The following is a 62,734-nucleotide window of genomic DNA, read 5'->3' as shown; positions in this document are numbered from 1 at the left end:
TTTCCATCCAATGCAAGTGGGAGAATGCTGTTCACATGGCCCGGTCAAGTTGAGTGCAGCACAGGGAATTCTCCATCTCCTTTGCATAATGTAATAGTGTAGTTTGAGCTAAACAATTAGGAATTTTTCTTTTCCATTTTCATTTTATTTTATTTTATTTGGTTAATGCTCGATCTCTCTAAAAGTAAATATTAATATTCAGTTTAATGTGCTACCTAGCTAAAATAAAATTGAATTTCTGAACTTTTTAAATTTTCTTAATAAAACTCTGAAATTTGTAAGGGAAAAATGAAATGAATTTAGTTATTTTTAAGGAGGTTAAATTCAACTAGGGCATGGTATCACATGTGTGAAGCTTCTTTTCTAGAAAGAATCTTATCTCTTTAGTGTTTCTGACTGTCAATATTATTCAGATGATATCATCGATTCCAGATAAATATTCTACGATATGACTTTTTAATATGCATAATAAATTTTGCTTTAAATTATATAGCACCTGAATTCCAAAGTTTTAAAAGTGAAATGCAAGCTCCGGAATAGTGCAGTTTTAATTTCTTAAACATCCAAGAATTAAATCTCAATTTTAAATTGATCAATTGATAGATAATTTTTTTTTAATAGACAGTTTATTTAAGGATGTTTTTAATGATCTATGTAAAATTTTTATGAAATTAGAACGATTATCTTATAATTAATCAGTATAAATAATGTAAACTAAAAAAACAAGTTGAAATGTCGCATCCGAGAAAATGATACAGCAGCAATATGTCTTATCAATTTTGTAAATATATAAAGAGCGAGTCTAAATTTCGACAAATTAACAATTAAATTTCTCAAAATGAACTATTGATATTCGATGTACCGTCCGTTACGAACACTTTCTGATTTACTTTAAAAATTATAAAATATTATTATTATTTGGAGGATTTAGAAAACTTTTTAAATGAAAAGTATATGACAAAAGGAAGGAGATTGGTCGGCGGTAAATCTTTGAGAACTTGCTTTTTAGATTTATCGAATTTAGCATCAGTTCGGCTGCCGTCAATAAAATCTAGCTTGGATTCGACGGCAAGTAATTACAGATTTAATTTTTTTTCCATTATCTCCCTTTTTCTTCTTTTTTCTCTTGTTCTCATTGACCTGAAAAGGATGTAAATAATTCCGAATGATAATTATAGTTTCTCCATTTGATTTCCAGTGAGAAGACACTTATTGGAAAAGGAAATAATTAAGATAAAATATTAAAAAAAAAAAAAAAAAAAAGATAGCGTTCGTAAATATCTGTCAAAAGAAAGTTGACTAATGAATTACACACTTGGTTTTTATTATTCAAATTTTCCATTCTAAGGTTGAGTTTTTTTTGGCTTTTATCTTTTATGAAATTGTCTTAAATTTTTTGAACAAAATTTTAAAAAAAAACGTATTTTTTTAATTGGAAAAGAATATGTTTTTATTTATTATCAAAATAGCATTTTCATTCCATTACATTTTGTATTTTATTATATATTTTTATTTTTTACGTTGTTGCATATGGGAGCTACCAGTTTATACCTGTTAAAATATGAATACTTCAATGTTAATAACACTATATTATAGTAATTATAAAAATGCACACTAATAACTATAATTGCATTTCAGATTAATATCATGTTATAGTGGCATTTCAACTCTGATTAACGCTAATAATATAGTAACAATTATAATTTATTACTATTATATTTCCATCAACATTTGTCAGTATTATATTATAAAAACTATGACTATGAGATAATTGTTATAATTATATATATTATAATCTTGTATGCTGCGATATTTTCAAAAACTAAGAGGGTGTTTTGTTCTCTTTTAATAATCGGAATGGGAATGCGTATCATAATATTATGGAATGGGAATGAGTATGAGTTTGGGTATCATTCTTAAAAATAATATTTGGTTAGTTAAATATTTTCAATCGGAATAAACCTAAATTTCCTTTTTTACCGTTACAGGAAAATAAGAGAAAAAATTAGATGAGAGAGAAAGTTGAATGTGAAAGAAACATATGATCAGAGAAAATGATGAGAGAGAAAGTGTGTTGGGAAAAAATAAAGAGAGAGAAAGTATGATGAGAGGAAATGAGGAGTGAGTGCATAATGGGAGAGATTGAGAAAAAAAAAGTATGATGAGAGAGAAAGTGTGTTGAAAGAGAAAGAGTGATGGGAAAAATTTAAGAGAGAGAAAATGAAAGAGTGAGGAGAGAGAAAGTGTGATGAGAGAAAATGAGAGACTGTGGAGAGAGAAAATATGTTGAGAGAGAAAGAGCGATGGAAAACATGAAGAAAGAGAAAGTATTATGAGAGAAAATGAAAAAGTGAGGAGAGGGAAAGTATGATGAGAGAGAAAGTGTTGTAGGGGATCGGTGGTCGGCTTGAATGGAGGTTGGTTAGACGACGCCCCCAAATCGATCGCTTCTCCTACAATGTTAGCTTGCACAGCGAAATACAAACAAAACAAACAAGCTAAAGGCTAAAACTAAGAAAGGAAATGCAAACCGCTAACACATTCGTTTAACGTGGTTCGGAGATTAGGGCTCCTACTCCACGGTGTATCCTTGAGGTGGACGATCTTGATCCGTCGGTGGATTAGCCCCCGACAAATTCCGACTATCTCAAGTAGCTCCTTGTGAGTGGAGAAACCTCACCACAACACTCACAAACACATGAGAACAAGTAGACTACTAATTAGGGTTTACCACCACTAATTTTGTCAACTCTAACCAAGCATCCAAGCTTTGGTTATATAGGTCGCGGGTTGAAAACTCCGCCTACCAGTCGACTGCCAAAACATGCAGTCGACTGCCCTCTGTGGAAATTCGACCATTACATCCCAACGGCTCGATACCAGTCGACTGCTAAAACTAGCAGTCGACTGCTCCACATTGGTTGAGCGAACAGAAGCATTCTATTCACTCTCAGTCGACTGAACCAGTCGACTAATGAAACATGTAGTCGACTGGTACCGAGTACATTCTCTCACAGCACTTGGACCCTCACCCTTACGACTTATTTGACGCTTTCTTCGCAGTCTTGACCTTTTACCTTCAAGTCTACTCCCTCTTTGGCTCTCGTCCCTCAGATGTATGCAAGCCCGCGGCTCGTCCCCAATGCATCCTTCGCGTATGTCTCGAAGTCGCTTCCCTCGGCCCTTGTCCTTGTTGCCTTGTCCACGGTCCCTCGGATGCTCCATCCTTCACTGGACTCGAAGCCGTCAACATGAGTCACATGTGTATCCTGCAGTCATGCATAACTCAAGTACACATATCAAATAACAAGGGTGAACCTAACTTAAACTCTTTGCCCAAACACCAAGACACATGGTCCCACGGACCATTGGGATTTCTCCAACAATCTCTCCCTTTTTGATGTTTGACAATACGTTTAAGTTAGGGAAAACATAATAGCAAATAAACATGCTAAAACAAATGAACTTATGTTGTCAAGGCTACACACTTGGACTTACACTGCCGAATCAAAAATAATGCAACATGCATTTACCTATCACAAGGCTCCCCCTACACCTAAGCTCCCCATTGAGCTAGGAATTTTACCACAGGGCTATTTAAGAATCTACAAGGCTCCCCCCTACACAAAGGCACTAAGGTTTTCCCAACTAAACTTTACTTCTCCCCCTTTTCCTAACATCCAAAAGGTTCTTCAACAATATCCCAATTGTTGAAAACTTGTCATCCAAATTGACCCTAAACTCGTGTATTCATCCCCATGAATCTCATACACATATATGGGCTGACTCGGTTACAAACCAAGGCTGAAAACAGAATCAGCCTGGTATCAGTCGACTGCCCCAGTCGACTGGCCTCATCGAAACAGCACACAGAACCATTTTGTGCTCAATTTTCACTGTTACCAGTCGACTGACACACTGTTTCGGCCCTTTTCAGCATTTTTGACCCACTTTCAAAAATACACCATTAAATCCACAGACCTCCAAAAATCCCAAAATTTTGTGGGGAGGTCTGTTTTACCCATGTCTACTTGAAAAAAATACATTAAAAAATGTATTTATTACCAATCTCAAGATTGACACAAAATTTAAAACTAGCTAAATGGTTCAATTGAACCTTGACCTAAAGTCCTAGTTTTGTCTTCCTCTTGATGTATTTACCCATACTAACCCACAATGCATCCCTAACATTGACTTATATGGGATCTATACATCCAAAATCAATTATCATGCTATATAACCCCAATATCATATTTTCAAGCATGAAACTCAACTCAATTGTGTCAAAATCCTAGGTTTGAGACTCAAGTCCGTCTCCAAACCACTTGGCACATTTCATGACCCAATCTAGACTCCCAAGTAATATCCACTTGAGATTCATTTTCCATGGGTCTCAACTTGACTCTTAGAGCTCCCCCTAAAACTCTTAACCTTAGCCATCTCCCTAGGTGACTCATCCATAATGGCTAGGCTACATCGGTGCACCTCCGGTGACACTTGGCCTACAAACCTAACTTTCTTAACCTTAGACACTTTGTCCTTGGTTATTTTTTTCCTTACCTTTAAATGACTTTCCCTTGTCATTTATTGGCTTCTCCTTGTTATAGTCATATGCAACCCTAGCATAAGACTTTCCCTTAGCTTTGGAGGGATTAGATTGGTATTCCAAGTCCGATCTATCATGGTTGGGTCTTTGGCTACCCAACGCCATATTTAATTTCTTAGATCCAACATTGAATCTCTTAAGGAATTGTTCTAACTTATCAAGTTTTCCCCTTAATGCTTGATTCTCCTTCTCTAGGTTCCTAACCCTAGAGTTAATTTGTCCAAATTGAACATTCCTAGACATACTCTTTCTAGGCATATGTCTCCCCTTCTTGGGATTAATGTCTTGGGTCTCCTTAGGTCTACCATTTCTAGATTTTTCATGAAGGGGTCTCCTAGGGTTTTGATCTACAATTACCCTACTCCTATCATGATATTTGAAACCAAAATTTTGCATAGGCATATAATGATTAACATTATTTTTCCTAACATGCATAGAGTAATTTAAATTTGACTTCAAATTTAAATTAGGATTTACCTTACCCTTTACCTTTGGAGCTCCCCCTTGACATGAGCCTCTATTCTTCCTCCACTTCTTTTCCCACATTCTTAATGCCCCAACTTTTTGAGCTCTCTCTTCCTTGGACATTTGGTGTGGTGGTGCCCTATTTCACCACAAGTGAAGCATCTAATGTGCTTCTTCTCCTTCTTCTTCTTGGCACTATCATTCCTACAACCCAAATTAGTATCTAAAATAATTTGAGTGAGTTTAGGAGTTACCTTCTTATCCATTGGACATCTACTTTTTTAGTGTCCCCTTTCATTGCATCCGAAGCACACAATGTGATTTTTTGACTTTGCTTCGGTGGAGGTGCTCACTAGGTTGACTTCTTCCAAGATTTCTTCTTCACTTGTCTTGGATTCTTCTTCAACCTTTGAGGATGTAGATGCTATATCTTCCTCATCCACACTTATGGATGGCCTTTCTTCATCCTTTTCCTCAAATGTGACCAAATTCACTTCCTCTTCTTCTTTTGATGTTGAATTGGTCTTCACATCCGATTGGTTCTTCTCTACTTGAGCTTCTTCATCCGTTTCTTCATATTTTTCCTCCTCTTGTGTAGACAAAGGTTCTTCCCATGGAACCTTCTTTATCTTGCTCTACAAATCGTGGGCGTTCTCATAGTCACCTACATGACTCATCAAGTTATTAGGCAAAATATCAATTAAAATCGATATTACCTTTAAATTTACCTTTGACCGTGAGGTTTGCTCTTCCGTCCAATATCGCGGTCGGAGTTTCTTCCCTTTCTTATCCTTCGGGACTTCGAACGGTTCATTTACCACCATCATGGTGTCCCAATCCATCTTCATCATCCAATAGGTGATGTCTCCAAGGCTTCCTCGTTCAAACTTTGGAGGTTCAATCAAATCGGTCATCTTCTTGTATTTGCTCTTCTCGGCGATTAGTCTGGTGAAGTACGACCTTCGCTCTGATACCACTTGTAGGGGATCGGAGGCCGGCTTGAAGGGGGTTGGATCGACGGTGCCCCCAAATCGATCGCTTCTCCTACGATGTTAGCTTGCGCAGCGGAATACAAACAAAACAAACAAGCTAAAGGCTAAAACTAAGAAAGGAAATGCAAACCGCTAACACATTCGTTTAATGTGGTTCGAAGATTAGGGCTCCTACTCCACGGTGTGTCCTTGAGGTGGACGATCCCGATCCGTCGGTGGATTAGCCCTGACAAATTCCGGCTATCTCAGGTAGCTCCTTGTGGGTGGAGAAACCTCACCACAACACTCACAAACACTTGAAAACAAGTAGACTACTAATTAGGGTTTACCACCACTAATTTCGTCAACTCTAACCAAACTTCCAAGATTTGGTTATATAGGCCGCAGGTTGAAAATCCCGCCTACCAATCGACCGCCAAAACATGCAGTCGACTGCCCTCTATGGAAATTCGACCGTTACATCCCAACGGCTCGATACCAGTCGACTGCTAAAACTAGCAGTCGACTGCTCCACACTGGTTGAGAGAACAAAAGCATTCTATTCGCTCCCAGTCGACTGAATCAGTCGACTGATGAAACATGCAGTCGACTGGTACCGAGCACATTCTCTCACAACACTTGGACCCTCACCCTTATGACTCATTTAACGCTTCCTTCGCAGCCTTTACCTTTTGCCTTCAAGCCTACTTCCTTTTTGGCTCTCGTCCCTCGGATGCATGCAAGTCCGCGGCTCGTCCCAATTCCATCCTTCGCGTATGCCTCGAAGTCGCTTCCCTCGGCACTTGTCCTTGTTGCCTTGTCCACGGTCCCTCGGATGCTCCATCCTTCACCGGACCCGAAGCCGTCAACCTGAGTCACATGTGTATCCTGCAGTCATGCACAACTCAAGTACACATATCAAATAACAAGGGTGAACATAACTTAAATCCTTTGCCCAAACACCAAAACACATGGTCCCACGGACCATTGGGATTGCTCCAACAAGTGTGTTGAGAGAGAAAGAGTGATGGGAAAAAATGAAGAGAGAGAAATTGTGATGTGAGAAAATGAGAAACTGGGGAAAGAGAAAGTATGATGAGAGAGAAAATATGCTAAGAGAGAAAGTGTGACTAAAGAAAATAAAGAGAAAGAGTATGTAATGAGAGAAAATGAAGAGAGAGAAAGCGTGATGAAAGAAAAATAAGGAGAGAGAGAGTATGCTACGGGAGATTGATGAGAGAGAAAGTACGATGAGAGAAAAGTGTGATGAGAGAGAAAGTTTGATGAAAAAATAAGGAGAAAGTGTGTAATGGGAGAGAAATTGTGATGGAAGAGAATGAAGAGAGAGAAAATAAGGAGAGAAAGTGTATGATAGGAAAGAATATAGAGAGAAAATGATAGAGAATATGTAATGAGAGAATGAGGAGAGAGAAAGTATGTTGAGAGAGAAATTGTGATGATAAAATAAGGAGAGAGAAAATATGATGAGAGAGAATAAGGAGAGAGAGTGAAATAAAAAAAATTAAACAAATATACTAAGGGTATTTTTGTATAAAGCTTAATTCATATTCCTATTCCATCAAAACCCAAGGGAAGAGGTGAATTTTATCCATACCCAAATTTTTATATTTCATTCTAAAATCTTGATTTCATTCCCATCAATCAAATATAAAATTTAAAAATTCATTCATTCCCTCATTTTTATATTCATAAACCAAGCGCTACTTTTAGTTTTGAAGAATAAAACGCGGAGAGAAATAATTATATTGAGTGCTGTTTTAATAATAAATAGAAAATAAATTATCTTTCGACAATTTCAATAAAAAGAAGAGCTTTTTGACTTTTGCCCGTCTGTTTTTCCCCCCTATATTCTATCTCTTTCGGTGCAAGTGCACATATACATGCAAGTATGCAACAATAGAATGAGTAAGACATTTGATAAAGGATACTAAAATAAGGAATAAAATAGTTGTTTTTCTGTCTTTAGTTTCTATTTACTCTCATCCAATTTCTTTTATTCCTAACTAAATAAGAACTAGATATTTAATTGATTCAACTTTGTAGTTTGCTAGATTCATTGATGTTTCAGTTTTTGTTTTTATTACGTATAGTAGGAGTTTATTCTAAAATCTCTTTTCGTGACTAACAAATACTAAAAGTTAAGTTCCATCATTTTTTCATCATTAATGTTAAGAGAGGAGTTTGTAGACTTAAGATAATAGTTATATTTTTTTTTTGTTTCACGTTGAAGTTAAATTATCAGGAGCTAGTTCACCTTGAAGTAATAGAGCTATAAATGAATTAAATATTCATAATAAATTTAGTATTTAACTTAATGAGAACTTATTTATTTATATTTGTTCAATATATAAAGTCAATTAAATGAATAAATTTAAACATATGTTCGACTCATTAATATTCATGAATAAAAATTATAAACTATTAATGAGTAATATTTATGAACAAAATTTATGAATAATGTCAAGCCTAATAATGAACCAAACAAACTTTGAAATATAAAAATTTCAAATAATCAAATAATCTTAAATTGAGAGTCAAACTTGAATAAATTAAAGTCAACCTTAAATCAAATCCAAACCCATAAAAAAAGCCAAGTGAACTACTATTTCAATGACAATTCGTTTTAAATTTGACGTGACTTGACTCAATTACTTTATCAAATACTCTAAACACTATAAAATTTGGTCCGGTTTAATTCCTTTATTGCCTTAAGGGCATTTCAATAGTTAGAGTTCCATAATTTTTTTTTATTATCCCAATATGTTACATCATATCACATCAATATTATAAAAATCTATTGAAACATCTCTAATATTTAGAATAACTATATAATATATTACATCAATTAATAATAGTTATGGTCTAATTAATAATATGTAATTGCATAACTATATATATATTACATCAATTTTAAGTAAAAAATAACTTTGAAATTTTAGTATTACTCTTGAACAATAAACTTTAAATTGTGTACCCATAATAATTAGAATTTTTTGTTCAATTTTTTTATTCCATAAAACTCTTTAAAAATCTTACATTGAAAATGCTACAATCAATTTTTGTTAGTTTGAGAAGTTTTCTACAGTGATTACTTCGCTTGATTTTCATCATAATAATCATGATTTAGCATTGTTTATCAGATGTACGAGTGCAGGTCGTATTCTTTTATTATTATATGTTGATGACATGATTATTACTGATTATGATTCTAATAGAATTGCTTCCTTGAAGTCTGAGTTTGCTCATTGTTTTGTTTTGAAAGATTTGAGTTTATTATGTTACTTTCTGGGCATTGAGATCGCTAATCTCCAAAAGGTCATCTTTTATCCAATCAAACTATATATCTAATCTATTAGAGTTTGCTCATCTTACTGATAATAGAGCCGTTGATACTCCTATTGAGATTAATACTCAATATTCTCCATCTAATGGCTCACCTTTGGCGGATCCTAGTTTGTACAGAACTATTGTTAAAAGTTTGATATTATCTCATTGTGACTTGTCTAGATATTATGTATGTTGTTCGTGTGATTAGTCAATTTGTCGCTACACCAACTATAGTTTTTTGGGTTGCTGTTCTTTGTGATCTCAAGTTTTTTTTGGGCACTCAATTTCAAACACTTTTATTTCTTTCTACTTTATTTCTGGAGCTACGTGCATAGTCTAATGTTGATTAGGTTGGTGATCCGACGGATCGCAAATCTACCATTGGCTTATGCATTTTTCTTGATGATTCTCTCATTTCTTGGAAGAGTAAGAAACAAGAAACTATTTCTAAATCTTCCACAAAAGTTGTGTATCGTGCCATGATCTCAACTACTTGTGAGATAGTTTGGTTGTGTTGGTTGTTTGCGAATGTGAGTATCTCTCTTCATCAACTTACTCTGTTATATTGTGATAATCAGAGTGCTATTTAAATTACACACAATTCATTTTTTCATGAGCGGACAAAATATATTGAAATTGATTGTTACATTACTCGTCATCATCTTCAGATTGACACCATCACATTACCTTTTATTCCTTCAAATTTGCATATTGCGGATATGTTTACAAGGTACATTCCGCTTCATACTTTCGTTTCTTGTCTAACAAACTCTCAATAGTTCTAGTTGTAGCACCGTGAGTTTGAGGGGGGGGTGTTAGATTATATATATTTATTTGTTTATATATTTTAGGGAAATTTGGTCTTTTTCCCTTCTCTATTTAGGGTTTAGGTTTCTTAACTTAACTATATAAGGATTTATATTCAGTATTTTTTACTATGAATTTTGGATTCAATAATTTGATTATCTTTTTTCTTTTCTTAATTTCTACAAAGATAAGTAAAAAAGTGTCTTCGACACCTTTCCTTAACGAGCATACATATCTCTGATGTAACAGACTGAAAGTTTCTACTGTACGATTTGCTTGTGGAACATACTTTGTTGTTAGTGACACAAATCTCCAAAAGAGTATGAGGAGATATATGGGTGGGTCTTCCTGTAGACCAAGCGGTGACGGCTCGGGGCTCGAATATGCTGCACTGAGTCTGAGTATTCTCCCTTTACTTATTTTTCCTGTTGTCGGAGGGATGCCTCTCATCCAGACGGACACACTTCCTACTCGGCGAGGACGACAGCCAGGGGATGTGCTGCTTGTTTGTCTCTTGACCTCGAATTACTCGTTTAGCCTTGTTCGTCCGCTCAAACATGGCCGGTCGTACCTGGCTCGCTCGACCGAAGCTATCTCGCTCGGCCATAATTGGCCCGCTCAACCGTAACTGCCCTGCTCGACCGACTTTGACCACTTGACTTTGACTTCCCTGTCAGCTGGTCTTCCTTGCTTTGACCTATCTTTGGTAGGACCCTTCTTCATCATCGCACAACTGTAACTGACCCGCTCGGCCGTCACTAGCCCGCTTAGCCAACTTTGACTACTTGACTTTTGTTGGTGCAATATCCCTCAGGTCAAAGTTGACCTGGTTGACCAAGCTTGAGTCTTGGTTTGGGTTTCGATGTTTGACAATACAAGACTTCGATGATATGGACAAGTGCAGGTGCAGTTGTTCATTTGGGGAGATTGTTTGGTGCAATTCCCCTATGATCATGGTCTGATCAGGTTGGTTGAAGAAAAGTCAAGTAGGTCAAAATTGACCAGATACTTGACTGGGAAGTTCTAACTAGGATGTTAGGCAGAAGGAAAATTCTGGTGAGTGAAGCCAGGTGAAAGACCTAGTGAGTGAAGCTAGGCAGTGAGGAAAATCCTAGTGAGTGAAGCTAGGTGAAAGTCTTGGTGAGTGAAGCCAGGCAGTTGGAAAGTCCTAGCGAGTGAAGCTAGGTGAAAGTCCTGGTGAGTGAAGCTAGGCAAGGGAAATCCAGATGGGTCAAGGTTGACCAGACATCTGGTGAAAATCCAAGTAGGTCAATGGGATGGACCGGATACTTGGCACGAGGAGAAAAGTCCAAGTGAGTCAAAGGGATTGACCGGACACTTGGTGAGTGAGTCCTAGCAGGTCACGGGAGACCAGATGCTAGGCTTGATGTACCAACAGGTCAAGGTTGGCCAGATGTTGGTTTGGGGGGCTTGGGACATAGTTTTGGGCAAAAACCAGCAGCTGGATCGATCAGTCGATCGATTGGCTGGAGCCCAATCGATCGGTCGATCAATTGGGGAGTCCCCGCGAGAAGCCTTCGTCCCAATCGATCAGTGGATCGATTGGGAGGCAGTCGCGAGTGCACAGAAGCCTGCTGGATTGATCAGTTGACCAAGATGAAGATGAAGAAGTTTCCACCTCTAGGATTGAGGGGGAGCAACCTTTGGTGACACCGGATCAAGAAAAAGAAGAAGTCTCCACATCCGGGTCAAGAAGAGAAGAGGATGAAGAAGCTTCCACCTCCACAAATAAAGTCATATCTATTGGAGGAGAATCATCATCGGATCAAGAGGAAGCCTCCACATCCGAATCCAAAGGAGAAGAAGCCACCCCTACACAAGAAGGTATAAATAGTTCATCTAAAAATAAAAATCATATTATATGTATTGAATGTAGGGAACACGGGTATTACAAAAGTAAATGCCCTAAATTGGCCAAGAAGAAGGGTCAAGTGGCACAAAAGGGCAAGGAGAAACTCAAGGAGACCGCTCTCGGAACAAAGAAGAGCAAGGAGCACATTGTGTGCTTCGCTTGCAATCAAAAGGGATATTATCGGAGTCAATGTCCCAAGGGGAAGAAAGCAGTCAAGGCTCAAGGAGGAAGCTCAACTCAAGGGGGAGCCTCCAAGGTAAAAAGGAAGGTAATATTTATTGAGCCTACCCCTTTAAATAATGGTAAAAAACAAGCTAGTTCTAATTTATATCATTTTAATGCTATTTACCATAAGAATAGAGAGCATGATGTTATTAAAGAAAATCATGTGGCTCTCCATGCTAAGACTACCAAACCTAGGTCTAGGAAGGTAGGTAAAAGTCTAGGAAATAACACTAAGGATTTTAGCTACAAGCCTAGAAACCAAAATGCTCATGGACTTAATGGCAAACCAAAAACTAAGGACTTAGTGATGGAGAATCAAGTCTTGAGGTCAAGACTTGACAAACTAGAAAAGACCCTAAAAAGGATGGAAAATATCCTTAAAGGGCAAAATGAGCAAAATCTAGGTTTAGGACAACAAGGGTCATCCAAGGGCCATAGAGGTTTGGGATACAAACCTAAAACCAAAAAGGATGTACCTACTTATCATAAAGTTCCATATAGTTATGGAACAAACCCTAGGTCTAGTGGTCAAGCCAAAAATACTAGGGAGGTCATCCCTAAGAGTATTTTTGCAACAAACGTGACTAAGACTTCTAAGAAGTCCAAGAAAGTCACAAAGAAAGTCACAAGGGAAGCAATCCCTAGGGTTGACCTAGAAAAGGTGACCAAGGCTTCTAAGAAGCCAAACAAGGTCACTAGGAAGGTATCTAGGGAAGTTATCCCTAGTGAGTACCTAGAGCATCCAAGGAGCACCAATAGGTTTTGGGTTCCTAGGAGCATCTTCTCTACCCCATAGATGGGTTAGAGAGTGTCAACTCTAAGTGAAAGGGTAGTTAACCTACTCATGAAGAAGTTGACACTCAAGGAGCATTTTCAAGGTTATTATTAACCTTTGGAAATAAAATGGATTTGTGATTTACTCTTTGAAAGAGTAAAATGTGCCAAAATTTGAGAAGTATTGATTTTATTTTAAAAATGGCACATATTGGGAAAACCTAAGGAAATACCAAGTTGGGATTTTGGTATTTTCTTAGTGCTACTCTTGTGAAAAAATGAAATATGCCAACACTTGAGGAATAAGTTTAATTTCAATTGGCATAAGTTAATCAAGAGAACTAGAAATGCCAATTTAGGTTTTGGCATTTTTTTGGAGCGTTTAGAGGGCAATCTAGGTTTAATTTTTAACTTAGCTAAGGTTTAAGGACACTTAGATAGGTAATCTAGGTATTTTATTTATGCTAAACCTTGCCATGATTGTTTGCCATTATATGTCATGACATCATGTTTATTTTTACATTCATATTTTATTATGAAAAACACAAAAAAATACCATGTCATGACATACATACATCATGTAGTTATAGGAAATTTTCTTTTGAAAATTATTTCTTTTTGATGTATGCCATAACATTATCATGCATTATGTTTATTTCTTTAAAATTAAGGACAAATGGCATTTATTAACAGGTGATATCAACAAATGACATCCTAGGTGGATGTTCAATATCCATAAAATGTCTCGATAGATATGCATGATCCCTAGATTAGGGCAAAACCAAATTTTTACATCTCACAAAGACCCATAAGGTGACTTGTATATGTTTTAGTGCACATTAGATACAAGTGAGATGTTAGGATGATGAACAAAATTCAAGATGCTGATTTAGTGCATTCTTTTGAGTTTTAAGTTCATCAAAACACATAGTTATGTGTTTTCTCATCATTGGGAAAGCTAATGTACAAGTCATGTGTATTAAGCCCAAGAAACATGGTGGGATATTGGTTTTGAAAATGATTTTAAACATACTTTGAAAAACCTTGATGAAGACTATCTTTTGATAGTGATCATCATTGAATAGTTGAGCACAAACTAGAAGAAAACACTAAAGTTTTTGCAAGTTCTCTAGTTTGTGTCAATCTTGGAAAATATGAAGTGTTTTCTTATAAAATTATTTTTCCATGATAATATATGCCCTAAATAATGTCTACACAAATTTTCACAAATTTTGAATTTTTTTTGAATTTTCTAGGGGTCTCTGAAGTTGACTGAAATGGAATTTCAACAACTATCAGAACTCCAATCGATCACCCGATCGATTAGAGTACCTCAATCGATCGGGCGATCGATTGAGAAGGCAAATCCTGCGAGCAGAAGCTCGCTGGATCGATCCACCGATCGATCCAGAAAGTTTGAATCGATCAGTGAATTGATTCAGCATGGTCTGATCGATTGGAACCCAACTTCAATCGATCGAAGCTGCTGATTTTGGCTGGGAAAGCCTGATTTCAGCATTTTTGAACCATGGTTAGTCTAGGAAACCATTCCTAACCCCTTGAAATATATTTGTATACATAAAAAGGATATTTTTATGATGAAAACAAGGATGGATTGGTTGAGGAAGACTAAACTGAAGTTTAGGTTGAGGTTTGGTTTCAATATTGAATTTTTGAACCTCAAAACTTCTAAATTTGGGTTTCCTAAAGGTTTAGGGATTCCAAGTCATTTGTTGGTGCAATGACAGAAGGTACGACCATGTCTTTAGGGGGAGTTACTCTTTAAGGACATGAAAATTATTTTTCATACACCTTGGAAGGTGGTTAACCTTCTGTTGTAGAAATGCTCAAGGTTGAGCATTTGTTTACAATGGAGAGTGGATATCTCCATTGTTTAAGTTAAAAATGCTCAAGGTTGGACATTTGCCTACATCGAGAGAAGAATGTAGGGTGAAAGGAAAATGAAAGGTATGAGATTTTCATTATCGAGTTGATCACAACGAGTGAAGTTGTGAACAACGGTGAGTAACTCTTCAGGGGGAGAGTTTGTTTAGATGTGTACCCAAAGATGGGGAATATTTGTGATGTGTGCCAATAGGGGGAGAATGTAGGGTTTAAATTAGACCTTCATTATCTAAGAGGGAGTTTGCCTTCTTAGTGGGAAAATGTAGGGTTTAACTTACGCTTTCATTACCTAGTGGCATGAAGAAAGTTGAGACTATGGGAATTAGCCTAACTTAAATGAGGTGTTGTCAAACATCAACAAGGGGGAGATTGTTGGTGCAATATCCCTCAGGTCAAGGTTGACCTGGTTGACCAAGCTTGAGTCTTGGTTTGGGTTTCGATGTTTGACAATACAAGACTTCGATGATATGGACAAGTGCAAGTGCAGTTGTTCATTTGGGGAGATTGTTTGGTGCAATTCCCCTATGATCAGGGTCTGATCAAGTTGGTTGAAGAAAAGTCAAGTAGGTCAATGTTGACCAGATACTTGACTGGGAAGTCCTAACTGGGATGTTAGGCAGAAGGAAAATCCTGGTGAGTGAAGCCAGGTGAAAGACCTAGTGAGTGAAGCTAGTGTGTGAGGAAAATCCTAGTGAGTGAAGCTAGGTGAAAGTGCTGGTGAGTGAAGCCAGGCAGTTGGAAAGTCTTAGTGAGTGAAGCTAGGTGAAAGTCCTGGTGAGTGAAGCCAGGCAAGGGAAATCCAAATGGGTCAAAGTTGACCAGACATCTGGTGAAAGTTCAAGTAGGTCAAAGGGATGGATCGGATACTTGACATGAGGAGAAAAGTCCAAGTGAGTCAAAGGGATTGACCGGACACTTGGTGAGGGAGTCCTAGCAGGTCACGGGAGACCAGATGCTAGGCTTAATGTACCAACAGGTCAAGGTTGACCAGATATTAGTTTGGGGGGCTTGAGACTTGGTTTTGGGCAAAAACCAGCAGTTGGATCGATCAGTTGATCGATTGGCTGAAGCCCAATCGATCGGCCGATCAATTGGGGAGTCCCCGCGAGAAGCCTTCGTCCCAATCGATCAGTGAATCGATTGGGAGGTAGTCGCGAGCGCATAGAACCTGCTGGATCGATCAGCTGATCAATCCAGAGGTCCCAATTGATCAGTGGATCGATTGGGAAGCTGTGATTTGTCGCGATAAGCCCTGAATCGATCAGCCGATCGATCCAGGCAAATTCCCAGAGCACAGAGGCGCTCTGGATCGATCAGCCTATCGATCCAAAGCCTCCCCGATCGATTGGTAGCAATCCAATCGATCGGGATTCGACTGTTGGCGTCGTTTATAGCTGCATACGTTCGATTCCTTCGGAAGACAACTGGCAGAGCTTACTGCATTCATCTCCGATCTTCACCAGCGACTCCACAACATCTCTTGAGGTTCAGATCGCCAGCTCTTGAAGGATCTTGGAGAGACATCGAAGTAAAGAGGCGAGAACACAACAAGAAGGAGAAGCTAGGGTTAGGGTTTTTAGTTGTAAAACCTGTAAGAATTCTTGTATTTGTGTCTCCCTTTGCTTTCTTCTTGTATTGAGAGATTGCAGGGCTTCTCCGCCTTTGGTAGTTACCATAAAGGAGTGTTATTCATAGTGGAGGATGCGTGAGTGTGTGGATCTTTGGATTAGTCACCTTTTGTGAGTTGGATACCATGTAAAATACATTTGTTAGCATTGTTGTAGTTGTTTCTTGTATTTCCGCTGTACATCTTTGAAGAAACAAGCAATGTCAAGCACCGAGCACACGCCGAGCTATTCACCCCCCCTCTAGCTACATTTTGGTTCCAACAACTTTGACCTCCTGATCAATCAGTCTTCTTTGCTTTGACATATCTTTGGTGGAGCCCTCTTCATCATCGCATCAAGTATAAATTGGATACCTAATACAAACTAAAAAAAAAAAAAGTGAAATGCTACCTCTGAGGCATATATACATCTAACGATTGAATCTTAGTTTTGACTAATTAATTGATGAATTTTTCAGAATAGACGATTGACACGCTAGATTGATGAATCGTCTGCTACTAGCATTTCTCGATCTATGTCAAAAATTATAAAATATTATTATTATTATTAGGAGACTTTGGAAAATTTTTAATTTAGTTTCATATAATATATATATTTTTAATTTGATGTTTAATGAAAAGTATATGACAAACGGAAGGAGATTGGTCGGCCGTAAATCTTTGACAACTTGCTATTTAGATTTAGCGAATTTAGCATCAGTTAGGCTGCCGTCACTAAAATATAGCTTGGATTCGACGGCAAGTAATTACAAATTTCATTATTTTCCATTATCTGTCTTTTTCTACCTTTTCTCTTTTTCTCATTCACCTGAAAAGGATGTAAATAATCCCGAATGATAATTATAGTTTCTTCGAGTGAGAAGACACTCATTGGAAAAGAAAATAATTAAGATAAAATATTTAGAAAAGAAAAAAAAGATAGTATTCGTAAATATCTGTGAAAAAAGTTGACTAATGATTCACACACTTGGTTTTTATTATTCAAAATTTTCATTCTAAAATTGAGTTTTTTTTTTTTTTAAACATATTTTTTAAATTGGAAAAGAATATGGTTTTTTATTATTAATATAAGCAGTATTATATTCACACAATCACTCATGAACCAAACTAACAAAAATAGACCGGACCATCCCTGAGCGCAAGACCCACGGGCTAGAGATTTGTACCTCCCTGCACGCGTTAATCGCGTACATGATGCCCATTTTTTTTTAAAAACATATTTTTCAAATTAGAAAAGAATATGTTTTATTTATTATCAATATAAGCAGTATTATATTCGCACAATCGCTCGTGAACCAAATCAGCAAAAATAGATCGGGCCGCTCCTGAGCGCAAGGTCCACGGGCTGGGGATTTACACCCCGCATACGTGACGCCCGGTTTATGGATTTCCGGTTCGAACCCCCAAATCCACTCGATTTGGACTTGACCCACGCATATGTATAGGTCTTCTTATCATTGCTAAGTAAGGATGGAAGAGCTTCCTATATAAGTCATTCTAAACTTATCCACTTAACAATGTAAGACTAAAAATACTATAAAAAAAAATATTTTCAATTTAAAACAAAATTCAACAGTTTATACCTGTTAAACTATGAATACTTCAATGTTAATAACACTATATTATAGTAATTATCAAAATGCACACTAATAACTATAATTGCATTTCAGATTAATATCATGTTATAGTGGCATTTCAACTCTGATTAATGCTAATAATATACTAACAATTATAATTTATTACTATTATATTTCCATCAACATTGGTCAGTATTATATTATAAAAACTATGACTATGAGATAATTGTTAGGATCATATATATTATAATCTTGTACGCTGTGATATTGTCAAAAACTAAAAGTAGCTTTGAAAAATAAAACGCGGAGAGAATTAATTATATTGATTGCTGTTTTGATAATAAATAGAATAGAAATTATCTTTCGACAATTTCAACAAAATAAGAGCTTTTTGACTTTTGCCCGTCTGTGTTTTTCCTTCTGTATTCTCTCTTTCGGTGCAAGTGCACATATCAGCAACAATAGAATGAGTAAGAAATTTAATAAAAGGAAAATGAGGAATAAAATAGTTGTTCTTTCTTTAGTTTTTATTTACTCTCATCCAATTTAAACTAAAAATAAAAGGATACCAATTTCTTTTATTCCTAACTAAATAAAAACTAAAAATAAAGGGATACCAATTTCTTTTATTCCTAACTTTGTAGTTTGCCAGATTCATTGATGTCTTCAGCCATTTTTTTTTATTACGTATAGTAGGATTTTATTCTAAAATCTCTTTTCGTGACTAACAAATACTAGGCGTTTGATTTAAGGGAATAGGAGTGGGGAATAGGAATGAGAATCATTGATTGTCATTGTTAATGTTTGGATTATGGGAATAGGAATGCAAATAAGGGAATGAATCATTGAAATTGGGTAATAGCTCATTCCCATGTACATCCCCTTCAATGAGTCATTACCTCATTTTCATCAATCAAAATATTTCCTTATTCCAAAAATACTCTTGACCTAAAATTAAAATTTTCTCCCTTAATATCAAATATCAAAATATATTTATTTATTTTTTCTTTCTTATCACTTCTCTCTCCTTATCTCTCTCATCATATTTTCTCTCTCGTCATTTTATCACACACTTTCTCTCTCCTATCACACTCTTTTTTCTCATTACACTTTCTCTCTCCTTACTCTCTTCCATCACACTCTCTTCCTTCTTTTTTTCTCATCGTACTTTCTCTCTCATCATACTTTCTCATTCCTCAATCTCTCCCATCACACTCTCTTTTCTCTTTTTTTTCTTATCACACTTTCACTCTCATCACATTTTCTCTCTCCTTAATCTCTCTTGTCACACTCTCTCCTTTTTTCCTCAACACACTTTATCTCTCATCATACTTTCTCTCTCCTCAATATCTCCCAGCACACTCATTGTTCTCTTTTTTTCTCATCACACTTTCTCTGTCATCTTACTTTCTCTCGCCCCACACTTTCTCATTATATTTTCTCTCTCTTCATCCTCACCCATCATACTTTCTCTCACATCATATTTTTTCTCTCATCATGCTCTCTCCTATCACACTCTCTTTTCTCATTTTTTTCATCACACTTTCTCTCTCATCATACTTTCTCTCTCATCATTCTCTTTCATCATAGTTTTCTCTCACTTTCATCTTTCTCTCATATATAATTTTTTCTCTTATTTTCCTTTAAGGGTAAAAAAAGAAATTTTGATTTATTCCGATAGAAAATATGCAACTAACCAAACATTACTTTTAATAGTGATATCCATGCTCATACCCATTCCCATTTCACAATACAATGATTTTCATTCCGATTTCTATTTCTAGGAATGAACCAAACGTCCCCTAAATGTTAAGTTCCATTATTTTTTCATCATAATGTTAAGAGAGGAGTTTGTAGACTAAGATAATATATATATATATATATATATATATATATATATATATATATATATATATATATATATATATATATATATATATTGTTTTACTTTGAAGTTAAATTATCAGGAGCTAGTTCAACTTGAAGCGGGAATAGAGCTATAAATGAATTAAATATTCAAAATAAATTTGATGTTCAACTTAATGAAATTTTATTTGTTTATATTTATTCAATATATAAAGTCAATTAAATGAATAAATTTGTTAATTTGAATATATGTTCAACTCGTTAATATTTATGAATAAAGATTGTGGACTATTAATGAGTAATATTTATGAATCATGTCAAATCCAATAATGGACCAAACAAACTTTAGAATATAAATGTTTCAAATAATTAAATAATCTTAAATTGTGAGTCAAAGTTGAATTAAGTTCAAGTCAAGCTTAAATCAAATCCAAACTCATAAAAAAAAGCTAAGTGAACTACTATTTCAATGACAGTTCATTTTACATTTGACTTAACTTGACTCGATTACTTTATCAAATACTCTAAACACTATAAAATTTGCCCCGATTTAATTTGTTTATAGTCTTAAGGACATTTCAATAGTTAGAGTTCTATAATTTTTTTTTATTATCTTAATATGTCACATTATGCCACATCAATATTATTAAAACCTATTAAAACATCTCTAATATTAGAGTTCTAAATAATTTTTGTATGGTCTAATTAATAATATGTAATTACATAACTATATACATATTACATCAATTTTAAGTAAAAAAATAACTTTTAAATTTTAGGGGGTGCTTGGTTTGGGTAAGGGAAATGGAATGAGAATAGGAATGATTGTCAATAATAATGAAATGGGAATGATTCCCATACCACCCATTCCTATGGGTAATGGCCCATTCCTATGTTTAGAGGAATCAATCCGTGGGACCCATCATCATTTCCCCAAACCAAGCACCATGTTTCATTCCATTCCCTTCCCATTCCAAACCCCCCAAACAAGCACCCTTAGTATTGCTTGAACTATAAACTTTAAATCTTGTACCCATAATAATTAGATTTTTTTTTCCAATTTTTTTATTCCATAAAACTCTTTAAAAATCTTACATTGAAAATGCTATAAGAGCATCCACATCAGTTACCCTATCTAAAAATTTTACCTTAAATTTTGAATAGGGTAGTTAAAACATCTTTACGTTAGCTACCATGTCAATTCCCTAAATTTAGATTCGATAAATAGTGATTATCTAAATTTAGAGAATGAAATCATTATCCTAAAAATAAAATAATATATTTTTTTTAATTTCTCTTTTTTCTCTCAATCTTTTCAATTTATCTCTTTCCACTCATTTCATAAATATAATAATAAAAAAATAAAAGAAAGAGAAGAAAATAATAAAAAATTAAGGATGATGAAAATTTTAAGTTAGTTGATGTATTATGTAGTGAAAAATGATTATTTAAATTTAATAAAATAAATTATTTATTTTAAATTTTATATATAATAATAAGAAAATTGACTAGGATCCTGAGATGATTCACCTATGCAAAAAAACAAGAAAGACCGACCTTCCTTCAGCACTCACTGAAATGCCTTGGAAATTTCACAGTTGCATCTTAACCTCTTCGAGACAATTAATTAGCACCAAGTGTTCAACAAATCCACTTTAAAACTTCGCTAACACGCTGTTTAATGAGCATTAAGAGCAGTAATTACGCGGGGCACGCAAGCTGATCTGTCAGGCGTGCATGCAAAGTGATGGTTTTGCTTTGCATGTGATGACAACTTAAAAGGCCACAGCGATGCATGCAGTTAATCTCCATTAAGGCTTAATTAACGAATAAACGTACGTAACAGCATCATTAATTAACGAACAAATTAAATATTTATTTATTTTGAACAATTTCCGCGAAGCTTCGCTTGTTATTATTGTAAATTTTACAAATAAATTTCCTTAAAATTCAAGATGAATAAATCCTCAAAGGGAAAAAGCTGCCGAAAAACTTTTTCGGGCTTTCGTTGGGTTTACATAAAAGAAGGAAGGAAGGAATAACTTCGCTCTTCGGTGCCTCTTTATAAAGCGGGCGAACAAGGCAGAGACAGAGAGGCGAAGCGAAGCGAAGCGTTATATAAGGACTCGTCGTCGTCCGAGCGTTTTTGTAGCGGACGGACGCCGTTATCTTCTCCCACGTGACAGGTACGTGCATGCCGTCTCCTCCTGTATGACGCTTTTCTATCTGTGCTGTTTCATCTATGCTGTAGACGACTTTAGAGCATCTCAAGCTTTGCGTGAGGTTGTAAAATTTAAAAAATCTTAATATTTTTTTTTTTATGTTGGTATAGATGAGGTTTGGAATTTGTAGTTAAAAAAAAATAAAAATGATTATAATTAAATTAAAATTTATAAGTTAATTAAATATTAAATAAAAATTATAAATTTAATTAAAGTAAAATTCATAAATTAATTAATTTGTTAATTATAAATTATAAATAAAATAAATTAAAGATGATAATTAATTAAAATCTTAAATAAAAATTATATAGTGATATTAAATGTGAAAATAATAAATAAAGATATGTGATTTATAATATAATACTTTTATATGAAGATTTTTTAATTGTGGGGAGAATAATAGATTTTTATATTTATGATGGTGATATATTAGGATTTCTCTTTAACTATTACAGATGCCGAATCTAAAATTATTAGGTAATGTTATTCGGTAGCTGTGGTGGATTTACTGAATAAAATTATCAGATAACATTTATTATAATAAAAAAATAATTTCTAATAAAATTATAACTTTTTACTACAAAATTGGTATAAAGTGTTTTATTAAAATTAATTATAACCTTTTAATATATTTTTTAAAATGGAATGCCGCAGAAGGACGTCCTTTTAATTTATAAAAACTAATTATATTTGAAATTCACATAATATTAATAAAATTGTCAGAACGTATTTTTTACAGTAAATTAAAAAAAAATCCCTAATGATAATCATAACTTTGCATATAATTCCCATACCAAAAAAATTTTATTTCCACTCCCTGCATGTAAAGTATTATTTGTTTCAACTCCCTCATGCAAATATTGATACCTAAATTGTCCCTCAAATTTTTTAGGTACAAAAAATTCAAAATTGAGTACAAAAAGTCTGAAAAAGAGTATAATTCTTCTTAAAGTCAGTACTTTATATTAAAAACCGAGTATATTTTTTATCAAAATTGTCATTCTTATTTTTTAGGTATAAAAAGTCTAAAAATAAGTATAATTCCTGTTAAATTCAGCATTTTACATTATAATCCAGTACTCTATACTAGGATCGAGTATATTTTCTATCGAAATTAACCCATATTTTTTAGGTACAAAAAGTCAAAAATTGAGTATAAAAAGTCCGAAAATAAGTATAGTTATTCTTAAAGTCAGTATTTTATATTAAAAATCGAGTATATTTTCTATTAAATTCAGCACATTAAATTAAAATTGAGTATATTTTGAGGTGAAAAAAGAATCGTACTCAATTTGATAGAAAATATACTAAATTCTAATTTAATATACTGAATTTAAGATGATTTATATTTATTTTTAGACTTTTTGTACCTAAAAATATCATAGAAAATTAGATAAATATGTTTAATTGAGGAGTAAAAAAAAAATTTTTCATGGATGAAGATTGTATGTAAAATTATATTTACCAATAAGGAGTACATACAAATTTATCCTATTTTTTATAGGTTATTTTCATCAATCCGTCACACACAAAGGGCCAAGCTACATTTGTATCGGACGTTATAATAAAATAATTGTGCCGGGACATGGTGGCACGTTACTGACAAAGCACGTTGGCCAACACGCGTTTCCCCGTGAACAATTACACCATCTCGAGGCGAGTAATGCACCGCCTCCACGTCGCCTCGTATCGTGTCGCATGCCGACGCCGTGGGCGGTGGCGCCGTTACCCCGTCGAACAGTAACGGTCCGTTACTTTTGTTTTCTCATTTAATTACGATACCCGGTCGAAAGTATCAAGTTCTAACCTCCAAAGCCATCTTCGCTGTTAGATTCTCTTTTCTTTTTCCCGCCTCCTTCGTCTCCATCGACTCGCCGTCCGAGGCCGGAGAATCGATTCGACTCCAAAACCAAAACCCTTTCGGCTTACTTTGGCCGGTTCATCTCCTGTTGTATACTTTGGTTCATTTTGCTATTTTCTGGTACCTGTAGTAGTAGAGTTTAGCTTTCTAAATTTGACTTGCAGGTAGGCGTTGTGTGCGCTAGCTATCCCCGAAGCAGTTAGCTGTCGCATTCTCGGGAGGTGAGCATACCGGATTTCACAGAGAAGATGAGGCGAGGAAGGGCGCACCGTGAACACTGAGCACTGCGCGGGTTAGTTGTCACCGCGGAGAACCAGCACTTAAACCAGAACTTACTCCAACACCGACTTCCTCTCCTGCGAGCGGGTGCATTTTGAAACTCGCCTCTCTTTTGTTTCTCCGGACGCCTTCGAAACCCTCGTCTGTGGGATGCTCAGCGAGCGGCGGCGGCCTTGAGCCCTCGGATTTTCCGGTGTCATCTCTCCTGCGACAGTATGCCCGCCTCACCGTACCGGCAGCTGGATTTGGAGCGCGGAAGCGCCGACAATGGCGGCGGCTTCCCCACCGGCGACTGTTTCGACATCCCGCATAAGAACGCGTCTATCGATCGTCTCAGGAAGTGGAGGGTACGCCTTCTCTGTTATCGTTACTCGTTGGATCTTTATCGTTGTCAGTACTGTTTTCGTCAGATTGCATTTGCTTTTTTTTTTTTTGGATCTTGGAGTGCTCTCATCCAGAATGGGACAAAGATTTGACGTACTAGTGGTTTAAACATGATGTGTATATGTTGGAATAGAGGCGAATTAAAATTTTGAATCAGGCATGGTTGTTTTATGTTTGGTATGCATTTTTTAAGCCGACGCTGATTAGAAATCTCGTTAGTTGGTAAAAACAACAGCTATTCCTGTTCTTTAGCAACTCGTGATATCAATGTAGGACCACTGCATAAATGGGAGCAGATTCAACATTAGGTATAAGGTAGCCACTGGGAAAAATTAATGTGTAGAAGTAACAGGAAGATATGTGGTAGTTAATGTTTAAAAGCTTGCTCAAACACAAGGAAGGAATAACTTGAGCAATCTTAAATATGTTTTCTAATATTCCCATATATAAACCAAGTTCCTTGCTTAGGATGCTTTCTTCTTCTTTCCTTCCAACATAACTGCGTTTTGCCTCCAACTCCACCTTAACTAACCAAACCTTTCCCAAAAGTGCCAAATCCTACTCTCCCACCAACACCCAGGACCAATCCATAGTCAATCCAAAGCCTGACCACTTCTCTTGGCTGAGTTCTATTCACATTTATTGACTCAACTACACTTCGGCCAATTTTCCTGCAACTTAGCCGAACCAACTTAGACCTGAGTCCTAATTCAGTCAAACTCCTCTCACGTCAGTCTTCTCAAGCCATCTTCCATAAACAAGTTTTGAGCTAGCTCAGGTTTACTATCTGTTGTGATTTGACCATAGTATATAGCTAGCTCAGTCAGCTAGTCGATTTTTTTACTTGGCTTATTTCATAACAATTAATCCTCATGTTGTACAACCTGAAGAAATATATATTTTTTATGCATTACTCATCTCTACTTTGCCTATTGTTCCAGATATATTTTAAAACTAGACCTCAAGGACCAAATTATTGCAGAAAAGGCAGTCAACTGCTTGCATTATCTCACAATGCACCAAGTATATATATTAGTATCTTATTCACAATATGAAAAACTATACATCTTAGTTACAGTTAATGTTAAATGTATAAAGCAAAAGCAGTTGATAAGATTCTTTTTTTTATTATGCTGGAATTAACATACTCAAGAAAGTTTTAGTATGATCAACCTAAATATAGTAGATCTACTGCAAGGCCTAAAACTAGAAATTTCCTTACTGCAAGCCCACATGATGAAATATTCAACACAATAATATGGTAAATGCTAAAGACATGCTACTATATACTTTGACACAAATGATTCGTCACTACATCTACTAATTTAGAGCTATGAGTGCCTACTTACAAATAATATGTTGTCCTGTTAGTTTCTTGACTCTAATTCTTATTTGTACAGCAAGCAGTACTTGTGTTGAATGCTTCTCGTCGGTTTAGATATACCTTGGATTTAAAAAAGGAGCAAGAAAAGGAGCAGATAAGGAGTAGGATTCGTACCCATGCTCAAGTCATTCGGGTATGTGTGCTTGGATTTTGCATAAATCAAAATTTCATGTTTGCTAACTGGAATCCATTGTTTCAGGCTGCGTTGCTTTTCCAAGAAGCAGGGCAAAGGGCAACATCAGGTGCTCTTTTACTAGAAAATTTATGGTACTTTAACTGCATGGTGTAGAAATACCATGGGGAATGGTCATTGGAGTGTAATTTTTGTGTTTCTTTATATTACTTCTTAATAAATGTACCCTCAAATATTCTGTGTAGTTAAAGACATTAAATATATGCTCTCAGCTGCATTTTTTTTACTAGTTGAAGTGAATATGAGTTTTTGTTTTTCTCTCGTCCCCATGTTTTTCTATCACAATCACTCAAGTTAACTTAGATTTCCAAGTTTATGATCACCAAATGCTTGTGGTTTTACTTTTAAATATTATTTGGTATAGTAAACTACATTTTGAAAGATTTGCAATCCCAGTTAGATTTGTTTCCCATCTGTACAGGCACCTCTGTTCCTAGGTCAGCACTTCCTTCAGGTGTGTTTGGAATTGGAGAGGAGCAACTAACTAAATTGACGAGGGATCATGATTTTTCTTCTCTACAAGAGTATGGCGGGGTAGGTGAATTAGTTGGAATAGTCTGTGTTAACTATATTTCCATAATCGAACTAACCTTTTGCCCATTTGCAGGTAAAAGGTCTTGCAAATTTGCTAAAAACTAATTTGGAGAGAGGAATTAGAGATGATGATGCAGAAATAGTGCATCGGAGGAATACGTTTGGGGCTAACACTTACCCTCAAAAGAAAGGAAGGAGCTTTTGGGTATATGCTCAGATTGCAATTTTTTTTTATTCCATGTTTTCAATTGCAACAAAAAATCTATAAATCTGTCTTACAATTCTAGGTCTTCCTTTGGGAAGCTTGCCAAGATTTAACTCTCATCATTCTGATGGTTGCTGCAGTCTTGTCATTGGTGCTGGGTATAAAGACAGAGGTAAAATGTATATCCCATTCCCATCCTAGGCTTCCTTGCTTAAAGTTAATGCTGGTTTAATTCATAATATTTATGACCTATCACTATCATTGGTATTGCAACCTATCATTATCATTGACATTGCGACAGTATCTTTAATATGATCTTTGTACTGATTTTGAAAGGCTTTTTTCTTGTTGGTTCTACTATTTGGTTAAAGACTAGATAGGTTTTGAAACTCAACATGTAAACATTTGTTTATTTCTTTTTTACCTTTGTTTCCATCACCTTTCTTCAGGGTATTAAAGAAGGATGGTATGATGGTGGAAGCATTGCCTTTGCAGTTATTCTTGTTGTTGTAGTAACAGGTATAAAAATCTTTCCTCTCAATGTTATTTGTTGGATTTCATTTTTATTCATGATGAAATCTCTGGTCACTTGCTGTTATGACTATCATGCCGCATTTGATATTCTTCATTTCACTAGCTTCCTTTTTACTGGTTTAAATGTGCTTATGTCTGGGTCTTTGTTACTACTTACTGCTCCACACAACAAACTGTCTTTAACTTCTTTTCCCCTTTGCATTTGTGTGATCTGTTTTAGATGTTAGGAAACAAATTTTCTAGTACATTAATGCAAGAAATAATACCTCGCAAGAGTACAAAAGTGTGAAAAAGTGATTGTTAATTTTAAATTTTTTTGGTTTCTGTGGATGCTGGTGCTCACTGTAGTTTTAACAAACGTAGTAAAAATCTGTTGTGATTCTAAAACAATAAAACATTGTTGAATTTATTGAAAAAGAAACCATGTGCCCTAATTTTGAGGTCAAGTGCTTGGACCCTAGTTTGCTATTGAAATCCATGTAAAGTCATATCAGATATAATAAAATCATTTGGACTCTCTCTCTTGTTATGCTAACTAGAATTTTTTCCCTGGATCACTTTTTATTTCTCACATAACTCTTTTCATTTTAGTTGCCATTTGAACAGATTGTAATATCTTAACCTATTATCTCTAATCGTATCCTCAGATTTAGATTAAATCTCGTACATGCTTCTCACCATCATTTCTTTTATATGTATTTATTTTAACTCTCAAACACTTCAAACCCATGAAAATGGCTTGTTCTACTGCACTTTTAATTTTTTTGTCTTTTAATCTAGGGGCAAATCTGATGCATGAGGTTCCTAAAGCCCTTTTATTTTTACTATTTAACCTTTTTCATACACGTATTTTCTTAAATCTCTACTTGTTGTCAGATAATATATTGACTATATCAATGACTCTTGCTTGTAAAGATTTCCTTGTCATCTTGCATAAAGTTACATTTATGTTATCCATTTCAATTCTACTTGTCTCATCATTAGTTTCTAAGTTTGTCTTCTCAATCTAAGTTTTTAGTTTGTTTTGAGTAAACTCACATTAATTAGCACAATCTCATTTGAAAATAATATAGTCTTACAATTTTACTAGTAAATTTTATCAAAAATGTAAGGGCACTAGAGTTGTCTCTTATTGTAGTTTAAATTTTATATAAATTATGTAAAAGTAGTTTCCAATGTTAATTACGGAAGCTATAATTTTCTCTTGCAATTGCAACAAATATTAGCATCTCCTTATTTTTTTCGCTTTTCTATTCTTTGGCCATTTTTTATAGCTTTCAGCGATTATAGACAGTCATTACAGTTTCAAAATCTGAATGAGGAGAAACGTAACATACAATTGGAGGTTAGTTCTTTTGTGCTTTTGTAAACACTTGATTTTGTTTGTTTGTTTTTTCTTGTTCAGTTCTTTTAATTTTTCTTGCATGATTACAGGTAATTAGAGGTGGCCGAAGAATCAAAGTCTCTATTTTTGATCTCGTAGTTGGTGATGTTGTTCCTCTCAAAATTGGCGATCAGGTAGAAGCCCAAGAATTATAATTTAATAGTACTCCTTTTGTTGTATTTTCGCAGTATCTTTATAGTTTAAGGGCATTGTGAATGTCATCCAGGTCCCTGCTGATGGGATACTAATAAGTGGCCTTTCTCTTGCTATTGATGAATCAAGTATGACTGGGGAGAGTAAGATAGTAAGATTCTCTATATTTTTTCTGTTGCTATTTTGGATTTTATTCAATTAAATTCTCCTATAATACTTGTGGAAAGCACTGACTTGTGCTTTTATGGTCAAAACTCAAAAAGGATATATTGATATCACTGCACAAGATTAGAATTAGAATATATCATAGTGAAGACTGAAGACTATCAGATATTTTTATATGAATGCACTGAAGTTCTAGTTTTCATGTCTCTTTTGCAGGTCCAGAAAGATAAAAAATCTCCCTTTCTAATGTCTGGATGCAAGGTTGCTGATGGATATGGTAATATGTTGGTATGTGATTGCCTGGACCATTTTTTTCTTAATAATGTTTTATGAGCAGAAATCTTTTCTAGAGACATCTATCAACTTAAATTTAACTTCTTGTAAGAAAATAATTTGAACTTCAATTTGAGTATGCTAATCTTTATCTGCTATACAAGAAACTCTGTTCAGTCTGTTTTCAGTATTTTAACAGTTTTTGTTTTCATTCAGGTAACTGCAGTTGGGATAAATACTGAATGGGGTTTGTTGATGGCTAGTATTTCAGAGGATACTGGTGAAGAAACTCCACTGCAGGTTTATTCTGAATTGTGAATTATATTTTATTGCCCGTGCAAATTTTGCTGTCCAAACTGAAGTCTACTTTTTCCCCCCCCTTGCTTTCTGTTATAGGTACGCTTGAATGGTGTTGCTACTTTCATTGGCATAGTAGGGCTGACTGTAGCTGCTGCTGTTCTAGTAGTCCTGCTGGTTAGGTAACATTCTTCTCCACTTTGTAACAACATTTTGTAATTCTCCTTAGTCCTCCCTGTCTGTTTCAGATACTTTACTGGACATACAAAGAACCCAGATGGATCTGTTCAATTCATAAAGGGACAGACAGGTACAAAGACTGCTGTAAACGGAGCCATCAAAATTTTGACAGTCGCAGTATGTGGTTTTTCACTACATGATCTAGAGCACACATTTATTCTCCTTTCCTCATCTCTTCATCTGTAAAGCTATATAATATATTTTTATGAATCTTTATAGGTAACAATAGTGGTTGTTGCCGTGCCTGAAGGGCTTCCATTGGCTGTTACCTTAACGTGTGTATATAGTCTTTTTTACAAACTAAACTAAATCATTTGTATTTTTTTATGTCTAAATTTGTTATTTTCTATACATCAGCTTGGCTTATTCTATGCGGAAGATGATGACAGACAAAGCCTTGGTAAATATACATCTTACATTTGATTGAGAAGTGATTCATGAACATGTGCTTTAAGTAGTTCTTAGGTGTTATTTAACAGGTAAGAAGGCTTTCAGCGTGTGAAACTATGGGTTCAGCAACAACTATTTGCAGTGACAAGACTGGAACTTTGACCTTGAATCAGGTTTGCTTATTTTCTCAAGATTAGCCTTTCCTGTCATTTCAACGATCGCTGCGTACATTGATTGACATAATCCATGTTGTTCAATATTCCATGAACCTAAGTTTTTCTTTCATTGGATTATTGACACATTAAGCTTTGTTTTTCTTAGATGACTGTTGTGGAGACATATGTTGGTGGAAGAAAAATAGTTCCTCCAGACAGTGCTGAATCAATATCTTCTACCGTGTGCTCTTTTTTGATCGAGGGAATTGCTCAAAACACAACCGGCAGTGTCTTTGAACCAGAGGTAGATATATTTGTTTCATTGCTTTTAAGTTTGTTTTCCATTTTTATTATGTTTTTTGCTATCTTCTTAATTTGAAATTTCGTTCTCACTTATGGTTAGTGTTGATAGTCGAATAGCACTATAAGGGTATAGGCAACTAGCTGAATGAACATTATCTGGGGCTTATCGAACCACATTAAGTTGTGATGGAATTGTTTATTAGGACCTAGGGAATAGAGGGGTGTGCATTTCATCTTAATAATTCCTGTCTTTGGTTAAGTACTTAAGTTTAGAATGGATGGGAAGAAAACAAGTTGGGCAATATTGGCCTTAAATATTTGGCATGTTCATAATAAAGACATTTTATTTCTCCAATGTATTTTCTATTTATTCTTCATTGTATTTTAGATTTGGTGTCTGAATCTTAATTTAGTGTACATATACATTTTTAAAGTTTTTTCAATACTTAAGACAGTTCAATCATGACTTCTATTAGTATTAGGGAGTGATATTACTTTTTCATGTTACTCATCAATTCATTTTTATTGTTCTAATGTTTTAACACAATTTATCTGTAGCTAAATTTATAAATTCAGATAAGTTTAACAAATAGGTTTATACTTTAGAGGGATGTCAAAGAAACACTAATATAATCCAAAGAGATTGAGATATGGCTCTAAATATATATATGGTGTTTGTTGTTGTTTTGTTTACTGGGCTTTTCTCTTGGCTTCTTCATTAAAAATTTGACAAAACACGTTCTTCATGATAATTCTTTTCCTTTTAATCTTGGATCCCCTGACAGAATGGTGGTCATACTGAGATCACTGGATCACCTACTGAAAAAGCCATCCTCTCGTGGGGTGTCAAGGTATAGTACCAGTATATTTTCCCTTTCACCTAAACTTTGTTCCTCCTCATCTGTTGACCTATGGTTACTTGCCCTCTAAAGCTTGGAATGAGGTTTGATGATGCAAGATCTAAATCGTCAATCATTCATGCTTTTCCTTTCAACTCAGAGAAAAAACGTGGTGGCGTAGCAATCCAGGTATGAATTTTTATCACAACTAGAACAGCAATTTATCACTTTTGTTCTTAAATGCATTTGTATTTAATCAATAATTTTATAAATCAATTGGAGAAATTATTTTTGTAGCCAAATTTACTAAGGCTTCGTTAGTTTACCCATCGTGGTTCTTAGAGTATTGAATTCTGTATTTTTGTAAAACTATTATACCTTTCTATGGGAATATTTTCTCACATTATGCATAGTTTTGATCACCATCTTTGTTTTAACTTGTCACAGTCAGACGATGATGTCCGTGTACATTGGAAAGGTGCAGCTGAAATTGTTCTGGCTGCATGTACCAGTTGGCTTGATGAAACTGGCTCCAAGAAGTCATTGGATCCAGCCAAGGTAAAACAACTTGTTTTCTCTCTTTTCCTATTTATTACTGAACCGACTTGTGTCCATCCTTTTATTTCAGGTTAATGAATTCAAGAGGCAAATTGAAGACATGGCTGCAGCTAGCCTCCGATGTGTTGCTTTTGCATACAGGTCTTATGAAAAGGAGAGGGTTCCAAACGAGGACCAGATAGCAAGCTGGCAATTACCGGAGGATGATTTGATTCTGCTTGCCATTGTGGGGATGAAGGTACAAATCATAGATACATATGAAAGTAACTTGAACACAACATGCTATTGGCTATTTTGGTCATAGACCTTATATTATATTGCTGATGATTCAAATCTTGTTGGTTGTGTGAAAGAGTGGTAACTGAAGTAGTGAGTGATTGCAACAGCATAGAAGTTGCAAAATAAATTAAGACCTTGATATTCATTCATACCTATGTTATTTATGCTTGAAAGCTTGTTTCTTTTTTTTTTTTTTTGGTAAAGTAGAATCGTATTGTATGTTTGCAAATAAAATATTTCTTTGATAAAACCTTTTTTTATCAACCTCAATCCTTGAATTAAAGACTTTCACAAATTGGTTAATCTGGAGTTAATTCTCTAATGGAACATTTTTCCATGTAATATCTATTTGTTATTCATTTTCTTTGTGCATTGCTCTCATGGATAAAGGCTTGCCTCTCATGTTTCTGGAACACTGATTTGAATATGTCCTTTGATGAATTCAGGATCCTTGCCGACCTGGTGTAAAAGAGGCTGTGGACTTGTGCACTCATGCAGGTGTCAAGGTGCTTGCTTCTATTTGTTTGATTACATAATGCATTTTGGTATCTTGTTTCGTTGACGAGATACCATGTTCCATATTAGTTTGCCAATGCCCCGACTTATAGGATTTGAATCACCAGTTGTAGATTCTATTGCTAGGTACAAATATTGAAGTGCACCATAGTTGGTCTTCTCACATTGATTGAGCCAAGTTAGTTGGATTATCGTTTGTATTATGAATTTATGATTTTGCTAGTAACAATTAGTAACAATCATTTCCTGGAGTAAAACATAAGTTGCTTTTCCTGTGTCTCGTTGAAATGAAGACACTTTTCTAGTTATCTTTTTTGAGTTACTTTGCATATGAATTTGGACTTGAGCTATTTTGATGCAAAGTCCATCTTGGTTACGTGATTTCAAGTTAGTTTGATGAAACACCAAGCTTTGTTGGTAGGTACGCATGGTGACTGGAGATAATCTTCAGACTGCCAAAGCCATAGCTTTAGAATGTGGAATACTTAAAGATCCAAACGCACGTGAGCCAATTCTAATTGAAGGAAAAATATTTCGTGACAAGTCTGATTCACAAAGAGATGCAATTGCTGAGGAAATAACAGTACGATCCTTTTTTCTTATTATTCCTCAGTAGTTTGTTTCATTTTTTCAGATGTGATAGGACAAGCATTCTGTAGTGTTGTTACTAGAACATGCACAACAGCATGAGGCAACCAAGGCTTCGGCTTCCTTGATAGTTAATGGTTCTCATTTCTTTGTTAACTTTTGCTCACATTTAAACATAATAATTGGCAGGTGATGGGGAGGTCTTCCCCAAGTGACAAGCTGTTACTTGTCCAGGCATTGAAGAGAAAGGGCAACGTGGTCGCTGTTACAGGAGATGGTACTAATGATGCTCCTGCATTGCATGAGGTTTGCATTCCACTTATATAATGTATTCGTCTTGTGTGACTACATATTCTCCTAATATTTCTGATGTTCAGGCAGACATTGGTCTATCTATGGGCATTCAGGGAACAGAAGTAGCTAAAGAGAGTTCTGATATCATTATCCTCGATGACAACTTTGCATCTGTTGTAAAGGTGAAGAAATTAACAAATTGTTCCCATTTATGCTGTTATATATTGAAAGGAATGGTTATTTTTTTTTCCTCTTAGTTTTTTTCCCTCATCATGTCCAGGTTGTCCGTTGGGGTCGTTCTGTGTATGCTAATATCCAGAAATTTATCCAGTTCCAGCTCACTGTAAATGTTGCAGCACTGATCATTAATGTCGTTGCTGCGGTCTCCTCGGGCAATGTTCCTCTAAATGCTGTTCAGGTTGGAAATTGCCGCAGTCTACACATTAACGTTATCTTAGTAGAACAAATTGCAAAAGCTTACAGACTTTAGATTTGTGTTATCTCGTTGTTTCCCTTCTTTGTGAAAGAACCAACCCATATGATAATAGTCATACTTTTATCTTTATTTTATTGATGTATTTCAAAAGGGCTTACCTCCTTCCCCTAAAATAGCTTCTGTGGGTCAACCTCATCATGGACACTCTAGGAGCGTTGGCTTTGGCTACTGAACAACCAACAAACCATCTTATGGATAGAGCCCCTGTGGGATGGAGGTAAGAAATGTCTGTTTTTACTGTACTGTTCTTGTGATCTACTTTGAGTTTTCTCTATTTATGATTTCATACATTTGTTAGAGAAAATTAGTTCATAAGATACCGTTTTGCCCCGAGTTCTACTGTGTGTATCTATTCTGAAAGTGTGTTATCACTTTACTATGGTTTGCCTTGAGTTCATTGGGTGCTATTGCACCAAGCTATATGTTGATAAAATCTTGTTTTCTTCTTGCGCATTTAGTATTAATTTGTATGATCTCCTGTCTTCAAAAAAATCTACGGTCATTCTCCATTGGAATTTATCTTGAATTTTTCACTTCTCAGTTCTCCTCTTAGTTGTTTATTCTAGGGAATGCTAATCAGCTTGCTACATATTTGTGCTTTTTAAATAGTAAACAGATAAAACAGCCCACTTACATTTGCCTGAGAGACTTATTTGCTATTGTTGCATATATTTATGTCAAGAACTTTGTATTTCGATTCTTGAAACTCTTTTAGATGAATTTGTTTAGAATGCCATCAAGTGCACTGATCTGCTGACTCAAAATTTTTATAATTTTTCTAGCATTCTGGTTGTTTCTTTGTGTCCAGTATGCAGTTACCAAGTACTTGTTTTATCTCTCTTGTATCGCGGTCGAGTATTTCTTCTCATTTCTTGATCGTTGTACGTTGTGTTCTTAGGGAACCTCTCATCACCAATATCATGTGGAGAAATCTGATAATTCAGGTACCCTTTGGTCTGTTATTGCACAGTTGTACATTTTGTAGCTTCAAATTCCAAGTGTTGTGGATTTTTTCTGATTCCGTCAGATTAATTGCAGGCTGTGTATCAAGTCACTGTTCTTCTGATTCTCAACTTTGCCGGTAGAAGTCTTCTGCAATTGAAAAATGAGAACCGAGGACATGCTGACAAAGTGAAGAACACCTTTATCTTTAATACCTTTGTCCTATGCCAGGTGGGTTTTGTCAGTGATTCAGTTCATGGAACAGAACCATGAGAAGCATTATTCCTAATTAGCTATGATTTGGAAGGTTGTTTAAAAGTGATTAATATATTTTCAGGTATTCAACGAGTTCAATTCCAGAAAACCGGATGAATTGAATATATTCAGCGGAATCACAAAAAACCATCTCTTCATTGGGATAATAGGCATCACTGTTTTGCTTCAGGTAATTAGAGCAATAACCATCGTCCACATGTCACTGTGTTATGCTGACTTCCACATAAGAATGTCGTTCCCTTTTTCAGGCGTTGATAATTGAGTTTCTCGGTAAGTTTGCCTCGACTGTCAGGCTTAATTGGAAGCTATGGCTAGTTTCAATAGCAATTGCCTTCGTAAGGTAAATTCAGCATTTCTCAGAAGCTATAATTTGACCTCGTGTCATTATCATCAAAGTTTTCCTTCAATTACAAATGTAAAATTAATTAGCTTATTTTATTTCCAGTTGGCCTCTAGCATTCGTTGGAAAACTTATCCCTGTACCCAGTATACCTTTCGGAGAGTATTTCGGAAGGTGTTTTACCTGCAACAAGGGGAAAGGTACCAAATTCACCTCCCAATCTGATCATGCATTTGTAGAGTTTGACTAGAAAACTCACCCGTCTGACACCATCTTGTAGATGACCACTCTTCGGATGCTCGGCAACAAGGGAATGGATCCTAAGCCTTCGGCTATATCTCATATCTGTCATGACCACTTTTTGTGATAATCAAAGTGACTGACCATAGTAGCTACATAGTGTGTATACCGAGTTGTCTCCTTCACTCCATTGTACCATTTGGCTTCTCTTACAGGTGCAACTGTATTATTGGATAGAGATATCTGATTTTCTATACTCTTCAGTTTGCCTTTGTCTTGACATCTGTGTTTTGGGTTATTATGTGAAAAATGACAACGATAACAACAAGAAAGCAGAACATTGAATCAAATGATGATCGGGGACAAATCAGTGAAATTAAGCAACTCATAAGGTTGCAGGTGTTGTGTGGATAGTGGCAGCAGTGGCTTTGGCCAGTGCAAGCATCGGCCAGTGGGCGGTGTTGATGTCTTACAGGCCTTGTGTTCCTCCATGATGACATTTTCCATTGAAAGAACAGATTGAGACATCCGCTCATGTTTTTTCTCTCTAAAAGGTAGTCAAGTTTTCGTCAATAAGGGTATAAAAGGGTTTATCGTACGTAATTTTATCCTATTTTATAAGATATTATTTTTGAATAATTTTACTATTTCCTCTTCTATATATTCAGTTTTTTCATAATTATCCAAAACTTCTCCCTTTCATAGATTATAATAGAACGTCCAAACACTCGCTTGTCAAAAATAAACCGCACAAATTTGATATTTGCACAATTGTCCTAGTCGACATTTTCAACCACTCTTTTCACAAACGAAATTCAACAATAACAAAACTCTGCTGTCCTTCGATTTCAGTTTGCTTGAATTTTACACGCTTTAACCGAAAAGATAAAGGCGAAAAAAATGTGGGCATTAACCCCTTTTGGAAAGATGCGCCAAAGGAACGATCCTGTTTTAATACTTAGAAATTTTTTACAAGGTATTAGAAAGCTTACGGAGCATGGAGGTCACTCAAGATAATCTAGCATGTCATCTGGCAGTGATTTGGTCAACTTCTCTTGATTGATAATCTTGTTGGTCACTGTGAAATGGAGATAGCCGTTGTCCTTTAACTAGTCGAGGGTCCCATCAATGCCGAAGTTGAACAGGCGGAGAGCGTGGTCCGTGAACCGATCATTGAAGGCCTCCGAGCGGAGATAATCCCGCTTGAGGACTCCAAAGCGACCGGACTCTACATCTTAATAAATTTGTAGAGCCGATTAGGAGGACTCCACCTCAACCTTAAGCGAGGCCAAGTCAGCATCCTTGGCGGTGAGCTAGAACTTCACCGCAGCTTGCTCTACCGATCGACTCTTTCGTTTGACATTAAGCGTGACCTCAACCTCCTTCAGATTTTGAGTCAGGACTCGAGCCTTTTTATTTTTAATATCCAGGTCCTCAATTGCTCGAGCTTCCTGGAGTTGGCCGAATTGATATTCGACTCGAAGGAGCTAGCCTGTTTGTTAAGTCTCACAAGTTGGGAAGCCTGTTTGGCGTTCTCGCTCCTTTCCTTTTGTAGTGGCTCGGAGTTCTTCTGCAGATCGGCCTTTAGCTGAGCGACCTCGGCGACCAACTGTTCAAGTTGAGCATGAGAAGCTTCGGAGATGTCGCTCGGGGCATGAAGCTGCTAGACTTTGTGCTCCAAAAATGCTAGCGTTTGGCACATGGCCAGACTCTCGACCTAGTATTGCAGTGGTAATAAGATGATAAATGTTGAGTGGGGTAAAAGCAAGTAAATACAAAGGCGATATACATACCTTGGTGGCCATTCGGGTGTGGCTGTCGGCGAGTTCCCCCGGGGAGATTATCGCCGCACAGGCGCTAGCATCAGCCCACACCCATGCTAGCAACCCTTGGATCCGAATTTGGTGCTCAGGGGAAAAGCCTTGACGTCGTCTTGTTGACGCCATTCGGAGGTGGGCAGGTGAATAATGGCCTTTATGTCCTCTGGATGCTTAGACCAGAGGGCTCAGAAGTCACTTTGCCCGTGGACTTGGACACTGGAGACGGCCGGATTATGTACACTTGTTCTACCGGCGAAGAGTGCGGTGACATGAACACAATGGGAGGCACATATATAGTCCTTGACGGTAGCCCAATCAGAGAAGGTGTCCAGTTGGATAACACGTCCGCAGGCTTAGGAAAGGTGGGCGATGAAGTTTCACCCCACTCGGAGGAGGGACGCGAACCGGTACGTGCGAGGGTATGCAAGGCGGAAGTAGCCGATAAGGAGGAAGCTTCCCCTCGATGCCTCTTGCGTCGTATTAAAGACTCACTTGATGTGGCCGACTCTGAGGTCGTTTGGGAGGGAGGTCTGCTGTAGCGGCCGCGACATCGCTAGCTGTTGTCTGACTTGCTCCACCCTCGCTGGTCGGCACGTGGGTCCCGCCAACTTCGCCGCTCAGATCATCAGAATGGGTGACCGGTTATAGGTAGCGACTCTCCAACTCGGCCACTCCCGCAGCATTGATTTCTGCATTCGCAAGCCTGCTCTTGCCGGCCAGACGTGCCCTCAGCATGATTTGGGCTGTAAAATAGAAAAAAAATATCAGTTAGATTCAAAGATGAGAAGAAGAATGAGCATACCTACACTGGATGGTAGCCACGTTCGGATCGGGCTCAGTCCGAACACGTATAGGACGCTCTTCAATAGCAGCCAGTGGATGTGATACTTCTGACTGGCTAGACTGATGGCTGTCTGGAGATAGTCTGATCGGCTTCGGTATCTGCTCAACGATAGAGGCTGCATCACTTCCATCTGCCAGCTGGTTGGGAAGTCTGGTCGAGCGGGAAGACGAATGAAAAAATAGTGCTCCTTCCAGTGCTTATTAGAGGAAGAAATTTTATCAAAAAAGACTGAGCCCAATCGGACTTGGAATAAAAAGGTGTCGAGCTCAGATAACTTAGGATAATAGAAGTAATGGAAGATCCTAGGTACTAAAGGGATGCCGTGTAGACGAAATAACATGACAGTCCTACACAACAACCTAAACGAGTTCGACACTAGTTGATATATAGGGAGACGTGGAAATATTTACAGACGACGGAAAAGAAAGGATGTACGAAAAATTGAAGACCGACGAAAAATTGGTCTTTAAAAAAGGGAAAGAAGCCGGGGGGAGGTTTGTGTGGCCGGTCGTAGATGGAGGGAATGACTATTTGATAGTCGTCAGGGAAATGGTAGGTAGATTTCATTTGATCTATCTTGTCCCCATTAAATTTGGATGCTGTGAAAGTGTACCACAACCCGGGGATGGGCACAGGAGGTTGCGGAGAATCGACCATTGAAAACAAGGAAAGCGAAAAGAAGGAAAGTATGGACTAAATGAAAGGAAGGAAGAAGAACCTTACTGAGAAAGATTACCGGCAAAGATAAGGAGGAGAAGCGTCGCGTAGAGTGCTCGAAGATGAAAGCACAAGGCAATGACGACGGCGAGCAAATGAAGGTTTATAAATCTCGCGGCCGATCGCCCAGAGCCGTCCAATCAAGGGTTGCACAAAGGATGAAATCTGGCCGTGGAATTTGAAAAGGCGCCTGTCACATCATCAGCGGATATCCGCCTGTCACGTCAAATGTACGGTGGCAGAAGGTAGGACACGTGACAGTCGGCCACGGGAGAGCGTTAATAAGACTTAATTAAAAGGCATGGTCACGTGCTCGACTATAATGATATAAGATTTGCACAGTTTTTTAGAAATTTAGATGACGTCAGCCACTATGAGCGGACGCTCGTTCGAGACAGCGTAGAGAAATGGAAAAATTCACTAAGTGTTGGTGTCAATGATCCTAATCGGCACAGATATCTTACTATGGTATAGCTGAGTAGCCGATCCACCACCAAACTTATGAGGAGCTCGGGATAGAAAGAGGAATAGTCGGTCGACGAATTAGATCTCTGAGTCGGCGATAGAACTTCAACACTTAGTATATCCGAACGACCCTTGGGCTCAAGTTAATAAACTAAAGTTGAACAACGATTAGAAGATATGAGTCGACCGACATCCAAAGCACAGAGAGCATTCGATCGGAGGAGGTCACCCAATGCAGTGCTTGTGAGGAAGGCTTGTGATGCAGTGGTAAAGAGGGGTCCACTAAGTGTTGGTCAAAGGATGGAGATAGCAGCCGACGTGGAGGTCAAAGTCAAGGAGGTCAATGCTATAGGACCAACATGCTCACCAAAAGGGGGCCGAGTGGAGCTCTACTATAGTGGCCGATTGGGTGTAAAGCTTTCGACCAGGAAAGGGCTGGTCCAAGCAGAATGACCGTACATCCAAGATCATGAGGCACTCGTCACGGAGAAGAGGACCGTTGGGACGACCGGAGGGTTGGTCCGGTCGGGCGCTAACAAGCTATATACCTAGCCACCATAAGGAAGAACTACAGAGGCCGACCGATCGGCGGAGTCCCAGCCGATCGATCACCCCGCTTGGTCGAACGGTGAGATCGTTGTTGTATCTCTCAATATCCTTTTGGGAGATAGTGTCGCTGACACACGGCGTGGTCAATAGGCAAATCGTACGACGAAAGCTTGTACTGTCTTGTTAGGGATATGCATGCCCTGTTAAGGTATGATGTCAGAGGTAGTTTTTGACAAGTCCTTTCATAGTATAAATTGGAGAATGTGCCCATATCTCGAGGAGCGTGCACGTTGCACACCAGTGCACTATATGGAGGTACGCGTTATTCATTATTCACGCCCGTGTCTATTGTTGCTCCATCTTTTTCTCTTTTCGGTGGCTAATTTGAGTGTCGGAGGGCCAATGCCGAGGACCCTTTCTCTAGCTCCGTACTAACGTTTCTTATGTTGTAGAGCTGATCGGAGTCTACATCCAGTCAATACAGTAGTCACATCCCTAACTTATCATCTCCATGATTTTCGGACAAGATCATCTACATTTCAATATCATCTTATTTTTCAGTATATCTACATTTCATAATCATCTTATTTGGTTGCTATTTACTATTGAGTTAAACCCTTATATATATGCTAAATATATCATCATATCATATCATATGTTTTATTATCTTTAAAATTTTGTATCGGATCCTCGGTACTTGGTCTAGATACATCAGAGGACTTGGAAGTAGACCTAAACTAGTTAGGTCTACTTCTTCATATGCCACCTCCTCATCTAAATCAACTAACATTGCATTGTATGAAAGACTTGAATTCACCTAAGATGAGTTAGCGAACATCAGAGTTCAGTTAGCAAACACCCAAGATGAGTTAGCATCAATGAAATCAAGACAAGATATGTTTGAACAAATTCTTAACCGATTGACACCTAGAGCATTAGATTCCTTGATCCATGATTCATCTTCAGCTCCACCTCCTCCTCTCGGTCTTAGACTTTAATGTTGTGGACTTTTGGATATGAACATGATGTTGTTCTTGACTTATTTTAAACTTGTTTGGATTGTTGATTGTAAACATGTTTTGAATTTTGTATGTGAATGTTGTGATTATATTTGTGTTGAAGTATGAGTTATTTGTTAGTGTATTTGTGAATTTGTTGTTATAATTATGATGATTGATATGTTTGTAAATCTGTATATAGGATATGAACGAAAACAGAAACAACTTTTTTTTTTTAAAAAAAACAGAGGTTAGCGACGAATTTGAGTGATTTCGTCGCTAACCATAACTATTAGCGATGAAATAACACAATTTCATCGCTAATCACTTTGATATATTGCAACATATTGTAACTTTTTGCGATGAACTATAATTATTTAGCGGCGAAAATGATTATAATTTCGCAAATGTGTTTGTGACGAAATATTTTTATTTAGCAATGAATAGTTTCACGTCGCTAAAACATTAGTGACGAAATTATAAAATTGTCACTAATATGAGTTTACGACAAGCTTATAACGGCGATCCTAGCGACGAAATTTTATCGTCACAATATTTATTAGTGATGAAAACACATGTATTAATGACGAAAAGTATCGTCGCTAAGTATCTATGTTCTTGTAGTGGACTTTAGCCAGTGCAAGCATTGGCCAAGTGTGTGGCATTGACGTCTTACAGGCAAGGGCGGAGCCAGCCCGACTGATTTATCTGAGCCGATTGCATGAGTGAAGCCAGCTCGACTGATCTATCTAAGCTGATTCTGAATTGATCTTAGCCCTCGGGATGCCTTCATCTTTTTGTCGTATTCTTTTTTCTCCCATCGCTATAGCCTTTGTTTTTTCCAACATTGTCAACCTCTGGATGAAAGCCTTGATAGACATAACGTGCTCTGTCCGTGCTTACATGTCTTTGTGTTTCTCCATGATGTCATTTTCCATTGAACAAACAGATCGATCGAGACATCCGTTCATTTTTTTTCATAATAATCTAAAAACATCTCCTCCCTTTTACAATATGACGTTGAAACCCTAGGCAGATTTGAATTTCATCCCGTACTTATTACATTTAAGGAGTTTAAATTATTTGTGATGTTGCACCGTTTGTTAGGGTTCATTTGCATTTCATGATTTACCTTTGTCACTAGTGAAAAACTTCAGTGGGATCATATCCATCGTCTCTAAAATTAATTAGATTACAAAGCCGAAAACTAGATTTTATATATATATATATATGATCCTGTCCGAACGGTGAGTTGACAGATGCTGGGGACGTGGCGCTCTCCGCTATCCTCTGATGATGGTGTAGACCTCCGGCGAACCTGCAAAGAAGCCAAGCCAGGAGGGGTTTTTCGGCGACGACCCTCCGACGCTCAAGTCAAGTAGTGAAGAAGAAGAGAAGCAAAGTAACGCAACTGTGGCTACAGTGATGAGAATCACATACCTCCGTCGAAGTCTGGGAGTCCTTATATAGGACTTCGGGGAGGTGCGGGCATGCTTCTCGATGCGTGCACGCTTCCTCAAACATACCTCAGTAGGGTTGTGTCAGAAAAGCATGTTTGACGCCATTCCGCAATCGTCCGAGCATATCCCTGACATGACGGTGAAAACTTCCACCGTACGATACTCTGTCCGCTCCGGCCGCCGACCATGCTGTTTGTCGGCGACAGATGTCTCGAGGATGATGTTACCAGTGGTCCCTTTTGTCCCTTTGCGCCTCTTGCCTGTTCCCGGGCCGAGCGGACCGGTCGCTTGGCGCTCATGGCCTCTGGGAATGCACATATCTCGGACCGGGCGGGGAAGCCCTGCTCATGTACTCGGATGGGATTGCACCTTGTTGTCTTGTGGCTCGGCCGAGCGGCCTGTCTGCTCGGCCCAGAGACTATTTTATCTTGAGCATCGGAAACCCGATCCCTTGTCGGGCTGTCTTTCGTCCGGCCCGGGAGACCCCTGGCCGGGTGTTCGGCCGGCCGGATGCTCGGTCGACCCGTCAGTCCGCTCGGCATGACCTCTGTCCGCTCGGCACGACTTTGAGGTTGACCCTCTTGACCATTGACCTCTACGTGTCGTTGACCTCCCGTCAACGAGAGTCCCCCGTCCTTATCACCGGATCAATATATAACTCAAAACATTTGTTAGTCAAAATTAAACCACACGGATTTTCACATCGGTACAATTGTCGCTGCTGACATAAGGGCGGAAAAAAACTGTGAAAATTAACACCATTTGGAGGAGGAGAAGAAATATGTTTCTTGATCATCATGAGTAACAAAAACTCAATTTGATTATTAGTTCGTTTTAGTTTCAAGTTGACATATTTGTATAGAGTTGAACTTTTGGAGTTGATCCGATCATCCAATAATGTATCTTTTTTTCGGTTGATATTAGACATTCAAATTTTCAAATTAATTTTTGATCGGTCTAATTTTATAAAAATTTTACATCCGCCATCAAATTGTTAGTATTCTTTGACAAAAAAAAATTCTTTATAGTATGCGGTAATTAAGATTTGAATCTTACCACTTTTAATTATTCATTAGAGGATCTATCATTGAATAATAATAATAATAATAATAATAATAATATCTCAATCAATTGCCTCAAACTCTCATTCTTAGAAGAGCATTAATCTTTCTGGGTCGTGGCTTTTGAACCTCACTGCAATCCCAAACTGACTTTGCAAATCCAAGTGCTCAATCTGTACGTACCAATAGTCAACCGTCCTTCGCTGTACGGAAACACACTTTTGCAGCGGCGACGGGCCAGGCTACTGCGTAGCTGACGGACCACACTCCGTTCATGACGTGTCATGATAATTATCTAAATAACAAATAGGTTTAGCGTTATTTATAATTTTTTTAGTCAATTTTTTAAATAATTGTCAAAGGCCACACTATCTTTAAACTATATCGTCTCATATATTCATTATGTCATTTAATTATATTTAAATTTTATTATTGTTATTATTTTTACGAACTCATTGTTTATTAGAAATGCCCCCAACATGGTTAATGGCCTCTTCTTGGCCAGGGCTAATTTTACAACGATTGTGACAAAAGATAAATATGTTCACATCTAATATTTTTATTAATTCGTCTCAAGGTCAACACGGAGGAGGTAAATCATGGGCGGCTACTAATCTTTAGAATAGTGACTAACATATAAGGGAGGTATTTATCTCGGCTTTAGCAAGATTCGAACCCTAGACCTCATTATGACAACACCTTATGCGCTGCCATTAGATCCATCCGAGGGGACGCTAATTTCGCAATGATGCACTGTGAGTTGAAGGGTAAAAATTTGAATCAAATGTGATATCAACAGTATTAGAGTTGTATATATGAATTATAAAAAAAAAATTGGATAGATGATGACTTTAATCGGATGATTAAATTACAAAAGTTACCTCTCCTTTCATTATTAACTAATTATGCAACTAATCAAGTTGACATAGTGCATTATAGTTCATTTAATAATAATGGTATATTTTTTTAATGATACTATTTTAAGATAAAAATATTAATAAAATTGCATTAATTTTGATTTTTAGAGCTTATATTTAACAAGTGGAATTTAAAATAAAATTTAGTCAAAATTCTAAACCATGTGCTTTATTATTATTATTTTAATAGAATAACATAAATAATTCGATCTTAATTAACAGCGTATATATATTATTAATTATTTCAAAAGTACAAAAATAATTCTACTCCAATTATTGGTTGATAAGGAATAAAATTAGTATATTCTCTCTCGATTTTTTTAATTAATCATAATTTTATAGCATTAAAGAATTCATATATCAATTGGATTTTATTTAATCATAATATACGATACAGCTCTAGTTGGCAGTCAACGTGTTATTTGGAAAAAAAACAGTTCAATTATTTAAATAAATACTGACTAAACAAACGATGTGTATATTTAAAATTAATTTGCCGATTGAAAACTTTGTCACCAAAGATTAATATAGCTTATTTTTCTCCAATTGTCACAAATTAATTATTATTTGATCGGCCTAAGTGGAGTTTAGTACACAAACCGCAGTTGAAATGGAAAATATAACGTAAATAATCTCAATTTAAATAATAAGAAATTATGGATATGGACGAGGGAAGGGAGGGCGGAAAATCGCAAAGATAAGAACAATCTCGATTATTTTATACATAAATAAACCGGGTTTTTATTTAAAGCCGTTGACTTTCAGAGCTCTGGGTAACGTGGTGCAGCTAGTCCCTACTACGACGTCATGTACACGTGTCAAGAAAACACGGTACGTCCGTACGTACTTGCCTTGTCCCTTCTTCTGTTCTTTCTTCATTCTTTTCTCTTTCTCCCTCCCCTGTTCTACTTATTTATAGCTCTTCTTCTCCTCTGTTCTTCCTCACACTGAAGCTTCTTCTTCTTCTTCAACAACTTCTTCTTCTTCTTCTTGTTGAAGATGGAAAGAGAGACGGGGGAGAGATCGGCGGACGGAAAGGAGGAGGAAGAGGTGGACTTGAGTGGCATGTCCTTGGATTCCCTTCCCAATCCTTCTTCCTTTAATCTCGGCCTCATCACTAAGCTCGACCTCTCAAACAACAACCTCGAGGTACAAATTCAAAGTGCCTTAATCGTCATTCTGTTTACTTGGGCAGTTCATTGATTCAGCGATCGATCGATAACTGAATATCGTTTTGGGACTGTTTACTCCGGCAGATCATACCGGAGTCGGTGACGGCGAGGCTGCTGAACTTGGTGGTGCTCGATGTGCACTCAAATCAGCTGAGGACGCTGCCTAATTCCGTAGGCTGCCTCTCGAAGCTCAAGGCCCTCAACGCCTCCGGCAACCTCCTTGAGTCCCTCCCTAAAACCATCGAAGACTGCCGGTAAACCACTAATTCAACCATTAATTTATTCAGATTGTGAGTTGGTAGTGATAATGGATGGACAGGGCACTGGAAGAGCTGGCGGCCAACTTCAACAAGTTGACGGCGCTGCCGGAGACGATGGGGTTCGAGCTACACCACCTTCAGAAGCTCGCCGTGAATTCCAACAAGCTCGCTTTCCTCCCTTCCTCCACCTCCCACATGACCTCCCTCCGCGTCCTCGACGCACGCCTCAACTGCCTCCGCTGCCTCCCTGACGGCCTCGAGAACCTCCTCCGCCTCGAGGTCCTCTCCGTTGCCCACAACTTCCACCACCTCACCGCCCTCCCAGACTCCCTCGGCTTCCTCCGCTCCCTCCGCGATCTCGACGTCAGCTACAACGCTCTCACGCACCTCCCCGCCTCCCTCTCCTGCCTCACCGACCTCCGCTCCCTGCACGCCGAGGGAAACCCCCTCGTCGCCCCGCCGCCGAGCGTCCTCGACCAGGGCATCGACGCAGTTCGGGACTACCTCGCCGCCAAGATGCTCTCCGCCGAAGACGAGGAGATGAAGAAGAAGAAAAAGAAGCAACAGACGACGTCGCCGGCGTGGATGAAGAAGCTGGTGAAGTGGGGCACGTTCCCATCGGCCCGACACGTGGACGTCGGCGACGGGATGGACATGGCGGAGTACCGATCGATCGACGGGATAAGAGACGCGTCGCCGAGCTACGTCGGAATCTTCTCCCCCCGCCGTCTCTTCTCCCCGCGCAGGGCGACAACGCCACGGAACTAGAGTCGTTATGTTCCGTTACCACTTTCCATTTTAGGTATTTTAAATAAAGATTTTTCTTTTTCCCCTTAAAAAATAATTATGAAATTAAAAGTAATTAATGATCTTTAATTAGTTAATTAATAGAATTAGCTTGATGCCAATTATATAAATATATACTGTCAGATGTATATAGAGTAAAAAAAATAATATGTAAATTTATATATATATATATACTGTCAGATGTAAGATGTATATAGAGTAAAAAAAATAATATGTATAATTTGATAAAAATTTGAATTTTTTTAAAAGTTTTTTTATTATTTGATTATCAAATTGAAAATTTATCCTTCATTAAATATAGACCGCTCATTTCTTGGCCAATAAGAGTGAACGTTCTCTCTTAATAATAGATTTGTTTTTCTATTAAAAGTCAACAAGTTTGACTAGTAAGAAACGTTCGGAACACCCGAAGATTTTGTTGTTTTTTCAGAGTCTGGCAAATCTAAAAAGTTGACTCTGCATACTTTTCTGGTATCTAGATTGCTTACCATTATTGTTTAAAACATAATCTTAATTAATTCGTTTAATATTTTATTAATATTTAAAAGGGTACGTAAATCATGTTGAGCAATTAATATTTTATTAATTAAATACTCATTAATTCTCATAATCGGTTCTCGACTGAGTCACGCAAACCTTTTGACCCAGTTATACAGAAGATGACGTCAACGACGACTGATGAGCCAGATGGGGGCCACCGGGACCCGCACCATTGACCCAGCTCGAGTCTGCGACATGACAACCATCGCTACCGCAGCCGCCACCGGCCACCGAGTGCCTACTCGTCCACGACGACCGATGGTGGAAGGAAGGGACCCACCGGGTCCCGCAACCATTGACTCAGCTCGAGTTTGTAACATGACATGCCAACGACCAACACCGCAGCTGCCGCCGGCGGCGGCCACCTTTGGCCTACTCCAACTCCGACCAAATCGCCACCGCTTGGAACGAATCAAACACGATCGCGTTCTAGTATTATAATTTTTTTCTTTGGTTTGATAAACAAGTCGTTTTCTTTTCTTTTACAGAACAAGAAACACTGAAAGAATTTAGTTGAACGGTCCGGCGTTTTGACGCCGGTCAAAAGGGTTCTCGGATAGACACGAGCCGCTGAGATGGACGCCCGCGTCGACGGAGGCGGAAGCAGCGTGGCGGTGCTCCCCCTCGTACGTCACGATCAGCATCGAGGGGTCCTCCGGCGCTCGCTCCACGTGCTTCCTCGCGGGGCAACTGCGCACGCTGCTGCACTTGTAGTACCCCCTGCGACGGCTAAGGGATCAGGCCACGCATTCCACAAGAAGAACGACCAGGAGGGCGGAGACTATGGAAAAGGCGGCGGGGAGGAGCATAGTTTACCTGGGGTAAGGGGAGCCCTTGATCGGCTTCTGGCCGTACTTGCGCCAGGAGTACTCGTCGGCCGGGATGTCGGCGTTACGCGAGCTGATCGCCGGCACGCGTATCGTCTTCTTAACGCGCGATTTCCTGCGGGGGTACATCGGGGGACGCAAGTTAGATGAAACGCTCGATGAGTGCTAACGTGCGCCGGAGGAAGGAAAAAAGAAAGAAAGGGGGAGGGGGGAGATTTGGGGCTTTTACTTTTTCTTGGAACAGTGGCAGCGGCCGCCGGCGTGCTTCCCCGGCTCGGATTCAGTGTGCGCGTGGCCGTGACCTTCGCCGAGGCAGATCTTCTTTTGGGAAGCGGCGAGAGGCGGCCTCCAGGCAGAGAGGGCCGCGGCGGCGGGGGCGGCTGGTGCGGCAGCCACCGCGAGGATAGTCGGCCCGATCTTCCCGTTCGAAACGCTGCCGTCGCCGGTGAGAGACGACAAGAAGGAGGAGTTGGCGGAGGAGGATGTGGCGGAATTGCTGAAGCTGAGTGTGAGCGCGGTGTCGGCGCGATCGGCGGTGAATTTCGCGAAGTCCAAGGTCAGAGCTTTGGGCGCGACAGTCGGGGGCGGCAGCGGCGGAGGCGCACTCTGAATCCCTTGCTTCGTCGGCTCTAGATTCCCGCTGATGCCCTCCGCGACGCTGGCGGAAGGCGAAGGTGCGGCGACAGGGCCGCGGCGGAATCGCGCGTGGCCGGTTCGATCGAGGACGGACATCACCTTCTTGAGCTTGGATACAGTAAGATCGGTGATCTCCCGGCAGTCGGCGGCGGACCGCTGCTGGGAGAGCTGGATCGCGAGGCGCTCAAAAGAACGCACCCCGGCGGCGGCCGCCTCTTTCACCGCCATCAGGTCGTCCATCTCCCCTCGGCCCATCAGATCGACGGCCATCATGCTTCCAAACGCTCAATCGCACGGTCGAGATTAGACCCGATCAACCTTACCCACAGCAAAGACGACCACCGAAACTTAAGAGTGGGAAAACGAAGGAGTGGTTTATAGCATGTCGCGAGAGCGTGGACCCGATCCGGGTTTATTATAAAAAAACCCCTCAAGAGTTTTAATTTATATTCCAATTTTTTTTTTAAAAAAAAGTTAAGAACAAAGTAAACAAATCGCGTTGTCTTTCAAAGTCAACTTTGGAAAAATGAGACAAAAGTTATTTAAAAAGCACGTTGATTGACGCACTTGATTTCTAGATGGTTGAAAAAGCAAAAAAACATATCCATCGACCGGGATCCGGTGCAACGCGGAACAAAGCGGATGCGCACCGTTTGATATCCGATCGCACGCATCGTAAGGCAGAAATCGACCATCCGGTGACAGTCCTGCGGCACGAGTTGAGAGCGGAAGCCAATAGGAACTGGAAACGTACGCGGAGTGTTGCCGGGCGGAGATCGATGGATCGGATTCCAACCCGCGGGAATAATCGAATCCGCAAAGAAAAGTAACTCCAATGTCAACGACCGAATAGTGGCGGGAATTCGCGTGTTGACGTGGGTAACAAGTCGTAGCCTCCAATGCAACGCGAATCTCACGCCAAGATTCGTGCGGTAAAAAATCTGATCCGTTCGATCGTCGCCGCCTCCCGTACGTTTGGATTCTTCCTGTTTTAGAAAATAAATGGAATTGGTTTGCAATTGGAATATTAATATTTTGTTTAGATTGGCGATAGACGGATCCAACGTGTCAACTCAGGTTGCTTTTGTCAACGGATCAAATTCGATGCACGATTATTTGAACGGGACTTAGTCAAGTGGATGGAAAAGTTGAAAACTTAGTTATCGTATGCTTCAAGTTACAATGATAATCTCAAAAAAACATATTTTTTATTTTAAAAAATATGGATCAGATGCATGGAAAAAGAGAGAAATAATAGAGTTTAAACTAACATAAAATAAATAAACATCTATTCAAAAAAATAATTATTAAAATTATACACACAGTTTGTTGACTTTTTGAATAGAAAAGTCAAATCTTAAGCTTGACGCCAACTAATATGTACTTATCAGCAAATATTGAATTATATCTATAAAAAATTATTCACACGGTAAAATGCACTTGCCAATGCAAACTATAACCAATAGATTTCTCCCACATGAAAAAAAAAAAAAAAAATCCTCTTATTCCTTAATCAATTTAAGGATCGATTATATATTAATTTTTTAATTTATCTTCATTTATATAATTTGATGACGGATAATAAAAAATATTTGAGATGAATATAATCATTATTTTTTTTTCTTATAACAGAACCAATACACTTTAAACTAGCAACCTAAAAATATTAAATAATAATAATAATTAATTAATATTACTAAAATTTGATATGAATTATATAATTGCCACTTGTTATGTTAAAATATTTGTCACTTGCCTTATTAATTATAAAATAATTATAATTCATAATTTTAAAATGCCATTGTGCTAGTTGGAACGAGGAGAATATAAAAGTTAACAATGCTCAAAGTTCAAAGCTTTGAGCATTACTCTTCTTTTATATGATAAAAATATTGTAAATGGTATAACACTCCAAAGTTTTGATATCAATGCTCAAATATAATTGGGTAAATTACCGAACGATATCGATAAAGTTTTGAAAATTTTAAATTACGTATCTAAATTTTAAAATTAGTAAATCATATATCTCATAAATAAATGAATGTAAATTCAATATATAAATCTGTTAACCTATTCGTTATTATTAATAGGTATGAGTTTTATGATAGATAATTCCTATGGATGAACTTGGTATAAAAGGAAGAGGTCAACAATCAATTTGGGTATTGATTTTGTTTGAAAATCAATGAGATGGAAAGTTGGGAATGTAGTGCTCTCGCTGACCGTCTGTAGACTATACTCCGTCTTGCAACACAGATGACGTCAGTGCTGAATCAGGGAAGGGGTCCCGGCGTTGGCCCTCCGACGCTCAAGTCAGTCACCGACGATGAAGTAGAAGACGGAGCAACAACAAGAATGAACAGTGTAGCACGAATAGTGTCTATTACGTACCTCTGCCGATGCTTGGACCTCCTTTATATAGAGCTCCTGTAGTGCGCGTGCACGCTCCCCAAGGCGAGCACGTTTCCCAAAATTTCCCTTAAAAAGACTTGTCAGTAAGATATCCCTAACACAATATCTTAACAGGCTGAGCATATCTATGATGTGACAGTGGAAGCTTCCATTGTACGATCTTCTGGTTCACCATGCCTGGCGTCAACGACATTAACTCCCAAAAGAATGTCGAGGAATAACACAGCGAGGTAGTTGCTAGGCCGAGCGGGATAGCCGCTCGACTGGGACTTCGCTGTTCCTGTGTACCGTCCGCTCGGTCGGGACTTCGTTGCATGTATCGCGCCCGCTCGACCGAAGCCCCATTGTGCCTATGTCATGTCCGTTCGGCCGGCACACCACTGTGCCTGTGTCACGTCCGCTTGGCCGAAACTCCACTATGCCAATGTCGAGTCCTGCTGCCTGGTCGAGCGGGGTAGCTGCTCGGCTCGGCTTCTGCACATCGTCTCCTCCTCCATCCGGCATCCAATACTCTATTGAGTGTCGGTCATTTGACACCTCCCCGTGTCAAAGGCGGGACTCCCAGTCAAGGCATGATCGGCCGACCGGCTGATGATATCTAAGTGTTGACCTGATTGTCCGACCGACCAATGATATCTGAGTGTTGACCGCCTTGACTTTGACCTCCACTGTGGCAACTATCCTCTACGGGGTGGGGCCCCTCCTTACTACCGCATCACATGCCTGGTAAATAAATGAATATAAATTCAATATATAAATCTGTTAACTCGATTCGTTAATATTAATAGGTTGTTAATAGGTATGAGTTTTATGATAGATAGTCCCCGCGGATAAACTTGGTATAAAAGGAAGAGGTCAACAATCAATTTGGGCATCTTAAGGATTTTCGCTAACTCTTCTTTTTTCTCCTCTCTTCTCCATTGAGAAGGATTCCGATTGCTACCCAATCCTGGTAGAAGACTTTCGCTGTATTGTAGGAATCTCTTCGGTGATAAGTAAGAAGTAATGACTTTAGCGATGAATTTCAGTCAGCCCATTCATTTATCATTGCATTTGATTTTAGTTTTGCCTTACGCACTATGTGAAAATCTATAATAGACTTCAAATATTATTCGAAATAATAAATAGATAATTACCAAAGTAGACGTACGTGAAGTAAAAGTGTCAGTTTATTACTTCACCACAAAAGTACTGAAGTCTTTTACTGGTTTAAAGCCAATTCAAATTGGACCGATTTCAAAATAAAAAGACTATATTACTTCATCGATTCTGTAATAGTACTAAAGTAGTTGATCGTATATGACTTCATACGTTATATTGATTTGATTGATGAAGTAATATATGTATACGATTTCATAATTTTTATATTCTGGTACAATAAATGTTTAATTTTACTTTTGCATAATTTGGTTTAGTTGAAATATTATTTTTTATTGTATTACTTTATAAATGTGATTAGTAGCAAAGTAAATATTTTCTTTAACTATGTTACTATTTAAATTTATCGAAGTCTTATGTATTAAATTGCTCTACCATTTATTCGTAATGTCAGAGTAATTAATTGATCATATTTTATTACAATACGATTTTAATTGACAGAAGTGCATATTACAATATTTTACTGCAACACAATATTTTTCATCACTAAAATTGAACAAATATATCACAAATATCTATCAAATACAATTCAAAATTATATTCATCAAAAGGCATTTAACTAACCTCACCCAAAAACATTTTTATCCACAAATCACTTAGTACAATTCAAAATTTATATCACAGACTACACTTGGGTACCCACATAGAAGTACTAATTCACTCTATTAACTTTCGACTTTATCATACTGAGATTGATTATAATACTATTTATTTTTTTATGCTATAAATTGAAATATTAATAGAAGTAAAGGTCAATACAAAATGACTCAATATTTTATAAAAATATATTTTATAGAGAAGAAATTCACCTTCCTCTCCAATTGTGGGTTTTAATCCAAGACTATCTTTTTCATGCACACTGATACGGGTTATGGTGAGTGAGCCCTTCAGGTGACGTGAAAGTCAAAGTCAAGAGGATGGGGTGGCGCCCAAACTCGGTCAAGCATAAGGCTCTTTGCATACGCTTGGACTGGAAAGATCGGTCGGGCCCAGAGATGCTTAGCCTTATCTAGTCTATAATGTATGGTCGGGCGGGCGATGACTGACTGAATACAAGGCTCTCTACATAGGCTTGGACGGGAAAGACTAGTTAGGCCTAGAGATGCTTAGCCTTATCTAGTCTATAATGTATGATCGTCTGGGCGATAGCTGACTGAATACAAGGCTCTCTGCATAGGCCTGGATGGGAAAGACCGGTCGGGCCCAAAGATGCTTAGCCTTATCAAGTTTGTATCATACAAAGGGCAACGTAAAGGCCAACCGATCGAGGGATTCTATGCATGTGCCCGGATGGATATAAATCTGGTCAGGACAAAAGGTATCCAGCCTTGTAAATTCTTTAATATACGAACGACCGAAGGGAGACCAGTCGAAACATAGGGTTCTCTATATATGTCCGGCCAGGGAAGGTTGATCGAGCCTAAAGACGTTTAACTTGGTCAGGTTCCTAAGACAATGAGAGGCTAGATAAGGGCCGATAAAATATAAGGTTCTTTGTGTGCACTCGGCCGGACAAAGCCCGATCAAGTTTAAAGGCATTTAGCCTTACAAAGCCTTTAACATATGGTCGGTTGAGTGGAGGATGAACGAGCATAAGGATGCTTGTGCGCGCTCGATCGGGCAAAGCTCGATCGAGCTTAAAGGCACTCAGCCTTATAAAGCTTCTAGATACGATCAACCGAGTGAAGGCCGGATGAGCATAAGGGTGTTTGTGCGCGCTTAACTGAACAAAGACCAATCGAGCTTAAAGGTACTCAGCCTTATAAAGTTTCTAGCATATGATCGACTGAGCGAAGGTTGAACGAGCATAAGAGTGTTTGTGTGCGATCGACTGACAAAGCCTGATCGAGTTTAAAGGTACTCATCCTTACAAGGATTTTAGTATACTATTGGCTTAACGACTGGCCATGATATATTCACCAGAAGGCATGTTTAATATATGACCGGCTTAACGACCGACCGAAATATATGCAATAGAAGGTATGCTCAATATATGACCGACCTAACGACTGACCCAGATATATTCAACAGAAGATATGCTCAATATATGACCGGCTTAACGATCGATTCGGATATATTCAATAGAATGTATGCTCAATATATGACCGACTTAATGACCGACCAAGATATATTGAATAGAAGGTAAGCTAAATATATAATCGATTTAATGACCGACCAAGATATATTCAACAAAAGATATTCTTAATGTACAACTTGTTAGAGTGTATACTAAAAGCCTAGCTTTTGGTATAAACATTTATCTAGAAATAAGAATCACATTGGTCAAATGTCTACATTTGTGATAAATGTAGTTGTTCAATTAATTTATATTGTAGATAACATGGTGTGTGGTGTCACACACAGAGGATCATGTTATCAGTACCTTATAAATTATAAACAGTAGCTCACGACCAAAATGGAAAGGAACAAATCATTAGAAGGTCGTAGTGTAATTTGGTATCAGTTTATCTTGACTGTATAATTACACTAGTACACTTAGAGTGTATTGAGTAGGACCATTTGAGGTCGTTTCTTTTATACTGATTTTATAAAGAAACAAAGACCTCGGTTATTATGGAAGTGTGTGCTCTTAATCCTAATATAATAACAAGCACATATATTTGATATTTATTTCTTTAATTTATCAATGAGTGAGATTTAGTTCGATGAATCAATAAGCCCGATAAGTTGGGAAATGGTATCACTTATAGTGTGTGTTGTTGATTATAGAAGGAAACTGTGTCCTAGAGATACTAGGTTGATAATGTCCTCAAGAGGAGCTCATAAGGATTGTCATGTTAAACCCTGCAGGTGGACCTAGTCCGACATGATGATAAGGTTGAGTGGTACTACTCTTGGACTAAGATATTAATTAAGTGAGTTGTCAGTAACTTACTTAATTAGTGGACATTTGTTATCTTAAACACAGGGAGACTAACACACTCATAATAAGAATGAGTTCAAAAATATAATTTGGGATTGGTGCGGTAGTTCAATAATAGTTCTCTAGTGGAATGAATTATTATTGATAAAATTAAGTTGTGTGTTCGGGGCGAACACGGGATGCTTAATTTTATCGGGAGACAAAAACCAATTCCTCCTCTCGGTCCCTATCGTAGCCTCTAGTATATAGAGATTTATACCCACCGCATACCCACCTTCTTACCCATCCAATGGGGCCGGCCAAGCTAGCTTGGAACCCAAGCTAGGGCCGGCCAAGACCAAGTGGATGAGCCATGAAGGTGGCCGGCCAAAGCTTGGGTCCCAAGCTTAGGTGGTCGGCCACTAGAATATTAAAAAGGATTTTTATTAAAATTATTTCTTATGTGGATATCATGTTTTTAAAAGAGAGTTAAAAAATTAAAAATTTCCTTTTATAACTTTCTACAAAAGATTAAGAGAAGAGATTAATCTCTTTCCTTATTTGTAGTTTAAAAGGATGGTTTTAATTTTTGGTAAAAACTTTCCTTATTTGTAAATTATCTACATGATTAAAAGAGAGTTTAAAATTTGAAATCTTTCCTTATTTGTTGATTAAAGGAGAATTTTAAAATTTTAAGAAAACTTTCCTTTTTAAACATGTTCATGATTTAAAAGAGAGTTTAAAAATTAAATATTCTCTTTTATAACTTTCTACAAAAGATTAAGAAAAGATTTGATATCTTTCCTTATTTGTAGATTGAAAGAGATTTTAATTTTCTTTTTATCCACATGTTTAAAAGAAAGATTTTAATTTATTAAATTTCCTTTTTATAAACCAATCATGAAGGGATACAATTATTGGAGAAATTTTTATAAATTTCCGGAAACAAATTAGGAAGTTTTAATTCTTGTTTAATTAAAACTCTCCTTGATTTGAGGAAGTAAGTGGCCGGCCATGTTTTAGTGAGAAGAAAAATTATTTTAATTAAAATAAAATTTTCCTTTTCATGGCAAAAGAATTAAGGAAGTTTTTATTAAAATTTCCTTATTTGCCAAGACCAAGGATTATAAAAGAGGAGGTAGAGGAGCCTTCAAGGGTGAACAACCTCTATTATTTTCTCCCTCTTTTCTTCCTTGGTGTGGCTGGCCTCCTTCCTTTCTCTTCTCTCCATCTTGTGGCCGGACCTCTCTTCTTCCTTGAAGAACAAGTGGTGGCCGGATTTTAGCTTGGAGAAGGAGAGAAAGCTTACATCCCTTGGAGCTTGATTGATGGAAAAAGATCTTCATCTCTTGGAAGCATAGTGCTTGGCCGAAACTTGAAGAAAGGAGAAGAAGGTGCTTTGGTGGTTTCTCATCTCGGAAGATCGTTGCCCACACAACGTCCGAGGTTAGAAGAGGAATACGGTAGAAGATCAAGAGGTTTTTCTATAAGGTATAACTAGTAATTTTTCTTTCCGCATCATACTAGTTATTTATGGAAATAATACCAAATACAAGAGGCTTACGATTCTAGTATTTCGAATATGTTTTTCGAAGTTGTGTTCTTTTATTTTTCTTTTCCTTGTGATTTGATTGTTCCTTTTGGTTGACCTAAAGTTATTTTAGGAAATTAAATATTAGCTTTCCATAAAAGGTTTTGTCTAGTCGGTGGTGGTTGTTCCCATATCCAAGAAGGCCATGTGCCTCGCCACGTCAGTACTGGGAACCAATTATGGAAATTAATATTTAATGGAATTAATAACTTAGGTGATTTGGATCAAACGTGTTAAGTTCCGCAGGAGATCCAAGTCTAAACCTTAAAGAACAAATAGATTAAGTTTTGGATCAAACGTGTTAAGTTCCGCAGGCGATCCAAAATTTAATTTAAAAGAACACATGGTAGCTAGGAAAAGGTTCAGACCTTTGTACAAAATTTTTGTACAGTGGAACCTCTAGGTTTTCCGAGTAGCAACCAACACAACTGACTTAATGACCGGTCAGGATATCTTCTTAATAGAAGGTGCTTCTAGTATACGATCGACTCAATGACTGACCGGGATATGTTCAACAGAGGATATTCTTAATATACGATTGACTTAATGATTGATCGAAATATATTTAGCAGACAAATAGTCAACAACCTTATGACAGCCTGGTGAACTTGTCGGGAAATATGCTCTCGAACCTTCTTTATTAAGTAGTTACAATGACACACCCCTGTGGGTACTTCATGAAAAACTTAACTCACAAGTGACAAAGGAGGTAAATCTTGTTGGCGCAGCGGGGCCTTGGGACTCAGATTAGAAACATAATTAAAAACAGAATTAACAACTTAAAGAAATAAGTACAAGGTCTGTTAATCCAAGGCGGTTAAAAAGCTCACTAAGAATCTCATTCTCTGAAGGCGGAGAAGCCTTTTACACACACTGAAAGCTCATAAATAACTAGGAAAGTGATTACAGAAGTTATTCTTCTATTTCCTAGCTCCAGGGGCCTTTTTATAGCTTTTAAAAATTCTATCTATAGCTTGAGGACACCTCCAAAGGGCTTAGAAGGCGCCTCCAGTGAGGCACCAAGGGATAGAGTTTTATCCCTTGGCAATGGTCAGTTTTCCTGGTCGAAGGCGCCTTCCATGCTCATGGGAGGCGCCTTCCGCCTGAAGATGGCAGAGGCGCACAGGCGCCTTGGAGGCACCTTCTGTTGGTTGCTACTCGGAATATCGTACTGGTTCCCTGTACAAAAATTTTGTACAAGTCCCGAACCTTTCCTAACCACCTATTGTGTTCTTTAGAAATTAAATTTGGAATTGCAAACAGAACTTAACATTATTGATTCCAAATTCAACTTATCTGTTCTTAGAGGTTTAGACTTGGATCGCAAACGATGCTTAACATTATTAATCCAAATCCACCCATGTTACAAATTTGATTAAATATTTATTTTAGAGATCGACTTCCAGGTTAAACATGGCGAGGCACTAGACCTTCTTGGTTATGGGAGCATCCACCACTTCCTAGACAAAGTCTTTCAACGAAATTCAATATTTAATCTCCTTATAGTAACCCTAGGTTTAACCACTAAGAACAATTGAATCACAATATTAAAAAAATAAAAGAAACACAAAATCGAATCATAAATTCAAAACCTAGAATCCTTAGCCTCTTGTGTTTGGTATTTCAAAATCCATACAAAGAAAACTAGTATGATGCGGAACAAGACAACTAGTTATACTTTTCTTTGTAGCTTATAGACCTCACGATCTTTTATCATATTCCTCTTCTTATCTCGGACGTCGTGTGGGCGACGATCTACCAAGATGAGAATCCACCCAAGCCTCCTTCTTCTCCTTGCAAGTTTCGGCCACCAACAATCTCCTAGAGATGAAGAACTTCGGCCACCAACTAAGCTCCAAGGGATGCTAAAAAACAATGCCTTCTATCTCTCCTTCTTCTCTAAGCAAAATCCGGCCACCAAAAATTTCCTAGAGACTAGATGCCGCCGGCCACCAAAAGAAGAAGAGAAGAGGAAGAGCAATGGAAGAAGGCCGGCCACACCAAGGAAGAGAGGAGAGGAAATAATAGATGTGTTGTCTCATGAGGCACCTCTATCATCTCTTTTATATTCCTTGGTCTTAGCAAATAAGGAAAGTTTTAAACATAATTAAAAGTTTCTTATATTCCTTGCCAATGTCTAAGAAGAAAAATTTAATTAAAAACCTCCTTATAAACCTTTAATGGCTGACCCCTACCTTACCCTCCAAACAAGGAAAGTTTTAAACAAAAAATTAAAACTTCCTTAATTATTTCCGATAAGAAATTTTAATTAAAAAATTTCTTTCTTTAAATCCCTTCATGGTTGGTTATAAAAGGAAAGTTTTATAAATTAAAATCTCTCTTTTAAAACATGTGGATGGTTACAAAAAGGAAAGTTTTATAAAAAATTAAAATCTTCCTTTAAACTACAAATAAGAAAAAATATCAAACCTTTCTCTTAATCCTTTGTAGAAAACTATAAAAAGAAAGATTTATAATTTTAAACTCTCTTTTTAAAACCATGGCTTCCACATAAGGAAAGATTTAAAATTTATCAAAAAATTAAAATCTTCCTTTTAACTATAAATAAGGAAAGATATCAAACCTTTCTCTTAATCCTTTGTAGAAAGCTATAAAAGGAAAGATTTATAATTTTAAACTCTCTTTCAATGTGAACGTGGCCGACCACCATTGCTTGAGCTCCAAGCTAGGGCCGGCCACAACTTGAACCATCTAACCTTGGTTTGGCCGACCCTGGCTTGGACTCCAAGCTTGGCTTGGCCGACCACCTTAAGGTGGGTAAGAAGTTGGGTTTGGTGGATATAAGCATTTATAAATAAGATGCTACAATACGGACCGAGAGGAGGAATTGGTTTTGGTCTCCCGATGAGCTTGAGCTTCCCGTGTTCGCCTCGAACACCCAACTCAGTTCATCAATAATATCTCATTCCACTAAAGAGTTATTATTGCACTACCGCACCAATCCCATATTACTATATGGACTCCTTCTTATCATGAGTGTGTTAGTCTCCCTGTGTTTAAGATATAGAATGTTCACTAATTAAATGAGTTACTGACAACTCACTTAATTAATATCTAGCTCCAAGAGTAGTACCACTCAACTTCATTGTCATGCCGGACTAGGTCCACCTGCAGGGTTTACATGACAATCCTTATAAGATCCTCAAGGGACATCATCAACCTAGATTACTAGGATACAGTTTCATTCTATAATCAACAACACACCATATAAATAATATCATTTCTCAACTTATCGGGCCTATTGATTTAACGAGCTAAATCACACCCTTTGATAAATTAAAGAAATAAATATTAAGTATATGTGCTTGTTATTATATCATGATTAAGAGCACACACTTCCATAATAACAAAGGTCTTGTTCTTTTATGCAGTCAGTATAAAAAGAAACTACCTTAAATGATCATGCTCAATACACTTAGAGTGTACTAGTGTAATTTTATAGTCAAGATAAACTAATATCAAATTACACTATGACTGTTCCAATGACTTGTTCCTATCCATCTTAGTCGTGAGCTACTATTTATAATTTATAAGGAACTGATAACATGATCTTCTGTGTGTGACACCACACACCATGTTATCTACAATTCAAATTAGTTAAACAACTACACTTAGCATAAATGTAGACATTTGACCAATATGATTCTTATTTCTAAATAAATATTTATACAAAAAGCTAGGCTTTTAGTATACATTCCAACACCTTCAACTCCTGTTAAGGGCTCCTCCAGCAGTCTTCATCAGCTTCTTTCGTTCTTCTGCTGCTCTGATCACCTGAGTGATTGCGGCCAACCGAAATAGGGCTCATCCAAATCCAATTTTCGGCCTTCTCCTTGAGCAAGCTTCCGCTCCGGCTTCTCATCCCTCGAACGTCGCGTATGTTCTTCTCATCCACCGATGTACTCTTCCGCAGCACCTCTTCCCTCGGATGCACCGAGTCCATCAGCCCCCTTCTCGTGCCATCCTTCTCGCTAGCTGCATCTTCCGCTCGACTTCCTGTGCTCTTAAGCTCCTGCACACTTAGACATAGGGATCAAACTAAAATATGACCTAACTTAACTTGGTTGATCACACCAAAATAACCACGGGATCCAACAATCTCCTCCTTTTTGATGTGTATCAACTCAAGTTCAAGTTACGATAATAATAAACAAGATGCAATAAAAGAATTTGCAAAATAAACATTTTAAGCATAAAGAGTTAGTATAATTCAAAAAAATTCTAACTTTTCCTAAACTTGTACCTATTCCCCCCCCCCTTTGATCACATTAAAAAAAACACGGGGTCCAACAATAAAAACAAATTAGAGTTAGCAAAATTCAAAAAAAATTCTAACTCCTCCTAAACTTAATAACTTGAATTTTAAAATTTAAAACAATTTCTAAGTTATGAAGTTTTCAAATAATTGACAAAGATTGAAAACATTTCATTAATTTCACAAGCTTATTGATCCGGTTGTAAGAACGGGGGACCCCCGTCCGGTGGGGTCAACGCCACGTGGAAGTCAAAATGGCAGGTGGCCGGCCGGAGAGGGAGTGGGCTGATCGGCCGGCCGGCCGGCCGGTGTCTAGGTGATGGTTATAGGCGCCCTGTCGAAAGTCAGGGTTTCGGCGCTCAATGAACAATATCACATAGCCGAGCGGATCGCTTGGCCGAATACACGAGGTAGCATACTGCTAATAGTCTCTACAAAGCACCCCCACCGAGAATCTTCCTAGACCGTTATATGTGTGTGCCTGGTCGGACGTAAGGCGGATGCGAGCCGGCCGGACGCTCGGAGGCCGGCCGGCCGGACGCTAGTTCGGGAACCAAGTGGAAAAGGACAAGGGACATCTTTTTCTGACAGCGGGTATGTTCCACATGTAGGCCATACTCCAAATCTTACGACAGGGGGTTCCGTTGTCCCATCAAGGACATGCTTTGACTGTAGTAGTATGGGTTAGGTAAGCTTTCTAACAGATACATACCGAGGTATGGGTTGCGGACGCGTATGCGCCTCGGTGGACGTGCAGGAGCTCTTTCACAACTCTATATAAAGAGCCTCATATTTCGCCGGAGGTACGCGTAAAAGACATCTTTGGAGCCACTTTTTTCACTACTTGCTTGTCTGACTTGAGCGTCGGAGGGTCACCGCCGGGAACCCCTTCCCGACCCGACTTCTGTGCAGGTTCGCCGGAGGTTCGTGCAACCAGTCGAAGATCCACGTCAGCCACCGGAGAGTGCTATGTGCCCAGCGTCCGTTGATTCA

The 62,734-nt window shown here is 37.8% G+C and overlaps 3 protein-coding genes across 4 annotated transcripts; 2 read left to right on the top strand and 1 right to left on the bottom strand.

The window, feature by feature from the left end:
* The first annotated feature begins 22,062 nt into the window (after positions 1-22,062).
* On the top strand, positions 22,063-36,648 carry LOC121980819 (calcium-transporting ATPase 5, plasma membrane-type-like). Its single transcript, XM_042533045.1, has 35 exons — positions 22,063-22,230; positions 24,292-24,753; positions 26,191-26,307; positions 26,374-26,416; positions 26,789-26,901; positions 26,975-27,106; positions 27,189-27,278; positions 27,556-27,625; positions 28,915-28,985; positions 29,075-29,158; positions 29,251-29,328; positions 29,559-29,630; positions 29,832-29,915; positions 30,012-30,094; positions 30,161-30,269; positions 30,372-30,427; positions 30,510-30,552; positions 30,632-30,715; positions 30,864-31,001; positions 31,786-31,851; positions 31,933-32,028; positions 32,287-32,397; positions 32,468-32,635; positions 33,123-33,182; positions 33,614-33,775; positions 33,970-34,086; positions 34,158-34,256; positions 34,355-34,492; positions 34,687-34,787; positions 35,469-35,514; positions 35,609-35,743; positions 35,850-35,957; positions 36,037-36,128; positions 36,234-36,328; positions 36,409-36,648. The coding sequence occupies exons 2-35, from the start codon at positions 24,622-24,624 to the stop codon at positions 36,450-36,452; spliced, it is 3,237 nt and encodes a 1,078-aa protein (XP_042388979.1). The 5' UTR covers positions 22,063-22,230; positions 24,292-24,621; the 3' UTR covers positions 36,453-36,648.
* Positions 36,649-46,124: 9,476 nt separating this feature from the next.
* LOC121980817 (plant intracellular Ras-group-related LRR protein 1-like) lies at positions 46,125-48,248 on the top strand. Of its 2 annotated transcripts, XM_042533042.1 has the most exons (4): positions 46,125-46,348; positions 46,456-46,625; positions 46,691-47,433; positions 48,087-48,248. In XM_042533042.1, the coding sequence occupies exons 1-3, from the start codon at positions 46,199-46,201 to the stop codon at positions 47,397-47,399; spliced, it is 1,029 nt and encodes a 342-aa protein (XP_042388976.1). In that variant the 5' UTR covers positions 46,125-46,198; the 3' UTR covers positions 47,400-47,433; positions 48,087-48,248. The 2 variants fall into 2 exon arrangements, with proteins under 2 accessions (XP_042388976.1, XP_042388977.1); XM_042533043.1 differs by lacking the exon at positions 48,087-48,248 and having other exon boundaries at positions 46,126-46,348; positions 46,691-47,568.
* Positions 48,249-48,387: 139 nt separating this feature from the next.
* Positions 48,388-49,810, bottom strand: LOC121980818 (WRKY transcription factor WRKY51-like). Its single transcript, XM_042533044.1, has 3 exons — positions 49,035-49,810; positions 48,795-48,920; positions 48,388-48,698 (listed from the first exon to the last, which is right to left on the bottom strand). Exons 1-3 carry the CDS (start codon positions 49,712-49,714, stop codon positions 48,488-48,490), a joined length of 1,017 nt encoding a protein of 338 aa, XP_042388978.1. The 5' UTR covers positions 49,715-49,810; the 3' UTR covers positions 48,388-48,487.
* Between the last annotated feature and the right edge of the window lie 12,924 nt (positions 49,811-62,734).

This window comes from Zingiber officinale, chromosome 5A, assembly GCF_018446385.1.
Source record: "Zingiber officinale cultivar Zhangliang chromosome 5A, Zo_v1.1, whole genome shotgun sequence".
NCBI lineage: Eukaryota > Viridiplantae > Streptophyta > Magnoliopsida > Zingiberales > Zingiberaceae > Zingiber > Zingiber officinale.
This window is presented reverse-complemented; position numbering and strand designations above follow the sequence as displayed.

Excerpts from the sequence above, each read along its gene's own strand:
- LOC121980817 (XM_042533042.1), top strand. The coding sequence starts at position 46,199 with ATGGAAAGAGAGACGGGGGAGAGATCGGCGGACGGAAAGGAGGAGGAA. Across the intron at positions 46,349-46,455 it reads TCTCAAACAACAACCTCGAG|ATCATACCGGAGTCGGTGAC; the intron begins GTACAAATTCAA and ends TTACTCCGGCAG. Across the intron at positions 46,626-46,690 it reads AAAACCATCGAAGACTGCCG|GGCACTGGAAGAGCTGGCGG; the intron begins GTAAACCACTAA and ends ATGGATGGACAG.
- LOC121980819 (XM_042533045.1), top strand. The coding sequence starts at position 24,622 with ATGCCCGCCTCACCGTACCGGCAGCTGGATTTGGAGCGCGGAAGCGCC. Across the intron at positions 30,428-30,509 it reads CCATTGGCTGTTACCTTAAC|CTTGGCTTATTCTATGCGGA; the intron begins GTGTGTATATAG and ends TCTATACATCAG. Across the intron at positions 34,257-34,354 it reads ACTTTGCATCTGTTGTAAAG|GTTGTCCGTTGGGGTCGTTC; the intron begins GTGAAGAAATTA and ends CATCATGTCCAG.
- LOC121980818 (XM_042533044.1), bottom strand. The coding sequence starts at position 49,714 with ATGATGGCCGTCGATCTGATGGGCCGAGGGGAGATGGACGACCTGATG. Across the intron at positions 48,921-49,034 it reads TGCCACTGTTCCAAGAAAAA|GAAATCGCGCGTTAAGAAGA; the intron begins GTAAAAGCCCCA and ends GTACCCCCGCAG. Across the intron at positions 48,699-48,794 it reads AAGGGCTCCCCTTACCCCAG|GGGGTACTACAAGTGCAGCA; the intron begins GTAAACTATGCT and ends TAGCCGTCGCAG.